This window comes from Eleutherodactylus coqui, unplaced genomic scaffold (genome assembly GCF_035609145.1).
Source record: "Eleutherodactylus coqui strain aEleCoq1 unplaced genomic scaffold, aEleCoq1.hap1 HAP1_SCAFFOLD_120, whole genome shotgun sequence".
NCBI classification, from domain to species: Eukaryota; Metazoa; Chordata; class Amphibia; order Anura; family Eleutherodactylidae; genus Eleutherodactylus; species Eleutherodactylus coqui.
Genome location: NW_027102320.1, coordinates 156,301 through 228,389, shown reverse-complemented (window position 1 = coordinate 228,389; position 72,089 = coordinate 156,301). Strand labels below are relative to the sequence as shown.

Genomic DNA, 72,089 nt, shown 5'->3' with positions numbered 1-72,089 from the left:
GGTTTAAAGGGTCAGGAGGCCAAAACTGAGGTAGCTGAGGGTGGCAAAAGCTGCAGACAGTGGTGTAAAGGGCCCGGAGTCTAAAAAAAAACCTGTGGTTGCCTTGCAGGGCAAGAAATGTCCAGGCAGAGGACGTCAGCAAAAGTCAAGTTGATAGACTCGTTTTATGTTTGTTCATATTGACTGTGAAGTCAAGATGGTGGTGGTCACAGCAGACCACCTAAAAGAACCTTGCTGGGGTTCCGTGCAGGATAGCACACTAAGAGTTGCGCCATGTAAATAGACATCTAATAAAAACTGCATTGCTGAGATGGTGCAGATGAATGCCAAGCCCCAAGCCTGAATGCTCAAATCAGTGAGGAAACCAAATTGCGGTTGGAAGCTGACTGCAGGGCTTTGAGGTCACAACAGGAGGTGTCCCCACCAAGGGACTGTGATAAAAGTCCAGAGAATAATCCATGGAGTAGTGAGGCCACTAAAAAGATTGTGTTCTGCACAGTATGGACTTGAAAGAACTGATGCCAATGTAGTTAAAATGCTGCATAACAGAATGTTCTCCTTGCAGGAGGGTGCAGTGGGTAAGAATAAGTCCAAAAACCATATTATGGATAACGTGTGGCAGAAAAGTTTTATTAACCCTGAAATAAGTGTGGAGTATTGTGGGATGTTTTCTCTGTATGATGTGCCCAGAATTGATAAAAATGTTACCCAGATGAAGTCACAGTGTGAAGAGGTTGCTATAGGGAGTGCAACTAATGCCTATGGGGAGTAAGTACAAATATGCCTGTAGAGAGAAAAGACAGATAGTACTAAATGTGCAAAGAAGAAAAAAAGGCTGCTTCTAGTAAGACAGATGAGGTCATCAGTGCAGATCCTGAGGTCCACCAAAGTGAGATAGACAGGGAATGCTGGCTTAGAGTTCAGGAGGGATTTGTATAGTTGCAAGCTTACATAAAATTTCTTGAGCCAGCATGTCAAGCTGTTAATAGAAAATATGACGCCTAGTTGGAAAAAGAAAGGGCCAGCTTGTGTCTGCTTGAAGAAAAGGCCAAGAGGTAAAGGCTGCTAATAAAGGAGAATGAGCACCTTAGAAGATTAGCTGAAGCTGAAACTGATCAAAGGTTGTTGCTGCAATAGAAAACTGTTCAATGTGAACATGGCTTAGAAGAGTTGAGAAAAATAAATGTGAGGGATATCTTTCCAAAGCCCATGAAGGGATACAACACCTCAGAAATGTAGCCAGAGATGAGGCTAATCGCACATGTTTGGAGGAAAAATATGCACAGTATGAACAGGACTGTAAGAAACTGCAAATGAAAACCCAAGAGTTAAGGCCCTTTTACACGGGACAAGTGTCGGATAAATGATACCCGACACTCATCCGCATGTATACACGCTCCCGTGCTGTTACGCAGGAGCGAGTCTCACTGGATCACTGATAACATGGCCAGCAGAGAAGCGGAGCAGCTGGAGGAGAGTTCTATCCCTGCTCTCCACCCGACCCTCTCCATTCACTGTAAGCAGCGGCCATTCAGTACTGAACGGCTGCTGTTTACACTGAATGATGATCATTCGGGATTTTAAGCATGTTTACAACTGGATGACTCTCATCCAGTCGTTCAGTTTCTCCATGCTTTTACATGGGCCGATTATTATTCAAAACACTGCAAGAGCATGGGGTTTTGAACCACCAGAACGATGATCGTCTGGTGTAAAAGGGCCTTTAGACATGACTTGTTGCAAGTTAGAAAGAGCTTAGACAGATGCACATAATCAAACTGCAGGTTTGCATAATCAAATTTCAGAGTTGGAAATGCGGTTAGAAAAGAGAAATGGTGAACTGGAGTCTCAGATAATGGAGCTAAAAAAAAAAAGCTGGAAATGGAGAAATCTACTTGCAGCCAGGCTAAGAAGCAAACAAAGCTCTTGAAAGACATACTGGACTTCAAGGAAAACCAGAAAGAACTCCATAAGCTACAGAAGAGTTTAGATGAGGAAGCTGAAGAATATGAAGCTCAAATCCAGGATCTTACACAGAATCATGCTCTAGTTATGGGGGAACTGTCCAAGTAGTTAGAGCAAGCTGAAAAGGTAAAAGAAATGTTAAAAAGGTGAGTGCACTGAGCTGACCCAGAAGGTAAAGGTGTTATTTAGAGATGAGCGAGCGTACTCGGATAAGCACTACTCGCTCGAGTAATTGGCTTTATCCGAGTATCGCTGTGCTCGGGTCTAAAGATTCGGGTGCCGCTGCGGCTGACAGGTGAGTCGCAGCGGGGAGCAGGGGAGAGCGGGCGGGAGAGAAGGAGAGAAAGATCTTACCTCCGTTCCTCCCCGCTCTCCCCTGCAGCTCCCCGCTCCGTGCCGGCACCCGAATCTTTAGACCCGAGCACAGCGATACTCGGATAAAGCCAATTACTCGAGCGAGTAGTGCTTATCTGAGTACACTCGCTCATCTCTAGTGTTATTGAAGGACAAGCAGGAGTCTGAAAACAAGAGAAATGCAGTAGAGATGCAGCTTCAAGAGCTACAAGTAAAAATCACTGAAGGTGACAGAGTGCAGGCAGAATTGTCTGAAAAGATTAACAAACTGTAGGTGGAGCTGGAAGCTCAGAGAAATGAGTCTCAGAAGCTGCTGCAAGAAGAGATTCAGCAGAGGCTTGGCCTTAGTGCACACCTGAAGACAATCCACGATGAGAGAAATGGGTTCCTCAAGCAGTTAAAGAGTTAGAAGCTACAAATCAACGACATGAAGAAAAAGCGGCTGCTTATGATAAACCTGAGAAATTTAAAGTGAGTCTTCAGCAAGAATTAGAAGATGTTATTGTGGAGACTGGTCACCAACGTCTGGTTATGTCCAAGCTGGAGAAGAAACAGAAGCTGTGTGAACAGGGGCTTACTAAAGAGAAAGTCAGGTTCTGCAAGATATGCCACCAAACGTGAGCGTGCTGAAGAAAGGGCTCATGAGAAAAAGAGCAAAGCGCTAACCTTGACACACACCCTGAAACTGGTATCAGAGGAAAAGGCTGTGTTTCAAGGGATCGCCAAGAAGTTGCACGTGAAGATCAAATGCTGGAAATCAAATAGTCATGTTGCTGAAAGGAAGGATCAGAGACTAGAGAAGCCTAGGACCCAGTTCAAACAGCAAATAAAAGAAAAAAAGAGTTGTTGAAGCACCATGAAAATGAGATACAAGCAGTGAAGCCTGCCAGGTCGTGCTTGGCGGGTGACCTGGGTGCTACAGGAGAACAGTTTGTGAGAACTGGGAAAATTCTGAGGGAAGAAACTGCCTCTGTGAACGAGAGTAAAGACACTGAGCAACAGATGGAGGGTGAGCATTCCTTCGAAGTACAAAGTGACCAAAGAGAAGGCAGAATGTGAGGTGGCTAAAGCTGAGAAGGCCAATAAAGAAGCAAAGACTAGGAAAGATACCTCAGAAGCTGCAACAAAACTCTTGGACAAACTATGGCAAGATATTGACTGGATGCTAGCTCTAAGAATCAATTCATCAGTGAACTGAAAGCTACCAAGAATAAGTTAGATTCAGAGGTAAAAGAACTGATGCAGAGAATTAGGAGATGGGGTTCAGACTTGACAAGTGCTCAGAAGGAGAGGAAAGTCAAATACAAAGCATATGAGAATATGAGAATAAAGTGGGGAGCCTGAGCCAAGCGATTTTTGGTATTTTTCCATCTCCATTTTTCAAAAGCCATAACTTTTTTATTTTTCCGTCGAAGCGGCCTTATAAGGGCTTGTTTTTTGCGTGGCGAACTGTAGTTTTTATCGGTGCCACTTTTGGGTACATAGACTATATCGTAAAACTTTTATTATTTTTTTTTATGATAACAGGGAGAGAAAATGCATCAATTCTGCCATAGATTTTTTTTTACAGCGTTAATCATGCAGCATAAATGACACACTAAATTTTTTCTGTGGGTCGGTACGGTTACAACAACACCAAAATTCTTATATTTTTTAAGTTTTTACACTTTTTTGCAATAAAACCCCTTTTTTTTGGAAATCTTTTTTTTTTCTCTATAGCTGCATTCAAAGTCCTGTAACTTTTTTATTTTTCTATGTACGGAGCTCTATGAGGGCTTATTTTTTGCAAGAAGAGCTGTAGTTTTTATTGGTACCATTTTGGGGAATGTACGGCTTTTTTGATCACTTCCATTGCATTTTTTGGGGAGGCAAAATGCTAAAAATTAGCATTTTGCCTCTGTTTTTTAGCGTTTTTTTTACGCTTTTTGCCGTACAAAATAAAAAGCATGTTCAACTTTTTGTACACATTGTTACGGACGCCTCAATACCCAATATGTGGGGTTTTATTTTTTTTTTACCTTTTTTTTATGCTAATATTAAAAAAAAGCACAAGTTTTTTTTTACATTTTTCTTTTTTTTACATTTTTTAAATCTTTTTTTTTTTTTACACAATTTGAGTCCCTCTGAGGGACTTGTAGCACTGTACCTATGATCGCTGTGATAAGACATGGCAGAGCTACTGCCCTGCCATGCCTTATCGCTTATACAGCGATCATAGGCATTGGCAACACAGGACGCCAGTGTATGGCGTCCTGTTGCCATGGCGACAGGCAGGGCTCTCGCGATAACATCGCGAGAGCCGGCCAGAGACACAGAGGGAGCGTGCTCCCTCTGTGAACTCTTTCCCTGCCGCGATCCTACTTAGATCACGGCAGGGAAGGGGTTAACAGCCTGGGACCCATCTCCGATGCCCCCCCCCGCTGTTGCAGCGGGACGCCGGCTGTGACTGACAGCCGGCTCCCGCTGTGGGATAGCGCGAGGTCAGTCATGATCTTGCGCTATCCCGATGACGTACCGGTACGTCATATTGCGGGAAGTACCAGGCTCCCATGACGTATCGGTACGTCATATAGCGGGAAGGGGTTAAAGACTTGGTAAAAAGCCATACATTGATTTTCTGGAAAGCTGCAGAGGTATTGTTTCATATTCTGGACTGAAGGAGAGGTAACACACAGGCCTGTCACCTCCTAGCACCAATGTAGAGATTAAAAAACTGTTACATTCCTTGTCAGTTGATCATTAAGTATTTAGTTCTTGTCTGATATTGTTTTAAGAACAAATTAGTCTCCAATTTCTGTGCCTTTTCATGTGTGTACATCTGTATTTATATATGTTCTATCCAAATCTGTTTCATTATGCCTGAGGATGGATCCTGAGAGGTCCGAAGGCTTGCTATAACATAATGTATTTTTGTTAGCCATTAAAAGGTATCATATCTACAAGATTACTTGGTTTCTCTTACTGAGAACAATCACATTAAAAAGAGACCACCAAGTCTAGGTTTTTGATCCCAAATGGGGTAAAATCTGTGATGCGGCCTACAGCCTTTATATTGCACTTTCACATATCAAGATATATGAGAGTGCAATATATGTAGAATATATATGTAGAATATATGTAGAATGGCTTGCAGAGGGTGATAGACAGGCATTCTGGCACTAGAGAGTTGAGAAAACACCTGGGTGGGGCAGGGGATGAAATAAAAAGGATCAGGTCCTGCTACACTCAGAAGAGAGTAACAGCACAGCAGAGCTGAGGTGCTGCAGGTTGGTGGTCCAAGGTGGACCAGCAGAGGTCTCGTGTTGGACAAGGATGATGAACCTCGACTCTCATACCCTGGTGGGGCTAAACCAATGGACATTGATTTGCTGTGTATGCTATGCACATATGATATGCTGAATACCTTTGCCGTGCCGTGTGGTGTACAATAGATCTGGCAGGTGTCAGGTTTAAAGAAATATAAGTTTCCTGGAGTACTTCTACATGTGTGGTGCCCATTCTGGTCCAAGATGTTGTCAATAGGTGAGTGACCCCAACCTGCTAAGAGTTGTATCACTTGTTACATCCTGAAATAGGCATAACACAGTAATCAGTTTTGACTGGCATGTCAATTTTACAATATAAGTAAACAGTGTGAGGGTGGATTCACATCTGCGGCAGGGATTCCGCTTTCCTTCTCTGTTCAGGAAACAGGAAAGAGGAATACCCACCACCAAATGGCTCTGTCTATGGACGGAATTGAATAGTGCCGGGCAGACCCCATTGACTATAATGACTGAAACCAACTTAACCATGTTGAACTCTGGAAACACTGTATTTTGAGTCCTACATTCAAATGTGGGTTATATGCTAGGAAAAGCTCTTGGTATCACCTCTAAACTAGTTTTGTATATATTTTGGCTATACATTTTTGCTTTAATTTATGCCACATTCTGTCAAACAATAGTAGATTTGTTGGTTTCATAAATTTTCACTGAATGTCCATCGAGTAAATGATTAAAGTGACAAATAATGGTGGACAGAAAATATATCGTGCTTATAATGAAATATTATGTATTTATGACGTATCATGACATTCACCATGTGTTTTCCAGAAAGAAGGGAGATCTGTAGAACTTCTAGAACAGCTGACAAATCTCCTGGGGACCTCACATCTCCAATTCCAGCTCCCTTTTTCTACTCCTAGCAGGGTTGCCACCAAACCTGTAAACCGCCGGTACTGATGCCTGAAGACCAGTGGTATTATTTTTCACTGCCAATAATCACTGATGGTAATATTGTTAATAAGACAGGGGTCCCATACACATGAAAAGCAAGTAAATTCTACATGTACAGCTGAGAGGGCTGAATATCGCTAATTATCCCTGACATGATATGTAACTGTCAACAGTGGAAAGGCAATGAATACATTTCCAAAACTAAGGGTAGTTTTACACAGGACAACTACACGTTGCCAACCTGAATTATTTAAAAATCACGGACAGCCACCATTTTTTTACGAACACATTGGAAAGCTGTACTGAAGGATAAGGATAAGTGATACGTGTTAATAGATTAGACACTGATATGAACTCATTACCAGCATTTACTGTGACCTGTAGAATAATTACAGTCATAATAACCTGCTCAAGTACCATAAGCCTTAAAAAAATGACGGACGCATCATTATTTTTCATGGACGTTGGAAAAAGATGCCGTATTTTTACAGACTATCCAGGAATTTCTGGATGAGTGGCAACTTTGGGCCACTGTTGCGTGAATAGTTGCTCATAATTGTTGCTAAAACGACTGTTGTTTGTGCGCTTCTACAAAGAGCGATTGTTCAATTTTGTTATTGCTGAATGAATTGTTCGGAGCATTTACCTGGATTGAAATAAGGTTTGTTGACTAGTTGGGGGCTCTGCGGCTCTTTGGCATGTATCTATTTGAAATTTCAACCACTCCCCAATTCACACTCGGTGGTTGCCAAGTCCACTGAATGCACATAAATACATGTGAGAGGTCTTCAAGTTACAATCGCTGATGTGGGAAACTGCAGCACTGAGTGGTCCAATGAAGGCCAAACGAGTGAGAGATCACAGCAGCAAATGTATCTTAAACAGCCAAAACTAGCCAGATTACTGTACAGCAATTCTCCTTTCAAAGTCAAGCAAAGACTTTTTGTTCAAGGATTACTCATACATATTTGTGTTTTCTGGAAACAATGAGTGTTGAGTAGGAGTGCAAAATGTTCACAAAAAGGTGGAAGCCAATCATCATTTGGTATGAGGTACACAGCAAATGTGGAACACTTTCCCACAAAGTTCTTAGCTTGTCATTGAAAGACAATGAATTCCCGTTTACACCAGATGATGAATAATCAACCAGTGACTACTTTTAGGTGAACATAAACTAAGCCACTAGCACCAAGTGAATGAATTCTCACTCATGACATAGTTGGTCGCCGGATTTTCACAGAACTGTCACATTTGCTCTGCCAAGTGACTATTTGAATGATAGCTACCTCATGAAAAGCCATCTTAAGTGGTAAATCATATTCGGAGTCCACACCCTTAAAACGCACACCTTTAGGCCTCTTTCACAAGGGCTACAAAATCGCATGACTTTGTAGCGATACAACATCGCTAAAAGATGCATTTATGTGAAGCCCATGGTTTCCAATGAGTTCTTCACATGAGTGATGTTTTGTAGCCTGCTACATTGTAAGACTACAAAATTACGGCATGCTATATAAGCCACTTCCACGCAGGCAATTTTCTCGTGCGATTATGTTGCAATGCGACAGTGCGACAAATCACATGTATGCAGAGCCCATGCTTTCCTATGGGTTCTTCCACACGAGCGATGTTTTGTAGCCTGCGACATTACGAGACTGCAAACTCACGCATGCTCTATACGGCCATGATTTACGATATTTTGTAGCCTATGTTTCCCTATGGATCCTTCTTGACGTCAGCTTACATAACGAGCCATTTTTAACCATCTGGCTCATATTGTGGTGTTGATGCTTTTGCTAAGCTATGAAAAGAAAGACAGAATCTCAGCGCCTCACGTATAATTTAAGAAATCAAATGTAGTAAATGGTGAGTGTCCACTCACCTGGTGCGCAGTGGACCCCTCTGTATAAAGAAGCCACCGGCATCTAAATTCCACGATCACTCTCAAAAAGAAGCCTGGTCCACGATCCTAGATCCTAGGAGAGACGTCCCGGGGTGGAAAGCCCTCACATGGGCTTCAGACATTCAAAATAGCAAATAAGAAAAAGATACCCCCGCGCTCCGGAACCAGGACAACAGTCTATATTAATATTCCACTTTATTAATGTGACGCGTTTCAACGGAACATAGCCGTCTTTTTCAAGCATAACATAAACATACAAACATACATCTTTATATATACAAATAAATTAGTGTTTACTCACAGCACTCGATCACGGAGGACGACGCGTCTCCGCGCCATCTTGGAATCACATAGTGATCATGTGGCATGACACGTCATGTCTATCACATGGTGTTGATTACGTCACCAGTTTCATTCATTAAAAAGTATCCTATACTACGATCCTTTGTCCGAGCACTATCACATGATCGGATCAATCTATCTCACAAATATTAAAACATATATTCTCCCATAAGCTTTCAAGATAATATAATATCAATCCTATTCTAAATTCTAAACCATATTCACATTGTTATTGAATACCCCTTGTATAAAAAATATATAAACTAAATTATAAATATATCTCGTAATATAACCATTTCCATAAAGAAAAATGAATCATTAAATTATTGCATAATCCCTCTATTAATGCAAATGCATAGATCATGTATAAATAAACCATATAAATTAATATAATATATCAACCCCTATAATCACATTTATATCTAATCACCCATTAATTATAAAATCCATATCATTATTACATAATTATAACAAAAAATAATACAACATGTTCAATAAAATTAATTATATCATCCCTATACTAAAAGAGATTGTATATTAGTAAAATTTAACATTATTTCATCAAATATACCAAAATTTCTTAAAACTTTCCCCAAATTAGAGGGATATATAAATATGTATATATTTAAAAAGAGAATTAAATTAAATTTTCTCGAGTACCTCGTTTAAACCTCTTGGTGTCAGTGTTTTCAACTTATAAATCCAATACATCTCCTTCCGTCGGAGATAGCTGACAGATTTATTTTGAACTTGTTCTAACGGAGTTACCCTCAGGTCTTTTGTTTCACAATTATGGGTTTCCAAAAAATGACGGGATATACTATGTTTTGTATATCCTCTCCTGATATTAAATTTATGATTACTGACGCGTGTTCTCAAAGCATTCTTAGTTCTCCCTACATATCTCATATTGCAATCACACTCTAATAAATAGATATGTTTGCTTCCACAGTCTAATCTCTTTTTTTTTTTAACTTGTATTTTATTAAGGTTTTACAATTTTACAACAAAGTGGTAGACATTTCGCTGAAAAGTGGTACAATCATGCAGATTTACAATAAGCAGTGTCTACAGTGAAGTGGAGGAGACTGAGGGGATGCACACCAGAGAGCCTTCAGCATGGTGTTTCTTGTAGTATCTCAGCTCAGTCTTAATTTGTAGTATTCATTAAGAGAAACAGTGTATAGAATAATCGGCCTGGCCAGGGCCCAACTTGGTGATGTAGAAGGGGTTGGAGAACATGAGGGGTAGACAAGGTAGGGGAGGTGACGAGGGGGGGGGGGGGGGGTGGTGACAGGGACAGCTTGGGTGTTTTCCGTGGGGCGAAGATTGCCAGAGACAGTCCTGGTCCATGTGTTTTGCTACAGTGTAGCTTTCAATTGGTTGATAAGGTTTTCCCCTTTTTATTATTTTGTTTGTTTATTTCCCTCTCTATTTCGTAACTCTTATAGTGAGGGCAGGAACCTATTGTTTTGTGAGGGAAGTGAATATTCCAACCATGGGGACCATATTTTTAGGAATTTTTCGTGTTTGTCAGATAAGATGGAGGTTAGTTTTTCATTTGTTAGGTACCAGTCTAGTCTACGTTTAACTTCGGTGAAGTCTAACGAGGCTTTTTGCCATGAGTGTGCAATTACCTGCTTCGTGGCTAGGAAGAAAAAGGATATTAGTTTTCTGGAGTCAGAAAGGATGTTATTTATACGTTTGTTTAGGAGGGCCTCCCAGGGGTCCTTGCGGATGTTGTAGTTTGTAACTGAGTATATTAGAGAGTAGACTCTAATCCAAAGCCTTTTCACTCTAAGACAAGTCCACCAGATATGGAGCATGTCTCCTGAGGTTAAGCATCCACGAAAGCAGTTGGGAGACCTTCCGGGGATCGCGTGGGCAACGCGATCTGGGGTTAGATACCAGCGGAATAGGACTTTAAAGGATGTTTCCATCATTAATATGTTTCTAGCGCTACTGTTGGTGGCGTCCCATATCTGAGCCAATTCCTCCTCTGAGAGGGTTTTTCCGAGATCTCTTTCCCATCGGGTTGTATATGGGAGTTGTGTTCGGAAGGAGGAATGTATTAGATCTGAGTAGATCGTTGATATGAGGCCTTTCACATGTGGGTTTTTGTAGCAGTGTTTTTCAAATGGTGTTAAGGTTAGTGGGGAGTCTACATTTTTGAGAAGAGTGGAAATAAAGTGTTTTATTTGCAAATACCGGAAGATTTCCGATGATGGTATTTTGTGCCTTTCTTGTAATGAGGGTAAAGAAATTGGTCCATTTGCCGTATATAGTTGGTATACTTTAGTGAGACCTGACATTGTCCAGTTTGCGAATGATTGTGGCGACTCCTTGCCTGGTAAGAACATAGGGTTGCATATTAGTGGTGCAAGGGGTAAGTGGGGGGATATCAATTTCCCCGAGTATTTTATGGAGTCCCATATGTGGAGGGAGTGGTTGACTATTGGGTTAGTGATTGTTGGTCTGTATTTGGGAGGGGTCCATAGCAGGGCGTCTATTGTGAGGGGGTGTATTTCCGTGGCCTCCAGGGATACCCATAGTGGGGTGTTGTGAGTAGAATGAAAAAGGGCTAGTTGGGCCACCTGGGCCGCCTGGTAGTATTTTAAATAGTTTGGGACTCCCAGACCTCCTCTCCGTCTGTGTCTGTATAAGGTGGATCGTGTTACTCTCGGGATCGTTCCGTTCCACACAAATCGGAGGGATATTAGTTGGAGAGTCTTTAGTAGGTGGCCAGGTACTCGAATCGGGAGTGCTTGAAAGTAGTATAGTAGTTTAGGAAGGAGTGTCATTTTCAATGTGTTAACTCTTCCTATCCAAGAAATGTGATAGCGACTCCAGCTTTCCAGAAGTGTCCTCATCTTACGGAGGAGAGGGATATAGTTTTGGCCATATAGAGATGCGTAATCGTTCGTTAGTTGGATGCCCAGGTAGCCCAAGGAGCCCGTCGCCCATTGGAAGGGGAAGTTCCCCTGGAGTGTGTTTAATGTTTCGGGGGGTAAAGTAAGATTATATGCTTTTGATTTAGTTTGGTTAATGGTTAAACCCGATATTGACCCGAATCTGGATAACTCTTGCATAAGGTTAGGTAGGGAGATGTGGGGGGAGGTTATTAGCATGAGTAGGTCATCAGCAAACATTGAGAGTTTGTGATGAACTGAGGCTATTTCAATTCCTTTTATGTTTGTGTTGTTTCGAATTTTGATGGCTAATGCTTCCATGGCCATGATAAAGAGTAAGGGGGATAGTGGGCAGCCCTGGCGAGTCCCCCGGTAGATCCGGAATGTATCCGAGCAAAAGCCTCGGTAGCGTACGGAGGCTTTAGGGTGAGTATATAGTGACCGGATCCAGGAGAGGAACCCGCCCGGGAGCCCCCAGTGTTCAAGGGTCGAGAACAGAAAGTCCCAACTCAGTGTGTCAAAGGCTTTGTTGATGTCGAGGGATAAGAGCATCGCTGGGATTTTTCTAGTCCTGCAAAGGTGTGTGAGGTGAGTGATTCTTCTGATGCTGTCAGGGGCTTGTCGACCAGGGACGAATCCTACTTGGTCTCCTCCTATTATTGAGGGGAGGGCTGTAGTCAGGCGTTCCGCAAGAATTTTCGTAAGGATTTTTACGTCGACATTTATTAAAGATATGGGACGATAGTTTTGAATGTTTAGTGGGTCTTTATCTGGTTTCGGTATCATAGATATTGTGGCCAGTAGGGCTGTTTGGCCGACATGGTTACCTTCCTTTATTGCATTGAAGTAGTTTACTAGGTGGGGGGTTAGGATTGGGGAAAATTTCTTATAGTATGGGGCGGAAAAGCCGTCTGGGCCTGGTCGTTTGCTGCTCTTAAGTGTTTTGATGACGCTTATCACTTCTTCGTGGGTGATCTCAGAGGCTAAGTGTTCAAGAGTTGTTGTCTTTAGTCTGGGGAAGGATATTTCTTGTAGGTAAGAAGTAATTTCTTCTTGTGGGATGGCGTGTTGTTGGGAGTAAAGTTTCTTTAGAAATTTTTGAAACTCTTGAGTTATAGTAATTGGGTTGGCCGTTATTGTATTTTGGTTTGTGCGTAGTTTGTAGAATGATGTTGTGTCTGGTTGTGTACGTAGTCTACGTGCTAGTGGCATAGTGGGTTTGTTGTTAAAGACGTAAAACCGTTGGCGTGACCATCGTAGTTTCCTTTCTATTATGTCTGTAAGGCAGAGGTCTAGTTTAGTTTTGGCGCGTGAGAGTGCCTGAAGGTTTTTTTTAGTTGGGTGTTTTTTGGCAGTTTCTTCTAATTGAGAGACTTGTTGTTCCAGTTTTTGTTGTAATGCTAGGCGTTCTCGTTTACGGCGTGCTGCCATTTGTATCAAATGGCCTCGTATGACTACTTTATGGGCCTCCCAGAGGGAGACAGGAGAGGAGACGGAAGGGCTATTTTTTTGGAAGTATTCTTCCATTTGTGGCCTTAGTAAGTTTATTATTTCGGGCATTGAGATAAGGGAGTCGTTAAGGGTCCAAGATGTGTTTGTGGGTTTAGACATTAGGGAATTGCAAGAGATGGACATTGGGCTGTGATCTGACCAGGGGACTGAAAGTATTTTTGATTGTGGTATTTGAGGCGTGAATGTGTCAGGAACCAGGATATGGTCTATTCTTCTATAAAGTGAGTGTGGGGCTGAACATACAGGTAATGGCCAACTGTTGACATTAGTTTTAATGGTTGTAGCCTTCGCTGTCTTAATGGCAGCATGCCGAAAGAGTCTCATATTTTCGGGTGGTTTTCAGAGGTGTAGCCACATCGACTCTGAGAACGGGTGGGTTATGAAGTAATAGTTCTTGGGGAGAGATGATTCAAGTGGACGTCTGTGCTTCATTTTCGTGGAGTCCTTGTCGGTCAGCTGCGTTGGTCTCAAGGGATTGTTGAATTCTTCCTCTTGTTCTCGGAGATGGGTCTTGAGGATGATGGTGAGGCTGGTGGTAAGTCTGTGGAGTTCGGTTGTGGTGGTGGTTGTTGGATGTTAAAATCTTTAAAGCATCGTCGGGCTCCTTCTGGTGATAGTATCGTGTGTACTTTATCTTTGTAAGAGAAAGTCAATTTAAATGGAAAGCCCCATCTATATTGTATTTTTTCTTTTTGTAGAATTTGTAGGTAGGGCTTAAATGCTTTCCTTTTCGAGAGAGTTGAGGGGGCCAAATCTGGATATAGTTGGTAGTCGAATCCTTGGAAGGCTAGTTTGTGGGAGGAACGAGCTGCGCGCATTATTTGTTCCTTAGTGCGGTGAAAATGGAGCTTGAGCACTACGTCTCTGGGAGGCCCGTTAGGGTTTGGTGCTCTCAGGGCTCTATGGATTCTGTCAAATTCCAGTCTGTCGATTGGGATGTTGGGGCAGAGCTCTTGGAATAGTGCAGTAATTGTTGACTGAAGATCTTTTATCGATTCAGGGACTCCACGGATCCATATATTATCGCGAAGAGCTCTGTTTTCTACTTCTTCTAGTTTGTCATGTAGATAGTGAATTTCATCATGGAGCTGTTCTATGTCTTTTTCATGGGATTCAAGAACTACGGTGGCGTTGTCCATCCTATCTTCGAGGGCGATTGTTCTTTGGCTGAGTTCTCGAATTTCTCCAGAGAGCTTTGTTGTTATTTCTGAAGAGGTCTTGGATAGTTCTTTTTGTAGCAGTGATTCTATCTGAGTTAAAAGATTTTCTGGGATATTGGACATAGGGCTCGTTGTAGAGCTTCGGTTCGGATTTGGATCTCCGCTGTTTGGTTGTGATAAGTTTTGTGAATCCTCTATTGAAGAGCAGGAGTTTTCATCTGAGGGAGCAGAGATGTCTTGTGATTTTGAAGGTTTTTTTGTGCTCGTTTGTGGGGGTAGGGAATTTTTCCCCTGTCTGGTTTGTGTTTGCGTGGGGCGCATGATTGCGCTATTAATGGCTTTCTTCTCTCTCGCCTTTTTCTCTCTCTCTCTCCCTCCTTTTCTGTTCAGGATGTTGGTGATGATTTTTGGGTCCACTTGGCGATTTAGCCACCGTGTAGAGTCTTGTGTGGCTAAGGGTGCATTAAAAGGAGGTCATCCTTTTTGCTCCTAAGTGTCTTATTTCTTCTTTCCTCCTTTTCTTTTCTCCTACTCCTTCTTCTCCTCCCTCTTTGTCACTCCCTCCTTCTGATGGGATGTGTGCAGCGCTCTGTTTGTGTAGCGCGTGTGGCGTTTGACGTTATTGCTGGAGTTAGGGAGGTCTTTATATATAAGTTGTAGTGATTATGTGTCTTTTCTTCTGGCAGTGCTGTTCACGACCACTTGGTGGCAGCAGAGTCCAAATCTTGTGCTTATCAGTATAGGACTGTTTGAGTAAAGTGGATTTGTCTTGCGTTGTTGGTTGTTATCTCTGAGTTCAGGAGAGGTCGTTAATAGAGGTGGTGGGGGACTCCTACTGCTGTGGACCGTATGCAGAGTTTCTGTTGTAATAGTAAGGTCCTCTAATCAGGGCGGGGGGGGGGGGGGGGTTTGGTTGTCCCAGGAGGGAATATGTCTCTTAGCAGAATGCCTTCTTAGATTTGTTGTTGTGGGCTCTGCTGTGTGGGGTGTAGCAGAGTTGAAAAGGACTCACCCAAGTCGTTCTAGGAGTCCTAAATCAGCTTTCAGCAGAGTTTGTTGCTGTGCCAAGTCGTTCTAGGAGTCCTAAATCAGCTTTCAGCAGAGTTTGTTGCTGTGCCTTTACTGTAAAGTGTTGCTCCTTTGTAAAGTTGGGGTATTCACACGGCTTACAGGAGCGCCTCCGCCCGCGGAGGGGGGTTAATGGCGTCTTCGTCTCTGACAAGGGGCCAGGGGATCAGTGGCTTAGTTGTTATTGCTTATAGGGTGATATTATGTCCCCACTGATTATCTTAACCGTGAGGCTAGAGTATTGTCCCTGGCTCTGTAAGGTCGTTATGGCGGGAGTTAGTGAATGTCGCCCTGCCGGCACTGCTTCTCTTTTTGCAGGTGCGGGATGCTGACTGCTGTTTCCAGAGTGTATGTCGTGCCCGGGGGGTGGTGGGTCGCAAGGGGGGTCTTGATTCTCCTCACCTTGATTCCCTCCTCCTATGGTTCGGAGATACGCTGAGGAGGTTTTTCCGTCTAATCTCTTTTTATTGTCTAATTTAACTTTTTCACAGCAGAGCCAGGAAACAATTATGCGCAAGCCTGCTGTAACGCTTAGCTGGGTATTAATTAGCAACTACTACCCCCAGCAGACATGCAGTAAACTGAAGACAGTCACAGGCAGCCCAAATATAGTATTTTTCCCCAATTTTTTTGAAAAAGCCCACTGCCTATATAGCCAGTATACCTCTTTCCCTGTACCACTGTCCCTGCCTCACCAGTACTGCCCCTATACTGAGTAAAATGACTGCAGACTGAGGACGCAATGCTCTGCACGCCCGATATACAAAAAAAAAAAATGTGTACAACACTGCTAAAAGCAGCCTCAACAGTACTGCACATGGTCAGATGTGGCCCTAAGAAGGACTGTTGGGGTTCTTGAAGACGAATATAACACCTAACACTCTCCCTATAGCAGCTACAGCAAGACAGCACTTTCCCTGATCTCTGTCACCATGCATCTGTGCCGAACCGCGGGCGGGGCAGATTTAAATGGAGTCGAGCACCGCGTGGTACTCGTCTCGAGTAACGAGCATCTCGAACACCCTAATACTCGAACGAGTATCAAGCTCGGACGAGTACGCTCGCTCATCTCTAGTAATCAACACCACGTGATAGACATGACGTGTCATGCCACATAATCACTATGTGATTCCAAGATGGCGCGGAGACGCGGCGTCCTCCGTGATCGAGTGCTGTGAGTAAACACTAATTTATTTGTATATATAAAGATGTATGTTTGTATGTTTATGTTATGCTTGAAAAAGACGGCTATGTTCCGTCGAAACACGTCGCATTAATAAAGTGGAATATTAATATAGACTGTTGTCCTGGTTCCGGAGCGCGGGGGTATCTTTTGCTAAGCTAGTAATGACTTTAAAAAACTAAAGAAACAACAATATAGATACGGTAGACAGCATAATCTATGTAAATCATACATCACCATGGAAGTCCTCAAGTCTCTTGGCAAGAAGTTTTGCCCAAAGTTTAGTATCAAAATTAATTAGGGAAATAGGCCTATAGCTTCCGCAAAGTTCACGGTATTTATTTTCTTTATGGATAAGGGTAATGTGAGCTTCTTGCGCCTGTTAGGGCAAGGAAGCACCTGATAGAAGAGCGTTAAAAAATTCAGTTAGTTTAAGAGCCAAAATTGAATTAAAGGATTTGTAATAAGGTAGAGACAGGCCATCTGGGCCAGGACTTCTGTTATGGGGGCAGGAGGCTAGCAGCTTCTTGACTTCACTCTGTGTGACCAGTGACATTAAGGAGGACGCCTCACTGTCACTCAATTTGGGCAGGATAATCTGATGCAAAAAGGAATCTATCTGATGGTTCATTTTTGCTGTGTCTCCAGGCAATGATTGGCTTTTGAGATTATAGAAATTAGAGTAGAAATGTTGAAATTCCTAGGATATATCTTTGGAAGTGTTGACCTTTACGCCAGAATGGGTTTTTATAGAGTTAATCGTGTACTTAGCCCGTGCTTTTTTGATAAGCAAAGACATGTATTTGCTCCCTTTGTTGCACTGTGCATACACTACATGTTTCAGATGTAAATGCTTCTTGTTAAACCTAGATTCAAGGCAGTGCCGTAAGTCCTTCCTCATTTCTGTCAGCTTATCCATGTTTGATTTAATTTGAGAGAGCTTAACCGCTTGTTCTAGTTTGGATATCTGACAGAGTTTCTCGTCGATCTCTTTTTGTTAGCATTTTTTGACCATAGAGCCGAGAGCAATCAACAACCCTCTAACGAAGGCTTTATGGGCCTCCCACACGACCGAAATGGCAGTGTCTCCTCCAGACTTAAGCTGAAAGTATTCCTCAATGAATTTGGTCAAGGAATCTCTCTCTTCTTTATAGTCTAGAACGGACGCATTAAGTTTCCATCTCCATTCTTTTGGGGTCATTTTGGGGGGATGGAGGGCTACATGAACTGGGGCATGGTCAGAGACGGTCACCGGATCTATCCAGGCTTTTTCTAGCTGAGTGAGGAGGCTAGAGGAGATAAATATGTAATCTAACCTCTGAAAAAAGGAATGGACTTGGGAAAAGAAGGAAAAATCCTTAGATGTAGGATGTAGAGAGCGCTAGGCATCAATGACCCCCAACTCCTGTAGGCAACGATTGAGTTTCCTCAGCCTGATTTGCGAGATCTGGGTGCGACCCACAGAAGAATCGAGCAGAGGATTAAGGGCAACATTTAGATCACCCCCAGAATAATCTGTCCTACAGCGAAATGTTTCAAAACCTCCAATTGTTTAAGTATCCAGGGAACCTGTTCCTTATTTGGGGCGTAAAGATTAGCAATGGTCATTTTCATGTTGTTGAGTGTCCCTTAAAGAAAAAAGTACCCTTCCCTCCTCATCCTTATATTGGGCCTCGCTTTTGAAGTTGACAGATTTATGGAAGAGGATTGAAACCCCCTTGGAGGCCGATGTGTAGTGTGCACTGTGAAAACTCAATGGAAAGCATTTGCCTTGCAACGAGACGAATTTGTCCCTCTTAAAATGAGTTTCCTGCAGGAGAAGAATTTTTGTTTCATACCTTTTCAGAAGCAAAGAGACATTATGCCGTTTTAACGGTGAGTTGAATCCCATACCACTCTATACATATACTAAAGAGAAAAAGCAGTATGTTAAATGAGGAAAGATACTTTTTGATGATACCAAAAACAGTTTCTGAAAACCCACAGCTATGAAAGGGGAGGAGGGGCAAGGAAGATGGGAAGGGTAATAGGTTATAAGGAAATGAGAAGGAAGAACAAAATAAATGAATAAATAAAATGAGCTGGGAAGGACCAGGGAGTTTAAGTAGCCCTCGAAGAAAAGTGTTAGGGTCCGCCTGAACCGAGATCCTATCCAAGAAGGGTGGGCGAGCCACAGCAAGATACTATGTTAGCAGTATCCAGAAAAAAGAATAACAGTAAAGTTTAACACAGCCTGACCTGGCAGACACAATCTAGGACCCTATGTTTAAAGGAACAAGCATGCAAACACTTTGATAAATAACAGAAAAACATTCCTATCCAAAAATTTTAACTGGCAGGAGAGCGAACTGTAAGGAGAACAGTAGGAGCAGAGAGATGGTGGGAAGGAGAGCCCAAAGAATCCAGGGGCAACTACCTGGGGCGAGGAGCGGAACCCCATCCAATGTGCTGAGCCCGTCCCAAAGGGAGAAGGGCCCGGGGCGGCAGACAGGAGCACCCCTCCCTGCCTCCCTCGCCCCATCAAGTACAACAGAATTTATGTCTATTATAAGACATCATGTGAGAGGGTCACTGCCTCAGGGAAATGTCCAGAGTCAAGTAGCAGTTCCCTCAGATTCCTCTCTGGCCGCCTTCTTCTTGCTTTTTGGAGACTTGAGGGAGCTTGTCTGCTGCCAGCCCTCCTGAGTTTCAAGCCTGGCGAATCTTGGTAGATCCGAAAGAGAGAGAGCCAGCAAGGTAATTCGATTGGATCAATGCCGAGGAACTGCTAGCCTTTTTAGAGATCCCCGGGAGAACAAATATTAAGCTTCTGGTCTTTATGGTTGATTCCAAGGCCAAATGGAAACAGCCAAGCATATTTTATGTCCTTGCTTTTTAAGACATCCAAGAGAGGGCGGAGCATGCAACGTTTTGCCAACATAGATGGAGCCAAGTCCTGAAATATTTGTATTGGCGTGTCCGCATAGCAAAGATCTTTATAATTTCTTGCTGCCCTCAGAACAGCAGCTGCATCCGGGAAGAGCAATAATTTGCACACAACATCTCTGGAGGGTTCTGATGCCGCTGGTAGAGGTCTGAGGGCTCTGTGCATGCGTTTGATGACAATGGAGGAAGCCCTGTCAAAACCCAGAAGCACTGCAAAAATTTCGTTGGCGACTTTGGCTAGACAGTCCCCGGCCCATGACTCTGCCAACCCCTTGATGCACACATTGCTGCGCCTGTTCCTATTTTCTAAGTCCTCTTGCATAATAAGGGTTTTATCGATCTGAGCATGTTGCTCTTTAAGAGCCTGTTCAAGTTCAATGAAATAGGCAGTGATATTAGAGGAAGTAGCCTCTAGGTCTTCAACCCTGTGGCCGAGGTGTTTAATCTCCTCCTTGATTTCAGCCAAATCTGACCTTACAGGGCGCAGGGTTTGAGAGATCAAGTCCCTCATAAACCCTATGGAGATATGTCCTCCCTCCTCTTAGTCGGTGGAGTCCTCTTCCTCCCCCTCCTTACTGTTTGAAGCAGCCACCTCATGAGCCGTCGCCATCTTGGAGGGAGTGCGCGGGGACCGGGTGCTCAGATCTTTAAGGTACCGCTGCATATCTGTCTGCCCCCTGCTTGGTCGAGGGGTACCCTGAAGCTCTCCCCCTATCTCCTTGCTTGTCTTCCCACCATCTCGCTCAGTGGTCAGGCCACGCCCCCCCAATTGAGTTTTTTTTTAAACTGTTTTTTTGTACAGCACATATAAGAATAAAGACTTTCACCCCAAAATCGATACCCCTGTTTGTCATGTGTTCAGAAATATACCCATTGTGACCTTAATCTTCTGCCTGGCCGCACAATGGGGCCAAAACTGAAAGGAACATTAAAGTTTAACTGTTTTTAACTTTTACGTGATCACCATTATCCGTTGGATAATGGCGATCACGTGATGGGAGATCACTCACCGCTGCCCTCGGTTACTGCTCCAGGCTCTTGGCTACCTTTAGTAGCCAGGAGCAAGGGGATTTTGAATTTTTCCAGACCCTTGACAGCTTCCGTACTTGCATTTGCCATTTTGCCGACGTGTGCATTCGCCGAAGTTGGGTAAAAATAAAATGGTGTCCTGAGATCGCCAAGTTAATAAATTGACTAAATAATACAGCCTATTATGGCTGTTATACAAGAGAAATGAGTGTTAACTCAACTGGGGAAAGGTGTGATAACCCTAGGTAGGGGAAACCCACCTGCACCACTTGTCCTGATATACGTATCGATTGGTGCTTATCCACTATCCAGGTTACTGGAGACACCGATAGTAAAACCTACCTGATTTAATAAATGTCCATAGAGCAACGCGTTTCGGCAAAGATGCCTTTTTCAAGCTCAGAATAACATGACAGGTGCACAACACACACACACACACACACACACATATATATATATATATATATATATATATATATATATATATGTACACTTACATATTTAGTGCTCATGCTATCGGATGACGCTGTGTGTCCTCTGATGTCACAGGGGGGAGGAAATCCTAGTGTGAAGGCTATCACGTCTGTGCTTGTTCCATGGAACGCACATTGCGTTCCATATTTGGAATAAGCTTTTATTGCACTCTGTGAATTTGACAGTGTGCTTGCAAGGGGCGCTTGCAGGGAACATATATGATCCCCAATAGTGTGAACATTACAATGCAATAAATACAGTTCTAGCAACAGGAACAATGATTATTCTATATATATATAAAATAGGATGTATGTATGTGCCACAATAACTCATGAGCCCCTGGAGCCATTTCAACCAAACTTAGTGCATATATAACTTATCCATGGGGACAAATTTGATGGGGGGTAACGCAGCCCCACTACCCCTGGGGGGGAGGCGTGGTGTAGGTTATATGTATGTGCCACCATAACTCATGAACACCTGGAGCGATTTAAACCAAACTTGGTACATATATAATTCATCCCATGGGGAAAAAATGGAAGGGGGGTGTGGGGGGAACACAGCCCCGCCACCGCTTGGGGGGAGGTGGGGAATGCCGGAGTCCCCGCGGGGATGAAGGAAACTCCTGCCACAGCTGTCACAGCTGTGGCAGAAGTCCCCGGCATTCTCCATGTCTTTTCAATGGGGCTAGCGCTGCTGTCGCTGGCCCCATTGAAAAGACTGGCGATATGTCAGCGTGATGCCGATATCCCCGGCGTCATGCCGATTTTTTTCTCACACTGCGATGCGAGACTTTAACTTTAGAATTGCATCGCAGTGGAGAAAATATCGCCAATGGGTGGGAGCCCTTAGTCAGATATTTTGCTCCACTTTCGGGCATTAAAAGTAAAATCTTAGAAGTTCAATCTCTTCCTGGTGAAACCGCAGATACAATTCGTGATTTCATTGTTGATGTGTTGCAGAAACATAACTTGAATGATAAGACTGTTATGATTATGAAAATCTGTCATTATTTCCATGCCTATATTGTTCGCGTAGAGTAACTTAAGAACTTCTGTAAATTTGCCAGTGTGTAGTATCATTTTGGGATATGGGAAGACTCGATGGCTTTCTCTCTTATGCCTGCAGTTGAAAGAATTTTAAAACTCTTTGCTTGATTGAAATCGTACCTTTCATCAGAAGAAAAATGCCCTACAATAATTTCCAAGTTTTTTGAAGATCCTTGCGCCGACTTGTGGCTATTCTTCGTTCACAACATTGCAGCAATATTTCATTGCACAATTCAGAGGTTAGAGCAACAAACTGTGACAGCAGTTGAGGTATCGTTGGCTGTTGACGATTTGGTCTAAAAATGTAAGAATAGAAGTGAAAACAGGTTCATTGCGAACAAGGTATGCATGTGAATAAATCAGCTTGAACAAAAACGATGTTGTGAACATAATATGCAATTTTTATGACAATTGCAGGGAATATCTTGACCAGAGATCAATTCAGTTAGAACACATAGCTTTGTTTGGATAGGCTGTGTTGAAAGTAAAGCCTTCATGGGTCAGCATTGAGAGAAGCCTCCAGTTACTGGGATCAAAATTTCAAAACATTGTACTCAACAATTGTGAATAGTAGAACTCGAAAGCAAATATAGACTCGTGGTGGGTGGGAACTTTCTACCATTTTAAGGAACATGAAGTGACATTTAACCAAGTTCAAAAACTCATGAAGCTTGCTTTATGCCTTCCGGAAACTAACGCAACTTGTGAAAGAGTATTTTCGGACATCAATGTTAGGGCTGCTGCACACTTGCGTTTTTCTTGCGCATTTTTTTCACACGATATCGATGCTTTTTTTACACGCGATTCTCAATGGGACTTTCCAATGTTAAAATCGCACTGCACAAAGATTGTAAAGCACCAACTTGCAATGCGTCTTTAACATTAGAAAGTCCAATTGACAATCACGTACAAAAACACAGCGATATCGCAGCATTAAAAAAACGCAAGTCAGTGTGAGCCTTTATGTGCACAAGTGAGAAGACGCAACTGAAAATAGAAACATTGAAAGCCATGCTTATGGTAAAATGATATTCTGCAGACAAGTTCTGCAATAGGTTTTACCAAGAAGCTTTGCAGCACCCTACTCTTCTAAGATACATCCATTCATCAATAAAGTATGCGGCCTTGGCAACAGCGACTGAGAGTACAACTGTTACTGCGAGTCCATCATCTGTCGACACATAAAGTACCGCGTCAAAAGGAAGAACACTTTTTTATGGAAGGTAGGACTGATCTTTCTTATGATATACAGTATATTTGCTATTTAAATATATTTCAGTGTACTGTGAGACAACATACAATAATAACCAGAATTAGAGAGTAGGCCTATACAATGCTACAAACATATACCAATAGGCCATCAAGTGTTCCAGCTAGGAAAAAAACACAAATGGCCCTGTCCTTTTTATAATGACGGAGGTAAAATCATGCATTGCAATAAGCCCCTCATCTTGACCCCACCTCTGTGTCCTGCTTTGACATTGGTTACTGCTGACACTAACTAACCTAATGCAGATGCCCAGCAGGCAACTCGCCAATCCCATGCTCACACTGTTCCACATGACCATCTGGTGAAACTTAATACAATTAGCAGCAGCACAGGCTGGCAATCTCTATGGGCAGCCTTGGAATTCTTTTGGATAAAGAGGTCCTCGGGGCTTCAGCGATTGGTGCGTTCGTTACTAGGCGATGTGAGAGTCTGCGTTGAAATAATTTCAAGTGTGCGTTGGGAGTTTGTGTCAGTTGGTCATTGGAGGAGACAAGAAAGAGAGAATTCAGTTCAGTCAAGAGTTTACATTCAGAGTAGAGAGAGGTCAGTTCAGTCAGAAGTTTTAGTCAGGGAGAGAAAACAGTGGTGTATCGCAGCAAGCCAGTAAGAGTTGTCAGAGGGAGGTTTCATCAGTTAGGAGCGGGTCAGTGACAACGGTGGCTGTTAGTCAGATGTCGGAAGTGCTGTGAGTTAAGCTAATTCCTGTCAGAGAGCTGTCCGGAGAGTCGTTGTACCCACGAATCATTAACACTTTTAATATATTCAACAGTTAACGCCACGTAGAGGCCATTGAGTGGGTTCTGTGGCAGACGCTACAGAGTCGCCATAGACCAGCAGACAGGCACTTCTCACCTTACACTCACGGTACACTTCTCTGTTTGGTTCAATAAACTGCATGAATTGCGAGCACTAGCGGCAGTAGTGTACTGGCGCCCTAAACTATGGTGCAACTGCTGTAGTCTACAAGATAACTCAGGGCCGGTTGTACCAAAGTTTTAATCTGAGATCAACAAGAGTTGATCTAAGATCAAATAGAAAAACGTTGCACTTACACTTTTTTGCCTGTGATCTTGGTTAAAATCTAGGTTCAATTTGATCCCTTGATTTTGGCAAATCAAACTAGGTGAACTTTGTTTAGTAGCCAAAATCCAAGCTGGCGGTCTAGGCTGATAGCCTGATAGGCTTTTCCTGGGTGGTGAACTCATATCCACATTTCCTGCTGATAGCGACCATGTTTTTATGATTGCTATGAATGCTGGTAATATCACCCGCTCTACAGTCACCAATAACCATATGTGATACATTTCTTCTAGGTTCTACCCTTGACTGCAGATTAGGTGAACTTGCTTTTGCAAATCTTTCTTAAACCAAGTTCAACAGCAGTTTAACTAAACCTGGATCAACAACATGGTTGGTGCAACTAGTCCTCGTTGGGGGAAATTATCATGGGCAGTATTTTTAGCCCCTTAATGCTACAGGACATGCAGTAACGTCCTGCCGCTTTGGGTTATGTATGAAGGAAGATTGCAGGGCATTTTCGCTCTATACAATGCAGGTACCGATTGTTTCTTACAGCATGCAATCGCCTGGAACAGCTCCGATAAGCCATGCTGCTCATCGAAGCTGTTAACCCTTTAAACGGAACCGTCAATTCTGACAGTGGCATTTAAATTCATCTCCAATCTGTATAGCTAGCAGCACACCAATTTCGAACAAAACACTTGCTGAGGCCCTTGTATCGTTTTGCCAAATGCCACTCAGAAGTCAGAACCCATACTTCCGTGTAGATAATCCCAGTAATCAAGAAAGAAGAGTGGCAGCAGATATGGTGTAAATAATTTAAAAGTCTATTTTATTCCTCCATGTTAAAATCAGCAGCGATGTTTTGACTTTGAATTTAAATGCCCCGACTGATGTTTGGGGGGCCTATTGCGCACAGGGTTTTTTTCACAAACAAATATGGTTATGTGAAGAAGCTCTTAGTGGAGCCTCAGCATTCCTTACTTCATAATAAAAATGCTGCTTTAAAGGGAGGAGTACGAGGCACTTAGCCATGAAGGAGGGCAGGAAATGGGAGGTGAATTAGGAAGAGTAACTGAAAACTGTGCAAACTGTTCGTAGTCATCTCTGGACAGCTTTGTGAAAGGAAGTATAACATGGCAACTGCTGGAAAAGTAAGTAAGAGCTCTAATGTGTCCAGATCTTCCTCACTTGTGGAGTATGACTCAACTTTATATATATATACATGTGTGCAGAGGCATAACCTGAAACTCCGGGGCCCTAGTGCTAAATTGGAACTCGGCCCCAAAACTATAAAGCTTCATTCATAGTATTGGTTTGCAAGAAAGACTTCATAGACCCCCTAGGGCTCCTGGGCCCAGGTGCGACTGCACCCTCTACACCCCCGATACTTATGCCCATATATCAATTATTTTTTTTCCATTCAGCAAAAGATAATGTAAGAATACTACCTGTTGAATTGCTTAATGTTTGTCCTTGTTTAATGCCACTATCACTCTGAGCTTCCAGCTGAATGTGCAACATTAATGGATTTATAAGACGACTCAAGGCTATGGGGCTGGCAGTCAGTGCAGAAGAAAAGAACTTCGTCCACTTCACCTCCTGTGCTAAAAAATGGGCAATGGAACATTGTTTGTATTATGAAATGTTTTGTAGATAACTTTGTGCGGCCATGACCTTACATTCCTGAATTTCTCTCTGGCTCTGGCCGCCTGCACACGGGCGGAAATCCCGCAGCGGGATTTCCCGCGGGATTTCCGCCGCTCAAAGCCTGCATAGGAGTGCATTATAATACGCACTCCTATGCAGACGGCCGCGGTTTGGCCGCGCGAAATGCCGCGCGGCAAACAAACCGCGGCATGTCCTATTTTTGTGCGGGGCTCGCAGAGCCTCGCACAGATACGTTGCTCACTCGGCCGCCGGCTCCGGTCTGCGCATGCGCCGGCTGCCGGGCAGCCGGCACATGAAAGAGCCGGGCCGCCGGGCGCGGGTGAGTACGCGCTCGTCTCTGCAGGCGCTCGGGTCGGGTCACGCAGCCAGAATTCTCGCCGCCAGATCCGACCTGCTTGTCTGCAGGCGGCCTCTGGCATTTAGTTGGTGTAGTTAAAAGCACGTGTGGTTGTGCTGCGATCTGCCGTGGCTTTCAGTGCAATTGTAGTAAAAGTCTGAATGCCCCCTAAGGGTGGGTTCACAAGAGCGTGTCTTTGTGTGTGCATACGCACACACAAAAACACGCTTGTATTTACATCAATGCATTCCCTATGGTGTGTGCACATGTCCGTACTTTGCAGGTGAGTGTCTGCAAAGATAGGACATGCGTGCACGATAGGGAATGCACGTATTGTTTTCAATGGAGCCGCGGCTGCTGCCGGCGGCTCCATTGAAAACAATGGTCTGTCGGCACCCCAGCAGAAAAAAGTAAAAAAAAAAATTACCTGACCGCCACTGCCATGCAGAACATCACAATTAGAGCTACCAGCAGGCGGGGATTTTAAATCCCCGGCTGCTGATAGCTCAGTACTACAGAGCCGGAGACAGCGCCAGAAGTCGCGGCTGAGCCCTGGCAGGTGAGTATAGATTTTTTTTTTTCACACTATTTTGTGACAGCTGCGGTTGAGAATTGAAGAATTCCTCTGCTGCATCTGCCACAAATGTGGCAGATGTAGCAGCAGGGAATTCTTTTAACTAGTGGGGGTGCATGCAGCAGATGTGTTCTTCATGCACGTGGGGGTCACGGCAGCAGCGGAGTGGTAAGGTTTTTTTTTTTTGGCACTAAAATGTTTCTTTTTCAGGGAAGGACTTATATGTAAAGCAGCAGCCGTGGCTCCATTGACAACAAGCACGCAGCTGTGTTCACGCGTGTTTTTGCTCGTACCTAGGTGCGCATGTATGTATGCACCTAAGTACTCACAAAAACACGCTCGTGTGAACGCACCCTAAGGCCTCGTTCATACAAGCATGTATTTGTGCACGCGTATGTGCTCGAAAAAATGCGCTTCTGATTTATGTGGAGAATGCGTGAACTGGTGAAGTTCTTGTTTATTATTGTTTAGGATTTCTGTTTTGGGTCATGATCCGGACCCTGCTGGGCTTCGCAGTTGTTTCCCTCCTCGCCTGTTAATACGGCTTTGAAAGACAACGGGGACTTTGATTTATCCCTAAAGTGCTGCTGCTGATATAATTGTGAATACGAGTAGTGCTGCCTGTGGTTGGTCACAGTACTCAGTCAGCGCTCAGCTATTCATTGAATTGAAAGCAATGGAAGAACATTGCGTTCCTTTGCCAAAGCTGTCACAGCTGTGATAGCTGTGGCAGGGGATTCTTTATTCCCCGCGGGGAGTGCCATCATCATTGAACCCTGTGACAGTGCTGTCACAGGGTTCAGTGATGATAGGAATCCCTGCAGGGAATAATTACACGCAACACAGACCTTCCTGGCGCACGGATGTCCTATCTTTTACAGGTGCGCGAATTTGCACACCTGTAAAAGACAAACATGTGAACACATCATAGTTAACTAATGATTCTAATAGCCGGGCAGTTTTGTGTGCACATATGCCCGCACAAATACACGCTCGTGTGAACGAGGCCTAAGGCTAGTTTCACAGGGGTGATCGTGATATCACCGCAAGAAAATTGCGGCAATATCACAAATTTGCTTATCAGTTTCTGAGCGTCAGTGCTGCTTTTCTCGCTTTCCCCTTCTGATATGTGTTTTATGTTTCATTGTGAATAAAATATGAATATGAGATTTCCAAATCATTGCTTTCTTTTTTTCTTTACATTTCTTGACATTTTACGCAGCATCCCAACGTTTTTGGAATTGGGTTGTATAAGTCACATAGCGGGTTAGTTTATGCTGTGGATTTTTCCAGCAACATGTGAACAAGATTTTTCAAAAGCCAGTTCAAATTGCTTCATCGGTAATACACTGGGGAAAATCTACAAGTCTGCCATGTGTGAACATACCCTAAGGACATGTCTGCAGGGCGGATCCTTCCTGAATTTAATATGGAAATTTCTGTCTCAAAAATGTCTCAAAATACATGTGTTTCTGTCTCCGTTTTGACACCTCAGCACACGGAGTTTGCTCTGTCAATGGGCAAAATCCACATGCGGAATTCCAATGCCAAAAATGGTATTTCAGTGTCAAGAAGTGATAAGTCACTTTTTGATGTGGAAACGCTTGTTTGTGTTTCGGAGTTCCACAGGCAGAATTTGCCCATTTTGCAGGGCTAACTAAGTGTGCGGATCCTTGCCACAGAAAATCAGTGATTTTGCCATGTGACCATACCCTTAGGGTCACACCAAGCTATTGGAATAGTGATATTTACGGTAGGCTTAAATTACCCGACCATACTCACTGTCCATGTTGAGAATGACAACACACAACAGACAACACACAAACACATAGGGGGAGATTTATAAAGTGAAAATAGATATAAAAAGTCTAAATCTTTTGCATAAGGACAGTTTGTGCAAAATATTTGACTTTTTGTCATGTACACCTGTGTACACGACTTTTCAGAAAAAAGGCAATGTCTGTGAGGGGCCTGACATATTTATTAGAGATGAGCGAACGTACTCGGATAAGCACTACTCGTCCGAGTAATATGCCTTATCCGAGTACCGCTGTACTCGTGCTGAAAGATTCGGGACGTGCTGCGGAGCGGAGAGCTGCAGGGGAGAGCGGGGAGGAACGGAGGGGAGATCTTTCTCTCCTTCTCTCCCGCCCACTCTGCCCCGCTCCCCGCTGCGACTCACCTGTCAGCAGCGGAGCGCCCCGAATCTTTCAGCACGAGTACAGCGGTACTCGGATAAGGCACATTACTCGGACGAGTAGTGCTTATCCGAGTACGTTCGCTCATCTCTAATATTTATATATAATCTGTGCCAGAAGCTGACATAAATTATGTTAGAAATCTATTCCAACTCCTAGCTGGCAGAGCTTTTTGCGTAGGTGCAGGGATTGCCCAAGAGGCACCTAAAATATGAAGAGACACGCACCTCTGCATACATTAGGCACATCGTGCGCCCACCAGGATAATATTCTGGCATTAGAAATCCCGGTCTTAATAAATCTCCCTCATAGTTCATAGTCGGTGTGAAATAAATTGCAGCATGCACTATTTTGCTCCAAGACTCGCCAATTCAAGTTAGCGGGGATGCAAAAAAAAATAAAATAGCGTCCATGTGCATGCATATGTCAGGAATCCATTGGTAAGTGGCGCAGAAAATGAAACATTGACTGATCAGGAAGTAGTGTTAGGGCAGCTTCAGGCGAACATAGCTGCACACGTTTTTGCTCAATGGGTTCATTCTTATTTCCCTTTTTTTGCAGATGCATTTCTTGAGCGTGCAAAAAAAATAGGACGTGCTCTATTTTCCTGCATATTTGCGCACCAAGGGCCCCATTCCACCTGCGCAATTCTGTGAAAGAGAACACATCTGGACCACATTGAGCTAAATAGCCTTTTCAATCAGTGCGGGCAAGGGGGTGTCGTGCGTGTATGAGAACATAGCCTACATGCGCAAAAAACTACTATACAATGCGCTGATACGGGTGCAAATCAAACTCATTCACCGTGCAAATATGATGTACTAAGGTGGGCGTATTTGTGCATATGCTCGTCTAAAGCCGCAATTAGCTAAGCATCTAATTTTCATTTGTGAACGTGAAAAACAGATGACATATGGAAGTCAAAAAACAGGGTGCTTTCAGATGGGCGGAATTGGTCCACATTACACACACAGATTCCGCACCAAAATCTGTAATGAGACTTGAGGGTTTTGTTGCGGGATTTGCAGAATAAGCTGCTGACTTGGATGCGGAATAATTCTGCCACCTTGTGATGTGATGCAGAGCTCCACTTGGATGGACAATCTGCATTTTTTACAGGCAGGTTTTTAAATGGTTTGAATTTGGCCTGAACAGTGATGAAGCTTTAATGATCGTCGCTGACACTTTATATGGAAACTCGCAGGAACGACGGACCAGGTGAGCATGAAAAGGGTCTCTCCGGACTCCACATAGTTTATGGTGCTTATATTTGAAGACAGGTTCCCTTTAAACAGCAAATAGAATTTTTGGCATCTTTTGAAGGCAGAACTGGGAATGAATCTAAACCGCCTACAGCTTCTAATTATGTTCACAAGATTAGATATAAAGGCTGCCAGGTACTATCAATTGTAATCTATGTCTTTGAGATCACCGACTGGCTTGGACGTGTGCAAAATGCATGACTTATCCTACAACCCTACAATTTCAGTATTCAAATAGAAGCTATTTCTGTTCCAATTTTAGACATATTATTGTAGTGGCCTAGTGGGTCCTACAGAAGACTCACTGCTGTACTTGTCCTGCCACACCTGTCTGTATGCTGTCCCTGGATACAGAAGGTGCCGTCTGTAGGACAGACCCTGTTTCTCCCCTTCTTTTTTAAGCCTAGAACTTAGCACTGACGTTGACATTGGCTGAAAGTCAGATTCAATTTAACTGGTGCAGAGCCCAAGGGCAGAGATGCAACTTCACAAGTGCCTATGCAGGAGGAGGAGTCCAGAAAGTGTGGGAACTGAGAGAGGTGATTTAGGCGCACTGTTCAGACACAATCTGGATTGTGGGGCTGGATCATCACCTACCCGGTAGGTTTACACAGTGGTTCCACATCCACAGTCATTACAAGCAGGAGTAAGTGAGCAGTTAAGAAAGAGAATAGTCAGAGGAGGTGGAGATAGCATCAGTCAGTCATGTTGGAGAGGAGGAGATACCCGTACAAGAGTAATCCAGCAGTGGAGCACGCTTCACCCGAGGTCGAGCGAAGTTTAAACCTGCTCCCTGGGCACCCCGCAGCAGAGGCAGAGGGGAACCTTTCTGAGGTCAGCCTGTTACAAAGTGTGAGTCATAACTACCCGGTGAAGTCAAAGTCAGGTTTAGCCTTCAGCTACTTGTCCCTCTGCTTCATATACACTTCACTAAACTTAAATCAAGCCTTTACCTAAAGCAGCTAGTGGGGAAATTGTCTAATCAAACCAGTTCAGGAAAAAGGAAAAGGAGAGAGCGTTGAAGTCAGGTCATAAATAAATAAATATCTTTTTATTTTCTCATTGTGTTTAATTGCTTGCTTAATACTGCATCTACTTGTATCTGTTCCAAGCACTTCACCGGAGAATTGTAGATTCATTCTTGTATTTCAAAAATATGAAAGTTAGTAAATCTGTACACTCCCAGATTTCTAAACTACTACTGTTATTTCTTCGGGTCCAGTCGGAGTGTTGGCGTCACCGTGACAAAAGCCTTCTGGCCACACGTGCTACAGTAGATTCCTTTGGGTCAGCACAATTTTTAAACTGGTTCCGAGAATGGGTTGAAAATTGTGAATTGGGAAACAGAGTGGATATTATCTTTTGATGTATGCAGCTGACTATACTGCTTTATTTCACTTTCAGGTCATCAAATGTAAAGCTGCTGTTTGCTGGGGACCCAAACAGCCACTCAGCATTGAAGAGATTGAGGTTGCACCACCAAAGGCTCATGAAGTTCGCATAAAGGTGATATTTAACGCACCCTCACCCTTTCACACCCTAAATTACTCTGCAACCAGATCAACATAAGCACAATGACCACCACAGCTACTAGAGTGACCCCCACAGCTACTTCAGTGACCTCCACCATTACTACATTGACTTCTACCATTACTACAGTGACTTCTAACATTACTACAGTGACCTCTACTGCTACTATAATGGCCTCTACCACTACTACATTGATCTCTACTGCTACTACATTGGCTTCTACCATTTCTACAGTGACTTCTACCGATACTACAGTGATCTCCACTACTACTACAACATTCAATACATGCCATATTAGCGGTGGACTCTGTAGTAGTAGGAAATTAATGTGCATGTTTCGGCCTCTATCTCATACCTTGGCGGGGCTGCTTTTATCCGGGCACATACCCCATCTAGGCACAGAAGAAAATTAGAGCCTATTAGGGTCATATTAGGATTTTGGGGCATTTAAGGAACAGCTTGTTGATAATTGCCTTTTTCAGGTACTAATATATTTTCTTCACATTTATTATCTGCTATTTAAGGGTTGTTATACATAAATAAGGAAATTGTGATTTTGGTACTTGATGTCCTTCATTCTATCTGAAACTCTCTTATTTTTTAGTCTGAGGATTCTGGTGCACCTATTTCTTTACTTCCCTAGGTATAATTTCTAATGATCCTGTAAAATTATTGATATTCCCTAAACCACCATGCTGTTTCTTCCTTTTCTAGCAGAGGAGGAGATCAAGAAACATAAAGAAAATATATAAACTTCATGCACTGTCTGCTAAATACATAAACCTTAGGTAATACTATTTTGGACAAGGTAAACAGACCTTCCTGCTGTAAATGTAACCATGGATTATGCCGTCTGTGATATTTTAGTTAGACTTGGTAGTATCTCAATTTCACTCCCAAGAGTTCAATGTACAGTAAAATGTTATGTATTCCTCCAGATTGTGTCAGCTGGAATTTGTCGTTCAGATGATCATGTTATACATGGTGACTTGAGTAGCATAAAATTCCCTATCATACTGGGCCATGAAGCCGCTGGGATTGTAGAGAGTGTTGGCGAAGGAGTAACAAACCTGCAACCTGGTAAGACTCGTAAATTGAAGGATTGCTTTAATTTAGTATCACTGTATCTGTAACGATGTGTACAGTAAATTGAACACTCTTTTTATCCTGCACGGCCAAAAGTGTAAAAAAAACAAACCGAAAAGACTGATTTTGCCTCCCAATAAAACGCTATAAAAATGATCAAAAAAGCCATATTTACCTAAAAATAGTACCAATAAAAACTACAGCTTGTCTCGCAAAAAATAAGCTCCCATAGAGCTCTGTCCATGGAAAAATAAAAAGTTATAGGACTTTGAATGCAGCGATTTAGTAAAAAAAATACTTTCCAAAAAAATGTTTTTTATTTGGAAAAATGTAAAAAAAATATAAGAAATTTGGTATTGTTGTAATCCTACCGACCCACAGAAAAATTGTATTGCATCATTTATGCAGTACAATTAACGCTGTTAAAAAAACTAGGGCAGAATTGATGTGTTTTCTCCTGCTATCATAAAAAAAATAATAAAAGTTTTACAATATAGTCTATGTATCCAAAAATGGCACCAATAAAAACTACAGCTCGTTATGCAAAAAACAAGCCATAATACAGCCGTGTCGGTGGAAAAATAAAAAGTTATAGCTTTTGAAAAATGGATATGAAAATCTGCCAAAAATCATTGCATCCTTAAGCCCAAAATAGGCCATGTCTTTAAGGGGTTAAAGGCAATGTACAACTTTTGTGAAAATGTTTTTGTTGCTATCTAGTCATCTAAACTGAAGCAACTTTGCAAATAGTTTTAATTGAAAATACTCTTCCATTTAGTGTCTAGAGCTCCTATGGCCGCCTGCAGTTGGCTGGGTTGGATCCCGCTGCGAGAGACCCGACCCGAGCCCCTGCAGGGACCAGCGTGGCACTCACCTCTCCCGCGGCTCTGGCTCTGTGATGTGCCAGCACAGGGACCAATCTGATTGGTACCGCTGAGCCAATGAGAGGCAGCAGTCACTCACCCATTCATAAATTCATGAATGGGTGTGTGAGTGAGATCTGCCTCTGATTGGTCAGGCTGTGACCAATCAGAGGTAGCTCATTCAGCAGGTGGGGATTTTAAATCCCCGGCTGCTGAATACTACTCACAGCTGTTCAGAGCAGTTCAGGAGGACTGCCGCCGGCCGCGCTGAACTTCGTCTGCCGGGACCAGGTGAGTATATATATATTTTTTTATTTTTACACATTTCTGGATGAATTGCAGGGAAGTGCTTATATATTTAAGCCCTTCCCGACAATTCATCCTGCGATCGCCGGCAGCCCATTGCTTTCAATGGAGCCGGCTGTATTGCCGGCTCCATTGAATTCAATGGGCTAACATCGTTCTGCCGGGACAAGGTGAGTATATATATTTTTTATTTTTACACATTTCTGGATGAATTGCAGGGAAGGGCTTATATATTTAAGCCCTTCCCGAAAATTCATCCCGCGCTCGCCGGCAGTCCATTGCTTTCAATGGAGCCGGCTGTATTGCCGGCTCCATTGAATTCAATGGGCTAACATCGTTCTTCTCTGCCACAGCTGTTACAGCTGTGGCAGAGGAGAACAATCTTTATGCTGACAGTGCGGGGGGGGGGGGGGGGTGTCTCACTCTTGCCACTATTGTGGCTTAATAGTGGGACCTGGGAACTTGAGATGCAGCCCAACATGTAGCCCCTCGCCTGCCCTATCCGTTTCTGTGTCGTTCCCATCACTTTCTTGAATTTCCCAGGTTTTCACAAATGAAAACCTTAGCGAGCATAAGCGATATACAAAAATGCTCGAGTCGCCCATTGACTTCAATGGGGTTCGTTACTCGAAACGACCTCACGAACATCACTGAAAGTTCGACTCGAGTAACGAGCAACCGAGCATTTTGGTGCTCGCTCATCTCTAATTAACAATATATTCATTCCCACATTTTATTTCTTACAGGTGATAAAGTCATCCCATTGTGCATTCCTCAATGTGGAAAGTGCAGATGTTGTAAAAATCCTGACAGTAATTTTTGTGACAAATCTGAGTAAGTATTTATGTAATCTCGTACATTTAACACTTTCTTAACCCCAGGGTTACAGGTATAATGAATCCAAAATAACACTTGTACCCAGAGTCTGGTGCTTTAGGGCAGGGATCCCCAACTCCAGTCCTCAGCGACCCCAACAGGTCATGTTTTCAGGATATCCTATGGTAAGAACACCTGTTGCAATGTCTGAAGCACTGACAATAATTACACCCCCTGTGCAATACTGAGGAAATCCTGAAAACATGACCTGTTGGTGGTCCCTGAGGACTGGAGTTGGGGAACACTGCTTTAGGGGACCTACAGACAAACACAAGAATCCAGTGTTACTTGGCATCTGGTGTTCTGAAACCTCAAGTTATAGGGGTTTTTCAGTGAAAAATACTACTGATAACCTATCATCAGGATAGGTCATCAGTAGTTAATTAGCCGGGGTCTGTCATTTGGGATCCCGACCGATCAGCTGGGCGGGTGCAGCGTTCGAGGAGCAGGCCCTCAGCTGAAGAGACAGCGGAGTAAAGAAATAGCAACCTGTCACAGAGGTTCTACTGTCTCCTCCCAATGGCTGGCTAAGTATCAGACCTCATTATCAACAGGGGAGATCACGTTTCGTAACCTGGGTTACCTTAAGTTCCTGTTTTGTCACCATGATACCAACATTTCTACTTCAGTGGCGGATTACCCATCTTGAATAAAAGTAGTCCACACACAGAAAGTACCTTTTCAACAAGAACCGGGAACACGAGGTCTCGTTCTTTTACTCAAACTTCTCCTCTTCCACATAACAAGGAAATAACTTGTACGTAGTAACTTTAACAGTAACAGATTATACGTAGGCTTACATCTATCGCCTCTTTTCTCACTCTCGTGCAGTTCGGGTTTTCACAAGGCATATATATCCACAGTCAACCTCCATCACTGGACCTCCTCTCTCTTCAACCTCCAGCTCTCAACTCTCCACCTGACACACAACTAACTCACATGCACAAAGACCAATACACATAACTAGACAAATTGATACATTTTCCAGACATCACCAGACATTAACCGTTTAATGCCTGGAGGTGTTAATACACATAACACTAACTTACACAGCACTCATAACTATGACACAAGACAAACATAGAACATGCATTCTAAAGTGCTGGACGGGACCCGAAAACTCTGGGCCACTACACGGGCACATGCTGTCAGCGCCGCAATAACAGAAGTTGGAGCGGAAGCCTCTGCGCTGACCTCTGTGTAGTGGCCGGCGCTTGTAACTGCAGGCACGGCTCTCATTGAAACCAATGAAAGTCATGCCTGCAGTTCCAATTGCTGGCCGTTATGGGAGGTCAGCACGGAGGCTTTCGCTCCAAATGCACAGAGGTCAGAGCGGAAGCCTGCGCGCCGACCTCCCATGTAGTGCGCAGGGCTTGGAACTGTAGGCACGGCTCTTATTGATTTTCACTTCTCGCTGTTTTGCAGTAGACAGTTCTGTACATTATACCGTGGCCTGGGTTGGTACTGCAGGCTGTGTTCTATTAAAGTGAATGAGACTTAGCCTGCAATACCAACCCAGACCACTGCGCAAGGTACAGAGCTGTCTGCTTCCTGCAGCAAAAGAGCTAGAGGTGAGACAACCCTTTTAATCTAGCTGAAATTTTGTAGATAATTCTATAAGTGACAAACCTTATATTATAGAAGGTTTCCAGTCAACGTCTTTTTCCATTTCTTTAAAATAGCATGTGGAAATTCACGGGATTGCTATTGGACAACACTACTAGATTTACATGCAAGGGGAAACCTGTTTATAACTTCGTCAATACCAGCACTTTTACGGAGTACACAGTGGTTGATGACATTGCAGTTGCTAAGATACATCCGGATGCACCACTGGATAAGGTTTTCCTCATGGGTTGTGCATTCTCTACAGGATATGGGTCAGCTGTGAAAATTGCTAAGGTAACTTCTATGTTTGATTTAGTTCTGTTCATTACCAGTTTAGGGCTCAGTCACACAGGCATTTGTACGCGCGTTTGTCAGTTGCGTTTGCCGGACGCATCTAAATAGAACCAATGCTTTTTAATGGGAGGAGGCACATGCGAATTTAACATTCGCACAAACGCACGCGGCAAAAATTATTGGACACCAGTTCAAAGTATGCATGTAACTGCGGCAAACCAGTTTAATTTTTTCGCATCCAGGGTTTTCACCTTGCGCTTAACGGGGCTGGTGGCAGCAGCGCCGACCCCATTGAGAACATATAGTGAAGATTGCGACCCTCTACCATAGCTGTGACAGCTGTGGCAGAGGAGAGCGATGTTCTCCCATTGAATTCAATGGAGCCAGCAATACAGCTGCCTCTGGGTGAGTGCTGCCTCTGATTGGCTGAGCGCAGGGACCAATCACAGGCAGCTCTCAGCTGTCATTCAATAGCCGAGAGCTGCCTCTAATTTATTCACAGTGCTAAGCCAATCAGAGGCAGCCCTTTCAGCAGACAGGGATTTTAAATCCCTGTCTGCTGAAAAAACCTCAGAGCAGTGCAGGAGAAGAGAAGGCTGGATGCGGCTAAGCCCTGGCAGTTGCAGAGAGGTGAGTATACTTTTTTATTTTTTATTTTTTACACATTTTGGATTGATTATATTGCCGGCTCCATTGAATTCAATGGGAGAACATCGCTCTCCAATGCCACAGCTGTCACAGCTGTGGCAGAGGATTTCTACATCTCCGCGGGGATTCCAATTTTCACTAGACACTGTGACAATGCTGTCATGGTCTCCAGTGACAATGGAACTCCCTGCGGAGATGAAGAAATCCTCTGCCACAGCTGTCACAGTTGTAGCAGAGGATCGCGATATTCTCTGTATGTCAATGGGGCCACCACAGCTGCCGCCAGCCCCATTGACCACAGGTGAAACACCTGGATGTGACAGCATCCAGGGGTTTCCCATTCAAGGAATCCCCTGCTGCAGCTGTCAAAGCCGCAGTAGGGGATAGTGGGCAGCGTTTTTTTTTGAGCGGATAAACTCTGCTAGCAGCGTTTTTTCTGCCGCGGTGCCCGCTTCGGTCATGCAAATTTTTGAACCCATAACTCATGCATTTAAAAATTCATGCTTCAAAACGCTCGTGTGACTGAGCCCTTAAAGATTGTTTTTATGGCAGCTTATAAAACTGTATAAGCACCGGTATCACTGGCAATCATCTTACATATAAATTGTATACTAGTATATTTTATGTTTACTTTAATAAAAGAAACATACCCGTTGTGGTCCTAATCTTCTGTCTGCATGCACAATGGGGCCCGAACCAAAAGGAGCAGCCGGTGGCTTTCAGAACAGACATTTTGCTTGAAGGTGAATTAGGTCCCATTGCCCACTTGTAGAGCCCTTGAGCGGCCAAAACGAAAGAACCCCCACAAATTACCCCACTTTCAAAACTAGACACTCCTCATTTAGGTGGTAAAAATAGACTGATAGAATTATTGTATATTTAGTAAAAGCACCAAGTTTGGGCAAAGTTTGAAAAAACATTTTCAACTAGAATATGTAAAATATTTCCAAACATACTTTACAATTTTTGATGCCATGAAATCAAGAAATGTTCTGCTATTGTGCAATAATAGAAATCTTTATATGATTGGCAAGGTCTTAATCGGACATATCCACAGAACAAAACAGATGACCTGTAATATAAGTCCAATAGTGAACAATGTAAATTTAAAATGCAGAATTGTCTTTTTTCCCCATTCCATTCCCATGTCAATTGAAAAGAGTTGGGCTGCCTTCACATCTGTGGCAGGAAGTCAATTTTCCTGCTCTGTTTGGGGAGCATGAAAGAGGAATCTCCTGGCTTAACGGGTCCATCTTATGATGGAACAGAACAGTCCGCATTGACTATATTGGGGTCCTTTCAGTTTCCGCTCAGCTGCCTGTCATTTTACCAGAAGAAAAAAACACTACATGTAGTGCTATTTCTTACAATACGTTGTGCGGGATCTGTGATGGAAACTGTATTTGTAGGTTCCAATGCAGATATGAAGGCAGCCTTACAGTACCACTGTGGGTCACTGAACAAGTGATAGAATTGTGAAGCAGCTGCGGCGTGGCGGAAGACTCACTTCAGCTGATCAGTAAGGTGCTTTGTGTTGGAGCTAGGCTGATGTAGTGTAGGTAACTCATACAGAGGATAGATCATCAATATTTACAGGACTGGAAAACCATGTTAATGCTTTAGCTTTTCACATTTTCAGCAGTTGATGCAACTGTTCTACTATTTCACTTATTACAGGTCAAACCCGGCTCTTCCTGTGTAGTATTTGGTCTGGGAGGAGTTGGCTTGTCTGTGATTATTGGATGTAAAGTAGCTGGTGCAGCCAAGATTATTGGAGTTGATATAAACTGCGACAAATTTGCAAAAGCCAAAGAGCTTGGAGCCACTGAATGTATCAACCCCAAAGATTACGACCGACCTATCCATGAAGTGTTGGCAGAGATGACTGATGGCGGAGTAGACTATGCCTTTGAGGTTATTGGAAACATTGGAGTCATGGTATGTGGACGACAAAAAAAAATTTACTATCGTAAATTATGAAACAATAAATGCCAGCCATCTCTCTTAGAAAATCTGGGTCCCAGTTCAATATTGACAGAACAGTAACCATAGAAGTCATAGTGAGTTGTTTTTTATTTTATTATACTTTTTTGTGTTTTTCCATTAGACATCTGCTCTTTCATCCAGTTTCTTTGGCTGTGGAAAAACTGTGATTGTAGGCGTAGCTCCTTCAAATGCTACCATGACATTTGATCCCATGTTAATGCTGACCGGGCGAATTCTGTGTGGATCTGTTTTAGGAGGTAATACATTATATAGAACATTTTGAGAATAGGTATTAGAACTTGTGTAAAGACTGTGCAATTGGTGATGATTTTCGTTTGTATCGTACAACGCAGAGCTAGTCAACCACATTGTATAAAAGTTGACTTGAGTCTGTCATCAGGTGAATGTCTGAGCTGAACACCAACAGTAAATCAAGGTGCATTTGGGTAAAATGAAGCACATTGGAGTTACTAAATTAAAAACCCGTTTGCCTCACAAAACAGTAACATCATGAAGGTCACAGTAGTAACCCCAATGTACCTAGTTTAAACTACAGTACATCTGCCTGGTTTTAACCGCATGTTTCACATTGCTTATGCTTATTTGAGGCAGGTAGAGTTGTATTTTTTTCAATTGCAACATAAGTTCCAACATATCAGTTTGCTTTGTTTCTCTTTTTGTGTTTTTTTTTTGAGGGAAGGGTATGAAAAAAAAATTCCATCATCATAGTTTGCATTTCTTTTGCTGTATAGTATGTAGTTAAAAATGTATAATTATAATCATTATATAGCGACAACAAATTTCACTGGACTTTACAAACCAGCGGGTACATGTACGGACCAAATAAGGCATTACATACAGTATTACTAATAAGCAATCTGAAGAATAGGAGTGAGGGCCCTCCTCGGCAAGAAGTTAGCATCTATGAGGAATAAGGGGTGACACACCTGATGCACTTTTTGCCAACAGCTTCTTGTGGTCTATGAATAACAATTGTGTTTGTTGGGAAAGGTTGGAAGACTAAAGATGATGTGCCAAAACTTGTGGAGGACTATATGAATAAGAAATTTGAGCTTGATGGTCTGATAACTCACAAATTACCACTTGAGAAGATCAATGAAGGATTTGAACTTCTGCGCAAGGGAGAGAGGTATGCTTTACGTCTTAAAATAATCTAATTGTAAACTAATATAAAAATTATATTGTAAAATGACAATAAACTTTATTGGGCTTTGTCATGTAAGCTTAATTTTAATATGGCTACTCTTCTGCCCAGCACAGCCTTAAATGTGATCCAACCTTCAAATCGAATACTTTATTTTTGCTGCCATGCTCCCCTTGTGTCCATTTGTCAACTGTTCATGCTGGTTTACATGAGCAGCAATGGCAGCGCAGCACTTCCACCTCTGGCCAGCAGGGTCAATTCCTATGAGTAATAGCGCTGTAGCACTACTTCTAACCTCAGAGCACTGCTTCTGCCCATTTCACTACTCTACAATATATAGTCTAGTCCCACCTACTTCACTTCAGCACGGCCATATCGAGACTCCAGTTACCTATAGCCATTCACGCTGTAGATTCAAAGAGTGACTATTGAAGCGTAACAAGCTATGAAGTCATCAATGCTGTTTGCCCACTGTGTCCAAAACAGCCAAGGATTCAGCAGTTCTGACCAAGGAGTGAACACTGAGTCACTAGTGACAGAGCATTCAGTGCCCTGGCTGGAAGTAAACAGCTTACAAGGAAAGCTACATCATTGGAAATGTAAGAATCGGGATTCAGCATAGTCACATGACCTATTGGAAATCTCAGAGCATGGCATAGATCTGGAAGAGGGAGTACAGTGCAGGACTCTTACTGGGTTGCAAGAAGTAAGTTTTATCAAGTATTTTGCAAATGACAAAACCCTTTTAAAGGTCTAGCATATACCTAGTGTACAGAAATTACACAAACCTACTACAGATGAAAAATGTGATTGTTCTCAGCAAGAGAAACCAAATAATCTTGTAGATATGATACCTTTTAATGGCTAACAAAAAACATGATGATATAACGAGCTTTCCAACTTACTCCAATTTGGGGACCATAAAACTTTCACATCCCTTATCGTTGGACTAATTAAGTATTTAATGTCTACTCATCCTGTTCTGAAATTTTTTTAAAAGTGCAAATTAATCACACCATGTCTGTGCCTATATATTATATACATATCTTCGTGCTTGACTATGGGCAATGTCCTTTTCCATTTGCTGCTTACATGTACTTTAAAGTATAAATCGTAAGGGATTCACACAATCAGGACAAGTTGAACTATCAACTTCTCTGGCAGACTTTTCTAGCTGTGTTCTGTGACATGCAGAGGTCATTGTGCATGGAGTGGGGGGGTGGCGACCTCTGATCAACTATTGTGAATAATGTATCCTATGTTATCTTTATATGTTATCTTTTATAAGCCTGAGGAAGAGCCCTAAGTAGGTTTGAAAGCTTGCTATAACATTTATTTTTGTTAGCCATTGAAAGGTATCATATCTACAAGATTGCTTAGTTTCTTTTATGGAGAACAATCACATCTTTATATATGTGTCACCACTTATTGTAATCCTGCTGGTGATAAGATGATTGCTGAGTAGAGATGAGCGAGCATACTCGTCCGAGCTTGATGCTCGTTCGAGTATTAGGGTGCTCGAGATGCTCGTTAAACGAGCACTGACCATTGAATTCAATGGAGCCGGCAATACAGCCGGCTCTATTGAAAGCAATGGGCTGCCGGCTAGCGCGGGATGAATTTTCGGGAAGGGTTTAAAAATATAAGCCCTTGCCTGAAAATCATCCTAAAATGTGTAAAAAGTAAAAAAAAAAATATACTCACCTTGTCCCGGCAGAACGATGTTAGCCCATTGAATTCAATGGAGCCGGCAATACAGCCGGCTCCATTGAAAGCAATGGGCTGCCGGCGATCACACAATGAATTTTCGGGAAGGGTTTAAATATATAAGCCCTTCCCTGCAATTCATCCAGAAATGTGTAAAAATAAAAAAATATATATATACTCACCTTGTCCCGGCAGACGGAGTTCAGCTGCGGCCAGCTGGCAGTTCCCCTGAACTACTCTCTGTAGTATTCAGCAGCCGGGGATTTAAAATCCCCGCCTGCTGAATGAGCTGCCTCTAATTGGTCACAGCCTGACCAATCAGAGGCAGATCTCACTCACACCCATTCATGAATTCATGAATGGGTGAGTGAGTGCTGCCTCTGATTGGCTCAGCGCAGCTCTCAGCTGAATGACAGCAGTTCAGCACCACAGTGCAGGGGACAGCAGGAGAAGACGCGGCTGTGCCCCGGCAGCTGAAGGGAGGTGAGTCGAGAAGAGCGAGCGTACTCGGAAAAGCACTACTCGCTCGAGTAATTTGCTTTATCCGAGTATGGCTGTGCTCGTCCCTGAAGATTCGGGTGCCGGCACGGAACGGGGAGCTGCAGGGGAGAGCGGAGAGGAACGGAGGTAAGATCTTTCTCTCCCTCTCTCCCGCCCGCTCTCCCCTTCTCCCCGCTGCGACTCACCTGTCAGCCGCAGCGGCACCCGAATCTTCAGGGACGAGCACAGCGATACTCGGATAAAGCAAATTACTCGAGCGAGTAGTGCTTTTCCGAGTACGCTCGCTCATCTCTAGAGGTGAGTATCTATTTTTTTTTTTTTTAAATCACTTTTAATTCATTTCCAGGGAATGGCTTATATGTAAAGCCCTTCCCTGAAAAAGAATTCAGGTGTGCCAGCGGACCATTGTCTTCAATGGAGTCGCCGGCAGCAGCAGCGGCTCCATTGAAGAGAATGCCTGCATTTTTATTCTTTTTTACACTAAAATCTTTCTTTTTCAGGTAAGGGCTTATATTTTTAAGCCCTTCCCGAAAATTCATCCCGCACTCTCCGGCAGCCCATTGCTTTCAATGGAGCCGGCTGTATTGCCGGCTTCATTGAATTCAATGGGCTAACATCGTTCCTCTCTGCCACAGCTGTTACAGCTGTGGAAGAGGAGAATGATCGTTATTCTGACAGTGGGGGGAGGGGGTCCCACTCTTGCCACTATTGTGGCTTAATAGTGAGGCCTCGGAGCCCGAAATGCAGCCCTGCATGTTGCTCGTCGCCTGCCCTATCCATTTCTATGTTTTTTACATGACTTTGGTGATTTGCTAAGATTTTCACAAATGAAAACCTTAGCGGAGCACCAGTCATATACAAAAATACTCGAGTCGCCCATTGACTTCAATGGGGTTCGTTACTCGAAACGAACTCTCGAGCATCACTGAAAGTTCGACTCGAGTAATGAGCACTCGAGCATTTTGGTGCTCGCTCATCTCTATTGCTGAGACATTTTTCTACAGAATCAGATGTGTGAGAATTTTATTAGGCTTAATGATCATTATGTAAACTGCAGGATTTTAGGAGGTTTTTTTGTAATATACTGTAGATCGTGAAATTGAAAATTTTTGAAAATTCCCAAAAATCCTTAAATCTGTTTAACATAGGAACGTCATTTATCGAATTGATCATTTTTAATGACACATTTCTTTTAAGGAATTCATTGTAAATTCTCTAGAACAATCAAATATAATCTAAACTGAAGCTAAATTTCTTTAGGGATGGATAAATATTAGAGATGAGCGAGCACCAAAATGCTCGGGTGCTCGTTATTCGGGACGAACTTTTCGCGATGCTCGAGGGTTCGTTTCGAGTAACGAACCCCATTGAAGTCAATGGGCGACCCGAGCATTTTTGTATTTCGCCGATGCTCGCTAAGGTTTCCTTGTGTGAAAATCTGGGCAATTCAAGAAAGTGATGGGAACGACACAGCAACGGATAGGGCAGGCGAGGGGCTACATGTTGGGCTGCATCTCAAGTTCACAGGTCCCACTATTAAGCCACAATAGCGGCAAGAGTGGGCCCCCCCCTCCCAAAAACTTTTACTTCTGAAAAGCCCTCATTAGCATGGCATACCTTAGCTAAGCACCACACTACCTCCAACAAAGCACAATCACTGCCTGCATGACACTCCACTGCCACTTCTCCTGGGTTACATGCTGCCCAACCGCCCCCCCCCCTCCCCCCCACAGCGCACACCAAAGTGGCGGGGCGATAGCCCACAATGCTGTACAGAAGCAATGAGAAATAAAATCCTGTGCCACAGCCATCAGGAGCTGCACACGTGGGCATAGCAATGGGGAACCTATGTGTCACACACTATTCATTCTGTCAAGGTGTCTCTGCATGCCCCAGTCAGACCGGGCTTTTTAATTCATAGACACAGGCAGGTACAACTCCCTATGGTGAAGTCCCTGTCGACCGACAGCATGGGTGGCTTCCTGGAACCCACCGGCGGTACATAAAAATATCCCATTGCAGTGCCCAACACAGCTGAGGTAGTAATGTCGTGCTTAATGCAGGTGGGCTAAAAATTTATTTGATTACACTGTAGGCGATGGCCCACAAAAATTGCTGTATCAACAGTACTAATGTACCTGAAAAAAATTGGCCATGGCCAACCAAGAGGGCAGGTGAAACCCATTAATCGCTTTGGTTAATGTGGCTTAAGTGGTAACTAGGCCTGGAGGCAGCCCAGTTTAACGAAAAATTGGTTCAAGTTAAAGTTCCAACGCTTTTCAGAGCATTGAAACATCTAAAAATTGTTTAGAAAAATTATGAGTGAGCCTTGTGGCCCTAAGAAAAATTGCCCGTTCAGCGTGATTACGTGAGGTTTCAGGAGGAGGAGCAGGAGGAGGAGGAGGAGGAATATTAGACACAGATTGATGAAGCAGAAATGTCCCCGTTTTGGATGGTGAGAGAGAACGTAGCTTCCATCCGCGGGTGCAGCCTACGTATTGCTTACGTATCGCTGCTGTCCGCTGGTGGAGAAGAGAAGTCTGGGGAAATCCAGGCTTTGTTCATCTTGATGAGTGTTAGCCTGTCGGCACTGTCGGTTGACAGGCGGGTACGCTTATCTGTGATGATTCGCCCAGCCGCACTAAACACCCTCTCCGACAAGACGCTAGCCGCAGGACAAGCAAGCACCTCCAGGGCATACAGCGCTAGTTCAGGCCACGTGTCCAGCTTCGACACCCAGTAGTTGTAGGGGGCAGAGGCGTCACCGAGGATGGTCGTGCGATCGGCTACGTACTCCCTCACCATCCTTTTACAGTGCTCCCGCCGACTCAGCCTTGACTGGGGAGCGGTGACACAGTCTTGCTGGGGAGCCATAAAGCTGGCCAGGCCCTTAAAGACTGTTGCACTGCCTGGGATGTACATGCTGCTCGATCTACGCACCTCCCCTGCTACATGGCCCTCGGAACTGCGCCTTCTGCCACTAGCGCTGTCGGATGGGAATTTTACCATCAGCTTGTCCGCCAGGGTCCTGTGGTATAGCAACACTCTCGAACCCCTTTCCTCTTCGGGAATGAGACTGGGAAGGTTCTCCTTATAGCGTGGGTCGAGCAGTGTGTACACCCAGTAATCCGTAGTGGCCAGAATGCGTTGAATGCGAGGGTCACGAGAAAGGCATCCTAACATGAAGTCAGCCATGTGTGCCAGGGTACCTGTACGCAACACATGGCTGTCCGCGCTAGGAAGATCACTTTCAGGATCCTCCTCCTCCTCCTCCTCCTCAGGCCATACACGCTGAAATGATGACAGGCAACCAGCATGGGTACCGTCAGCAGTGGGCCAAGCTGTCTCTTCCCCCTCCTCCTCATCCTCCTCATCCTCCTCCTCCTCCTCCTCCTCCTGAACGCGCTGAGATATAGACAGGAGGGTGCTCTGACTATCCAGCGACATACTGTCTTCCCCCGGCTCTGTTTCCGAGCGCAAAGCGGCTGCCTTTATGGTTTGCAGGGAACTTCTCAAGATGCATAGCAGAGGAATGGTGACGCTAATGATTGCAGCATCGCCGCTCACCACCTGGGTAGACTGATCAAAGTTTCGAAGGACCTGGCAGATGTCTGCCAACCAGGCCCACTCTTCTGAAAAGAATTGAGGAGGCTGACTCCCACTGCGCCGCCCATGTTGGAGTTGGTATTCCACTATAGCTCTACGCTGCTCATAGAGCCTAGCCAACATGTGGAGCGTAGAGTTCCACCGTGTGGGCACGTCGCACAGCAGTCGGTGCACTGGCAGATTAAAGCAATGTTGCAGGGTGCGCAGGGTGGCAGCGTCCGTGTGGGACTTGCGGAAATGTGCGCAGAGCCGGCGCACCTTTACGAGCAGGTCTGACAAGCGTGGGTAGCTTTTCAGAAAGCGCTGAATCACCAAATTAAAGACGTGGGCCAGGCATGGCACGTGCGTGAGGCTGCCGAGCTGCAGAGCCGCCACCAGGTTACGCCCGTTGTCACACACGACCATGCCCGGTTGGAGGCTCAGCGGCGCAAGCCAACGGTCGGTCTGCTCTGTCAGACCCTGCAGCAGTTCGTGGGCCGTGTGCCTCCTATCTCCTAAGCTGAGTAGTTTCAGCACGGCCTGCTGACGCTTGCCCACCGCTGTGCTGCCACGCCGCGCGACACCGACTGCTGGCGACGTCCTGCTGCTGCTGACACATCTAGATTGCGAGACAGAGGTTGAGGAGGAGGAGGAGGAGGAGGGTGCTTTAGTGGAAGAAGCATACACCGCCGCAGATACCACCACCGAGCTGGGGCCCGCAATTCTGGGGGTGGGTAGGACGTGAGCGGTCCCAGGCTCTGACTCTGTCCCAGCCTCCACTAAATTCACCCAATGTGCCGTCAGGGAGATGTAGTGGCCCTGCCCACCTGTGCTTGTCCACGTGTCCGTAGTTAAGTGGACCTTGTCACTAACCGCATTGGTGAGGGCGCGTACAATGTTGCGGGAGACGTGGTCGTGCAGGGCTGGGACGGCACATCCGGAAAAGTAGTGGCGACTGGGAACTGAGTAGCGCGGGGCCGCCGTTGCCATCATAGCTTTGAAGGACTCCGTTTCCACAACCCTATACGGCAGCATCTCAAGGCTGATAAATTTGGCTATGTGGACGGTTAACGATTGAGCATGCGGGTGCGTGGTTGCGTACTTGCGCTTGCGCTCCAACACTTGCGCTAGCGACGGCTGGACTGTGCGGTGCGAGACATTGGTGGATGGGGCCGAGGACAGCGGAGGTGAGGCTGTGGGTGCAGGTCATGAGACGGTTGTGCCTGTGTCCTGAGAGGGGGGTTGTATCTCAGTGGCAGGTTGGGGCACAGGGGGAGAGGCAGCGGTGCAAACCGGAGGCGGTGAACGGCCTTCGTCCCACCTTGTGGGGTGCTTGGCCATCATATGTCTGCGCATGCTGGTGGTGGTGAGGCTGTTGGTGGTGGCTCCCCGGCTGATCTTGGCGCGACAAAGGTTGCACACCACTGTTCGTCGGTCGTCAGGCGTCTCTGTGAAAAACTGCCAGACCTTAGAGCACCTCGGCCTCTGCAGGGTGGCATGGCGCGAGGGTGTGCTTTGGGAAACACTTGGTGGATTATTCGGTCTGGCCCTGCCTCTACCCCTGGCCACCGCACTGCCTCTTGCAACCTGCCCTGCTGATGCCCTTGCCTCCCCCTCTGAAGACCTGTCCTGAGTAGGCGTTGCACACCAGGTGGGGTCAGTCACCTCATCGTCCTGCTGCTCTTCCTCCGAATCCTCTGTGCGCTGCTCCCTTGGACTTACTGCACTTACTACTACCTCACTGCAAGACAACTGTGTCTCATCGTCATCGTCCTCCTCACCCACAGAAAGTTCTTGAGACAGTTGGCGGAAGTCCCCAGCCTCTTCCCCCGGACCCCGGGAACTTTCGAATGGTTGGGCATCGGTGACGATAAACTCCTCTGGTGGGAGAGGAACCGCTGCTGCCCAATCTAAGCAGGGGCCCGAGAACAGTTCCTGGGAGTTTGCCCGCTCCTGAGCAGGTGTCATTGTAGTGGAGGGAGGAGGCTGGGAGGAAGGAGGAGCAGCAGACAGAGGATTCGGATTTGCAGCAGTGGATGGCGCAGAACTGTGGGTGGATGATAGCTTGCTCGAAGCACTTTCTGCCATCCAGGATAGGACCTGCTCACACTGCTCATTTTCTAATAAAGGTCTCCCGCGTGGACCCATTAATTGGGCGATGAATGTGGGGGCGCCAGAAACATGCCTCTCTCCTAATCGCGCAGCAGTCGGCTGCGACACACCTGGATCAGGAGCTCGGCCTGTGCCCACACCCTCACTTGGCCCTCCGCGTCCTCGGCCACGTCCACGTCCACGTCCTCTAGGCTTACCCCTACCCCTCAGCATGCTGTATTACCAGTGATTTGATTTCCCAGGCAGGAAATAAATTGGCGCAAGCCTGCAGGCCAAATATAATGTTTTCGCTTTTTTGCAAAGGGAAGACCCCACTGCGTGTATTCAATGAAAAACAAGAAGTTTAATATCTGTGGTGTGGCCCTCAAAAAGTGTCACACAAGTATAGTGTAGCAGAGTTATTAACTCTAGCAGAGCAGGTATTTGCCAGTCAGGAAAGACAATGGCGCTAGGCTGCAGTAAAGCGTAGCTGGTTGCGTCTGATTTTTGTACGTTGTACACGCAGCACACACGTACACGCAGACCTTAGGACTGACACAGGCAGGCCAAATATAATTTCTTTTCCTTTTTAGCTTAGGGAAGCACCCACTGCGTATATTCAATGAACAAGAATTTTAATATCTGTGGTGTGGCCCTCAAAAAGTGTCACACAAGTATAGTGTAGCAGAGTTATTAACTCTAGCAGAGCAGGTATTTGCCAGTCAGGAAAGACAATGGCGCTAGGCTGCAGTAAAGCGTAGCTGGTTGCGTCTGATTTTTGTACGTTGTACACGCAGCACACACGTACACGCAGACCTTAGGACTGACACAGGCAGGCCAAATATAATTTCTTTTCCTTTTTAGCTTAGGGAAGCACCCACTGCGTATATTCAATGAACAAGAAGTTTAATATCTGTGGTGTGGCCCTCAAAAAGTGTCACACAAGTATAGTGTAGCAGAGTTATTAACTCTAGCAGAGCAGGTATTTGCCAGTCAGGAAAGACAATGGCGCTAGGCTGCAGTAAAGCGTAGCTGGTTGCGTCTGATTTTTGTACGTTGTACACGCAGCACACACGTACACGCAGACCTTAGGACTGACACAGGCAGGCCAAATATAATTTCTTTTCCTTTTTAGCTTAGGGAAGCACCCACTGCGTATATTCAATGAACAAGAAGTTTAATATCTGTGGTGTGGCCCTCAAAAAGTGTCACACAAGTATAGTGTAGCAGAGTTATTAACTCTAGCAGAGCAGGTATTTGCCAGTCAGGAAAGACAATGGCGCTAGGCTGCAGTAAAGCGTAGCTGGTTGCGTCTGATTTTTGTACGTTGTACACGCAGCACACACGTACACGCAGACCTTAGGACTGACACAGGCAGGCCAAATATAATTTCTTTTCCTTTTTGGCAAAGGGAAGGACCCACTGCGTATATTCAATGAACAATAACTTTTAGAACTGTAGTGTGGCCCTGAAAAAGTGACACACAACTTTAGTGTAGCAGAGTTATTAACTCTAGCAGAGCAGGTATTTGCCAGTCAGGAAAGACAATGGCGCAAGCCTGCAGTAAAGCATAGCTGGTTGCGTCTGATTTTTGTACGTTGTCCACGCAGCACACACGTACACGGAGACCTTAGGACTGACACAGGCTGGCCAAATATAATTTTTTTCCTTTTTAGCAAAGGGAAGACCCCACTGCGTGTATTCAATGAATAATAAATGTCTTCTGGCCCTGCCTACACAATTCTATCCCTGTAGTATTAATGCCGGGTGCAATGCTCTGCACAGCCGGTTTTGAGAAGAAAAAAAAATATGCAACACTGCTAACAGCAGCCTGGACAGTACTGCACACGGATAGAAGTGGCCCTAGAAAGGACCGTTGGGATTCTTGAAGCCTACACTAACTCCTAACACTCTCCCTGCCTAACCCCCACTTCTGTCCCTATTGCAGGGCGCAATGCTCTGCAGATCCAATTTTGGACAAAAAAAAAATTACTGTGCTAACACAGTACTGCACACTAGTAGATGTGGCCCTGAGAAGGGCCGTTGGGGTTCTTGAAGCCTACACTGACTCCTAACGCTCTCCCTACAGCAGCACCAGCAGCAGCACTTTCCCTCAGCTAAGTCACAAGGCATGTGTGGCGAGCCGCGGGAGGGGCCGATTTTTATACTCGGGTGACATCTGATCGCCCCAGCCACTCACAGCAGGGGGGTGGTATAGGGCTTGAACGTCACAGGGGGAAGTTGTAATGCCTTCCCTGTCTTTCAATTGGCCAGAAAAGCGCGCTAACGTCTCAGAGAGGAAACTGAAAGTAACCGGAACACCGCGTGGTGCTCGTTATGAGTAACGAGCATCTCGAACACCCTAATATTCGCACGAATATCAAGCTCGGACGAGTACGTTCGCTCATCTCTAATAAATATTTCTACACAGTGGTCTTTAAAAGGTGAAAATGCATAAAGCTTGATACTGTATAAACCACAGATGTCTAACAAATGTATTTTCTTCTACTAGCATCCGTACAGTGTTGTGTCTTTAAAGAGCCTAATCCTGGTCCTCATCTATCGAAGAAATCCCTTGTTATCAACATGCAAGATGCAATATTAATCTGAAGTTAAATTTTACAGAATGTCGGCAGCGTATAATAATATCTTCTTTGCTAGAAAAAACAATTGAGCTGTCCTGATGGATTATTACGATGTGAAGCTCCAGTTTTGTGAGGTCTGATTTTAAACATTGGTATTGCTTTCTAGCACTTGCCATAAATAATAAAATATTGCCATTTATAGCTCTGAAAACTGTGTGCAATTGATTTTTTTGCTGTCCTTTCAGTTTATGTAGACAATTTTTTTCCTGCTCCTAAAATCAAATTATGTGAACCCTTTATTATATCTATTTGGCCCATTTAGGCACAACGATTATCACTCAAAAGTCGCTGAAAAGACATCTTTTGAGCGATAATCGTTGTGCGCATTTACACGGCAAGATGATCGCTCAAAATTCACTCAAACAGCAGTTTCAGTGACAGTTTTGGGCGTTCACTTTGCATAAGTGTGTAGATGAAGGCTCACTCTGTATGCAGAAGACAGCATACAGCTATTGTCTTCTCAGAGCGCTCAGCTGGTATACAGCTTGAGTGCTCCGAACAGGGTATGCAGAAGACAAACGGGCCGCTTGTCTTCTGTACACAGCTGTTTTCTTCTCAGAGCGCTCTGCTGGTATACAGCTGAGAATTCCAAGCGGGGTATACAGAAAACAGCTGGACCGCTGTCTTCTGCATACTCCTGCTGTGTTCATGGAGTGGACACTTGGTATACAGCTGAGCGCTCTGAGCGGGGTATGCAGAAGACAGCTGGACCGCTGTCTTCTTCCTACTTTGGCTGTGTTCTCGGAGCTGGATACCAGCTGAAACAATAGTATCAGCAGTATCCCGCTTAGGACTCACCACGTGGCTCTAATAAGGCCCATCATTCTCTTTCAGCTTGCTGAAAGAGAACAATGAACGATTCGTTAACGAAAACTGCACGATGTTCGTGCAGTTAGGCCCAATGTTTCTCGCTCAAAAGACAGCTATGGGTAATTTTTGAGCGAGAATCTTTGCGTCTAAATAGGCCTTAACAAAGAAATCCCTCATGTTATCTATATGCAAGATGCAATATTCATTTAGATTATAAAACTGAAATGTATTCATCTATATATATATGAAATTGAATGTATGCGTGTCTGTGTGCGTGTCTGTTCGTCCTTTATGCGCTACTACACCATTCATCCGATCGCCATGAAACTTTGGGAAGTTGTTGAGTACACTCCTGGGAAGATTATAGGCATAGTACAAATATTCTATGATAAATGGCGCGTGCGCGAGCGTCGTCGACAGTTACGACCCCCCACGTAGATCGTTCGATTTCCATCATTGCCACTAATTGTCTCACTTCCCGATGTTGTAGAAGCATGAAATTTGGCACGAGCACTGATTATGTCATAAATAGGAAAAGGTAATGGGTCCCAACTCGATTATTCAATTCTAAGCGCCAAAGAATTAGCGTCCAAATTTTACGTACGGAATCTAATTTTCTCGCTTCCCAATGTCATGGAAACTTGAAATTTGGCACAAGCATTGATTATGTCATAAATAGGAAAAGTTAATGGCTCCCAACTCGATTATTCAATTGTAAGCCCCAAAGAATTAACGTCCAAATTTTACGTACGGAATGTAATTTTCTCGCTTCCCAATGTCATAGAAACTTGAAATTTGGCACGAGCATTGATTATGTCATAAATAGGAAAAGCTAATGGGTCCCAACTTCATTATTCAATTCTATGCGCAAAACAATTAGCGTCCAAATTTTACGTACGGAATGTAATTTTTTCACTTTCTGGTGTCATAGAAACGGGAAATTTGGCACAGGCATTGATTATGTCATAAATAGGAAAAGCTAATGGGTCCCAACTCGATTATTCAATTCTAAGTGCCAAAGAATTAGCGTCCAAATTTTACGTACGGAATGTAATTTTCTCACATAGAAACTTGAAATTTGGCACGGGCATTGAATATGTCATAAATAGGAAAAGCTAATGGGTCCCAACTCGATTATTCAATTCTATGCGCCAAAGAATTAGTGTCCAAATTTTACGTACGGAATCTAATTTTCTCACATAGAAACTTGAAATTTGGCACGGGCATTGAATATGTCATAAATAGGAAAAGCTAATGGGTCCCAACTCCATTATTCCATTCTATGCGCAAAAGAATTAGCGTCCAAATTTTACGTACGGAATGTCATTTTCTCACATAGAAACTTGAAATTTCGCACGGGCATTGAATATGTCATACATAGGAAAAGCTAATGGGTCCCAACTCGATTATTCAATTCTATGCGCCAAAGAATTAGCGTCCAAATTTTACGTACGGAATGTAATTTTCTCACATAGAAACTTGAAATTTGGCACGGGCATTGAATATGTCATAAACAGGAAACGCTAATGGGTCCCAACTCGATTATTCAATTCTATGCGCCAAAGAATTAGTGTCCAAATTTTACGTACGGAATCTAATTTTCTCACATAGAAACTTGAAATTTGGCACGGGCATTGAATATGTCATAAATAGGAAAAGCTAATGGGTCCCAACTCCATTATTCCATTCTATGCACAAAAGAATTAGCGTCCAAATTTTGCGTACGGAATGTCATTTTCTCACATAGAAACTTGAAATTTCGCACGGGCATTGAATATGTCATACATAGGAAAAGCTAATGGGTCCCAACTCGATTATTCAATTCTATGCGCCAAAGAATTAGTGTCCAAATTTTACATACAGAATGTAATTTTCTCACATAGAAACTTGAAATTTGGCACGGGGTATTGATTATGCCATAAATAGGAAAAGTTAATGGGTCCCAAGTCGATTATTCAATTCTAAGCGCAAAACAATTAGCGTCCAAATTTTACATACGGAATCTAATTCTCTCACTTCCTGATATATATAAATGAATGTCTGTCTGTCTGTCTGTCCTTTATGCATTACTACACCATTCATCCAATTGCCATGAGACTTTGGGAAGTTGCTGAGTACACTCCTGGGAAGATTATAGACATAGTACAACTATCCTACGATAGGTGCCGCGCGTACGAGCATCGTCGACAGTTATGCCCCCCAGACAAAGATCGTTTGATTTCCATCTCAAGCACGAAAGCAAAAGGCATTACGACCAACTGGATGAGTGTTCAACTACAAAATGATGCATCCACCGAACGTTTCGCAAGACAATTGCTGGATATTGAGAATGCTGAGGTAAAATGAAAGCTGTGCTGTGATTGGTTGCTATTTCTTATACTGCTGAGGTTGCATGAAAGCTTTGCTGCGATTCGTTGTTATATATTATACCACTGAGGTAACATGAAAGCTGCGCTGTGATTGGTTGCTATATATAATACCGCAGAGGTAACATGAAAGCTGCGCTGTGATTGCTATTTTTTATATTGCTGAGGCAGAAAAAAAGTTGCACTGTAATTGGTTGTTATTTCTCTTACTGCTGAGGTAACATGAAAGCTGCACTGTGATTGGTTGTTATATATTATACCACTGAGGTAACATGAAAGCTGCGCTGTGATTGGTTGTTATCTAGATATATAAAAACGAATGAATGTATGTCTGTCTGTCTTCGCAGCAACGTGCGACGGGTAAGCTAGTCTATATATATAAAATTGAATGTATGCGTGTCTGTCTGTCTGTCTGCATGTCTGTCTGTCTGTTTGTCCTTTATGCGCTACTACACCATTCATCCGATCGCCATGAAACTTTGGGAAGTTGTTAAGTACACTCCTGGGAAGATTATAGGCATAGTACAACTATCCTATGATAAATGGCGCGCTTGCGAGCGTCGTCGACAGTTACACCCCCCCCCCCACTAAGGATCGTTCAATTTCCATCATTGCCACTAGTTTTCTCACTTCCCGATGTCGTAGAAACATGAAATTTGGCATGAGCATTGATTATGTCAGAAATAGGAAAAGCTAATGGGTCCCAACTCAATAATTCAATTCTAATCGCAAATGAATTAGCGTCCAAATTTTACGTACGGAATCTAATTTTCTCACTTCAAAATGTCATAGAAACTGGAAATTTGGCACGAGCATTGATTATGTCAGAAATAGGAAAAGTTAATAGGTCCCAACTAGAGATGAGCGAACACCAAAATGTTCGGGTGTTCGTTATTCGAAACGAACTTCCCGCGATGTTTGAGGGTTCGTTTCGAATAACGAACCCCATTGAAGTCAATGGGCGACCAGAGCATTTTTGTATTTCGCCGATGCTCGCTAAGGTTTTCATGTGTGAAAATCTGGGCAATTCAAGAAAGTGATGGGAATGACACAGAAACGGATAGGGCAGGCGAGGGGCTACATGTTGGGCTGCATCTCAAGTTCACAGGTCCCACTATTAAGCCACAATACCGGCAAGAGTGGGCCCCCCCCCTCCCAACAACTTTTACTTCTGAAAAGCCCTCATTAGCATGGCATACCTTTGCTAAGCACCACACTAGCTACAACAAAGCACAATCACTGCCTGGATGACACTCCGCTGCCACTTCTCCTGGGTTACATGCTGACCAACTGCCACCCCTCCCCCCCACAGCGCACACCAAAGTGTCCCTGCGCAGCCTTCAGCTGCCCTCATGCCACACCACCCTCATGTCTATTTAGAAGTGCGTCTGCCATGAGGAGGAACCGCAGGCACACACTGCAGAGGGTTGGCACGGCTAGGCAGCGACCCTCTTTAAAAGGGGCGGGGCGATAGCCCACAATGCTGTACAGAAGCAATGAGAAATATAATCCTGTGCCACCGCCATCAGGAGCTGCACACGTGGGCATAGCAATGGGGAACCTATGTGCCACACACTATTCATTCTGTCAAGGTGTCTGCATGCCCCAGTCAGACTGGTAATATGTACCTTAACAGTAACCGCGTTGGTGGTAACGTGGTGGTGACTGCGGACCTAGTAGCACGGTTGTATTTTGTTGGTTTTCGGAATGCGGCCAGGATTAAGTGGGCTGTGGCGGGGGGATGGTGTGGGGGCTCTCTTGTTGTGTCGGTAAAGGTGAAATTCTTGGACTGCCACCAGACGAACCAATGCAAAGGCATTTGCCAAGAATGTTTTCCCTGTTGGAGGAGGAGGGGGATGTTTTTGAGGCACTACGTGTCCTCTCCACGTGTCCATGGTTATATGCACCTTAACAGTAACCGCGTTGGTGGGAAATGGCCTCGCCGCCATCATGTCTTTGGGAAGCCTCTGTTTCCACACCCCAGAGACATACCATTAGCAGCGGTATAGGCAGAGCCCAGAATTCGTAACATTTCAGCCGTAGCATTAGGACAGGCCCCACTAACATATCAGTAGCAGCATTATAGGAGGAGCGCAGTCTTCGTTCCATGTCAGCAATAGCAGCACTCAAGACAGGCCCCAGTAACAATTCCGAAGCAGCAGTATAGCGGGAGCGCAGTCTTCGTTCCATGTCAGCAATAGTAGCACTCAAGACAGGCCCCAGTAACAATTCCGAAGCAGCAGTATAGCGGGAGCGCAGTCTTCGTTCCATGTGAGCAATAGTAGCACTAAAGACAGGCCCCAGTAACAATTCTGAAGCAGCAGTATAGTGGGAGCGCAGTCTTAGTTCCATTTCAGTAGCCTTAGTATAGCCAAGGCCCAAGTTACATTTATGTAGCTAAAGTGTAGGCCAACCCCACACACCTTTCTGTACCATGAGTGCAGGCGAAGAACATACAAATTGCTATGATTACACTGTAGGTGAGGGCCCCAAAAAATTGGTGTACCAACAGTACTAATGTACCTCAGTAAAAATTGGCCATGCCCAACCAAGATGGCAGGTGAATCGCTTTGGTTAATGTGGCTTAAGTGGTAACTAGGCCTGGAGGCAGCCCAGTGTAACGAAAAATTGGTTCAAGTTAAAGTTCCAACGCTTTTAAGAGCATTGAAACTTATAAAAATTGTTCAGAAAAATTATTTGAGTGAGCCTTGTGGCAATAAGAAAAATTGCCCGTTCAGCGTGATTACGTGAGGTTTCAGGAGGAGGAGCAGGAGGAGGAGGAGGAATATTAGACACAGATTGATGAAGCAGAAATGTCCCCGTTTTGGATGGTGAGAGAGAACGTAGCTTCCATCCGCGGGTGCAGCCTACGTATTGCTTACGTATCGCTGCTGTCCGCTGGTGGAAAACAGAAGTCTGGGGAAATCCAGGCTTTGTTCATCTTGATGAGTGTTAGCCTGTCGGCACTGTCGGTTGACAAGCGGCTACGCTTATCTGTGATGATTCCCCCAGCCGCACTAAACACCCTCTCCGACAAGACGCTAGCCGCAGGACAAGCAAGCACCTCCAGGGCATACAGCGCTAGTTCAGGCCACGTGTCCAGCTTCGACACCCAGTAGTTGTAGGGGGCAGAGGCGTCACCGAGGATGGTCGTGCGATCGGCTACGTACTCCCTCACCATCCTTTTACAGTGCTCCCGCCGACTCAGCCTTGACTGGGGAGCGGTGACACAGTCTTGCTGGGGAGCCATAAAGCTGGCCAGGCCGTTAAAGACTGTTGCACTGCCTGGGATGTACATGCTGCTCGATCTCCGCACCTCCCCTGCTACCTTGCCCTCGGTACTGCGCCTTCTGCCACTAGCACTGTCGGCTGGGAATTTTACCATCAGCTTGTCCGCAAGGGTCCTGTGGTATAGCAACACTCTCGAACCCCTTTCCTCTTCGGGAATGAGAGTGGGCAGGTTCTCCTTATAGCGTGGGTCGAGCAGTGTGTACACCCAGTAATCCGTCGTGGCCAGAATGCGTGCAACGCGAGGGTCACGAGAAAGGCATCCTACCATGAAGTCAGCCATGTGTGCCAGGGTACCTGTACGCAACACATGGCTGTCTTCACTAGGAAGATCACTGCCAGGATCCTCCTCCTCCTCCTCCTCCTCAGGCCATACACGCTGAAAGGATGACAGGCAATCAGCCGGTGTACCGTCAGCAGCGGGCCAAGCTGTCTCTTCCCCCTCCTCCTCATCCTCCTCATGCTCCTCCTCCTCCTCCTGTACGCGCTGAGAAATAGACAGGAGGGTGCCCTGACTATCCAGCGGCATACTGTCTTCCACCGCCCCCGTTTCCGAGCGCAAAGCAGCTGCCTTTATGGTTTGCAGGGAATTTCTCAAGATGCATAGCAGAGGAATGGTGACGCTAATGATTGTAGCATCGCCGCTCACCACCTGGGTAGACTCCTCAACATTACCAAGGACATGGCAGATGTCTGCCAACCAGGCCCACTCTTCTGAAAGGAATTGAGGAGGCTGACTCCCACTGCGCCGCCCATGTTGGAGTTGGTATTCGACTATAGCTCTACGCTGTTCATAGAGCCTGGCCAACATGTGGAGCGTAGAGTTCCACCGTGTGGGCACGTCGCACTGCAGTCGGTGCACTGGCAGCTTAAAGTGATGTTGCACGGTGCGCAGGGTGGCAGGGTCCGTGTGGGACTTGCGGAAATGTGCGCAGAGCCGGCGCGCCTTTCCGAGCAGGTCTGACAAGCGTGGGTAGCTTTTCAGAAAGCGCTGAACCACCAAATTAAAGACGTGGGCCAGGCATGGCACGTGCGTGAGGCTGCCGAGCTGCAGAGCAGCCACCAGGTTACGGCCGTTGTCAGACACGACCATGCCCGGTTGGAGGCTCAGCGGCGCAAGCCAGCGGTCGGTCTGCTGTGTCAGACCCTGCAGCAGTTCGTGGGCCGTGTGCCTCTTATCGCCTAAGCTGAGTAGTTTCAGCACGGCCTGCTGACGCTTGCCCACCGCTGTGCTGCCACACCGCGCGACACCGACTGCTGGCGACATGCTGCTGCTAACACATCTTGATTGCGAGACAGAGGAGGAGGAGGAGGAGGGTGCTTTAGTGGAGGAAGCATACACCTCCGCAGATACCACCACCGAGCTGGGGCCCGCAATTCTGGGGGTGGGTAGGACGTGAGCGGTCCCAGGCTCTGACTCTGTCCCAGCCTCCACTAAATTCACCCAATGTGCCGTCAGGGAGATGTAGTGGCCCTGCCCGCCTGTGCTTGTCCACGTGTCCGTTGTTAAGTGGACCGTGGCAGTAACCGCGTTGGTGAGGGCGCGTACAATGTTGCGGGAGACGTGGTCGTGCAGGGCTGGGACGGCACATCGGGAAAAGTAGTGGCGACTGGGAACTGAGTAGCGCGGGGCCGCCGCCTCCATGATACTTTTGAAGGACTCCGTTTCCACAACCCTATACGGCAGCATCTCAAGGCTGATGAATTTTGCTATGTGGACGGTTAACGTTTGAGCGTGCGGGTGCGTGGCGGCGTACTTGCGCTTGCGCTCCAACAGTTGCGCAAGCGACGGCTGAACGGTGCGCTGAACTACACTGCTGGATGGGGCCGAGGACAGCGGAGATGAGGGTGTGGGTGCAGGCCATGAGGCGGTAGTGCCTGTGTCCTGAGAGGGGGGTTGCATCTCAGTGGCAGGTTGGGGCACAGGGGGAGAGGCAGGGGTGCAAACCGGAGGCGCTGAACGGCCTTCGTCCCACCTTGTGGGGTGCTTGGCCATCATATGTCTGCGCATGGTGGTGGTGGTGAGGCTGTTGGTGTTGGCTCCCCGGCTGAGCTTTGCGTGACAAAGGTTGCACACCACTGTTCGTCGGTCGTCAGGCGTCTCTGTGAAAAACTGCCAGACCTTAGAGCACCTCGGCCTCTGCAGGGTGGCATGGCGCGAGGGGGCGCTTTGGGAAACAGTTGGTGGATTATTCGGTCTGGCCCTGCCTCTACCCCTGGCCACCGCACTGCCTCTTGCAACCTGCCCTGCTGATGCCCTTGACTCCCCCTCTGAAGACCTGTCCTCCTGAGTAAGCGTTGCAAACCAGGTGGGGTCAGTCACCTCATCGTCCTGCTGCTCTTCCTCCGAATCCTCTGTGCGCTGCTCCCTTGGACTTACTGCCCTTACTACTACCTCACTGCAAGACAACTGTGTCTGATCGTCATCGTCCTCCTCACCCACAGAAAGTTGTTGAGACAGTTGGCGGAAGTCCCCAGCCTCTTCCCCCGGACCCCGGGAACTTTCGAATGGTTGGGCATCAGTGACGATAAACTCCTCTGGTGGGAGAGGAACAGCTGCTGCCCAATCTAAGCAGGGGCCCGAGAACAGTTCCTGGGAGTGTTCCCGCTCCTGAGCAGGTGTCATTGTAGTGGAGTGAGGAGGCTGGGAGGAAGGAGGAGCAGCAGACAGAGGATTCGGATTTGCAGCAGTGGACGGCGCAGAACTGCGGGTTGACGATAGGTTGCTCGAAGCACTTTCTGCCATCCAGGACAGGACCTGCTCACACTGCTCATTTTCTAATAACCGTCTCCCGTGTGGACCCATTAATTGGGCGATGAATGTGGGGACGCCAGAAACGTGCCTCTCTCCTAATCGCGCAGCAGTCGGCTGCGACACACCTGGATCAGGAACTCGGCCTGTGCCCACACCCTGACTTGGCCCTCCGCGTCCTCGGCCGCGTCCACGTCCTCTAGGCCTACCCCTACCCCTCAGCATGCTGTATTACCAGTGATTTGATTTCCCAGGCAGGAAATAAATTGGCGCAAGACTGCAGGCCAAATATAATTTTTTCCCTTTTTTGAAAACAAAAGGCCCCACTGCCTCTAGTGAAAGAATAATCTAAGTTTAATAACTGTGCTGTGGCCCTGCTAATGTGTCACAGAACGTGAGGGTAGCAGAGTTATTATAACTCTGGCAGAGCTGGTATTTTTTTCCCAATTAAGGAAAGCAAATGGCGAAGCCAGCAGTAAAACGTAGCTGGGTGCGTCTGATTTTTAAACGTTGCACACGCAGCCGACACGTACACACAGCCCTTAGGACGGACAGAGGCAGGACAAATAGATTTTTTTTCAGTTTTTTTCCACCAAAAGGCAGCACTGCGTATATTCAATGAACATGAGAAGTTTAATAACTGTGCTGTGGCCCTGCTAATGTGTCACAGAACGTGAGGGTAGCAGAGTTATTATAACTCTGGCAGAGCTGGTATTTTTTTCCCAATTAAGGAAAGCAAATGGCGAAGCCAGCAGTAAAACGTAGCTGGGTGCGTCTGATTTTTAAATGTTGCACACGCAGCCGACACGTACACACAGCCCTTAGGACGGACAGAGCCAGGACAAATAGATTTTTTTCACTTGTTTTACAAGCAAAAGGCCGCACTGCGTATATTCAATGAATAATAACTGTGTTGTGGCCCTGCCTACACAATTCTTTCCCTGCAGTATCAATGGAGGGTGCAATGCTCTGCAGAGGCGATTTTGAGAAGAAAAAAAATATGCAGCACAGCTAACAGCAGCCAGCACAGTACTGCACACGGTTAAATATGGCCCTAGAAAGGACCGTTGAGGTTCTTGAAGGCTACACTCACTCCTAACACTCTCCCTGCCTATGCAACACTTCTGTCCCTAATGCTGGGTGCAACGCTCTGCAGAGCCGATTTTGAGAAAAAAAAATTGCCACTGCTAACAGCAGCCAACACACAGCTATCAGTGGCCCTAATAAGGACCTTTGGGGGTCTTGAAGCCTACACTAACTACCAATTCTTTCCCTACAGCAGCTCCGGTACAAACAGCACTGTCCCTCATTTAACTCACAAGGCATCTGAGGCGAGCCGCGGGAGGAGCCGACTTTTATATTAGGCGGACACCTGATCTCCCCAGCCACTCACTGCAGGGGGGTGGTATAGGGCTTGAACGACGCAGGGGGAAGTTGTAATGCCTTCCCTGTCTTTCAATTGGCCAGAAAAGCGCGCTAACGTCTCAGGGAAGGAAGTGAAAGTAACCCGAACACCGCATGGTGTTTGTTACGAATAACGAACATCCCGAACACCCTAATATCCGCACGGATATCAAGTTCGGACGAACACGTTCGCTCATCTCTAGTCCCAACCCAATTATTTAATTCTAAGCGCAAAAGAATTAGCGTCCAAATTTTATGTACGGAATGTATTTTTCTCACTTTCCGGTGTCATAGAAACTTGAAATTTGGCACGAGCATTGATTATGTCATAAATAGAAAAAGTTAATAGGTCCCAACTTGATTATTCAATTCTAAGCGCAAAAGAATTAGCGTCCAAATTTTTACGTACGGAATCTAATTCTCTCACTTTCCGATGTAATTTGGCACGAGCATTGATTATGTCATAAATAGGCAAAGTTAATAGGTCCCAACTCGATTATTCAATTCTAAATGCAAAAGAATTAGAGTCCAAATTTTACGTACAGAATCTAAGTTTCTCACTTCTTGATGTCATAGAAACTTTAAATTTGGCACGAGCATTGATTATGTCAAAAATAGGAAAAGTTAATGGGTTCTAACTCGATTATTCAATTCTAGCGCAAAAGAACTACAGTCCAAATTTTGAGTACAGAATTTAATTTTCTCACTTCAAAATGTCATAGAAACTTGAAATTTGGCACGAGCATTGATTATGTCATAAATAGGAAAGGTTAATAGGTCCCAACTCAATTATTCAATCCTAAGCACAAAAAATTTGGCGTCCAAATTTTTACGTGCGGAATCTAATTCCATCACTTCCCAATGTAATAGAAACTTGAAATTTGGCACGAGCATTGATTATGTCAGAAATAGGAAAAGGTAATTGGTTCCAACTCAATTATTTAATTCTAAGCGCCAAAGAATTAGCGTCCAAATTTTACGTACGGAATCTAATTTTCTCACTTCCCAATGTCATAGAAACTTGAAATTTGGCACGAGCATTGATTATGTCAAAAATAGGAAAAGCCAATGGGTCCCAACTCGATTATTCAATACTAAGCGCCAAAGAATTAGCGTCCAAATTGTACGTACGGAATCTAATTTTCTCACTTCCCAATGTCATAGAAACTTGAAATTTGGCACGAGCATTGATTATGTCTAGAGATGAGCGAGCGTACTCGGAAAAGCACTACTCACTCGAGTAATTTGCTTTAGCCGAGTATCGCTGTGCTCGTCCCTGAAGATTCAGGTGCCGCTGCGTCTGACAGGGGAGTCGCAGCGGGGAGCAGGGGAGAGCGGGCGGGAGAGAGGGAGAGAAAGATCTCCCCTCCGTTCCTCCCCGCTCTCCCCTGCAGCTCCCCGCTGCGTGCCGGCACCCGAATCTTCAGGGACGAGCACAGCGATACTCGGATAAAGCAAATTATTCAAGCGAGTAGTGCTTTTCCGAGTACGCTCGCTCATCTCTAATTATGTCATAAATAGGAAAAGCTAATGGGTCCCAACTCCATTTTTTAATTCTAAGCGCAAAATAATTAGCGTTCAAATTTTACGTACGGAATCTAATTCTCTCCCTTCCCGATGTAATTTGGCACGAGCATTGATAATATCATAAATAGGAAAAGCTAATGGGTCACAACTCGATTATTAAATTCTAAGTGCAAAAGAATTAGCGTCCAAATTTTATGTAAGGAATCTAATTCTCTCACTTCCTGATGTCATCTATATATAAAAATGAATGCATGTATGTCTATCTTTGCAGCAACGCGCGACGGGTAAGCTAGTTTAGATTATAAAACTGAAAGCTGATCTTTACAGAATAGCATCAGTGTATACTAATATCTTCATAGCTAGACATTACATTTGAGCTATCCGGATGGATTATTACAATGTAAAGCTCCAGTTTTATGAGGTCTCATTTTAACCCCTTAACGACCGCCCCATCGGGAAACTACGTCCTCAGCAAACGGGCTTTAATCCTAGAGGACATAGTTTTATGCGTCCTCTTAGGATTAATGCCCACTTGCCTGAGGACGTGACAGCTCCATGCTGTCGGTGCCCGCAGGTAGCCGACAGCATGGAGCTGTCATCCCAGGATGCAGGCAGTCCCCCCCCCTGCATTGCGATCTGCGCTATCCAATGGATAGCGCCGATCGCAATAAAGTAAATAAAACTGTGAAAAAAGTCAGATATTCAGTAGCCCTGATGGATCGCATCCATCAGGGCAGCTGAAAATACTCACCCGGCTTGTCCGCGGTGTCCCCTGGAGATCTGGTCCTCCTGGACCCGCCGCCAGCCTTCTGCGCATGCGCGCCAGACGTCATGTGCATGCGCAGAAGTCCGGGAGCCCCCAGCAAATTTAAAATCCCCTGGCTCCCGGCTCCTGAAGGTAGCGGGGAACCAGGAGGTGTTACCATTGGATAGCGGCGATCGCGAAAAAGTTCCAAAAGTTAAAAAAAAGTAACGTTTCACCTCCCCTCATGGATCGGATCCATGAGAGGAGGTGAAAATACTCACCTCTGTCCTCCCCGATGTCCTGGGACCTGAAGTCCCCGTCTGCGCATGCGCGCCGGATGATTGACAGAGGAGCTCGAGCCCCGGGAAATTTAAAATCCCTCTGCTCCAGGCTGCCATGTGTAGCCAGGAGCAGAGGGATGTCACTGGGGTCATGATCACTGTCATCCAATGGATGACAGTGATCATGTAAAGTTAAAAAAGTGTAAAAAGTAAAAAAAAAAAAAGGTAAAAAGTAAAAAAAAAAGTTTAAAAAAGTTAAAAAAAGTTAAAAAAGCTTGTGTTTCATCTCCCCCCGCGGATTATATCTGTGAGGGAGGATGAAATGACGTACCTAAGGCCCGCGGATTTATCCACGGACCTTACCCCAGCTTCTGTGCACGCGCCTGTCGCCAAAATGGCAGGCGCATGCACAAAAGCTATGGTAATTTAGAATCTCCCTGCTCCTGGCTACAAAACTTAGCCGAGAGCCTGGAGATTTCATGGGGGCTGCGGTGAGCGGTTCCTGATCACGTGTTCGCCATTATCCAATGGATAATGGCGATCACGTAATAGTAAAAAAAAGGTGAAGGTTTATCTCCCCTCACCAATGCGATCAGTGAGATGAGATGAAACTTTTTACCGAGGCCTCCATATTTGCACCCCGACGCGATTCTCCTCCGTGAACTTTCCCGGATTCTGCACATGTGACTGCCGGCAAAACACCAGACACATGCGCAGGAGTCGGGGAGCCCAGGAAACTTAAAATCTCCTTACTCCCAGCGACCAATGGTCGCCGAAAGCCTGCAGCAGTGACGGGTGGCCTCGTTGAGCGGTCCCCGGTCACATGATAAAAAGGTAGCGATCTACCTTTGGCCGGTCTCACATGACCGGATAGGAATTACGGATTCTGCAGGCGTCTGATCCGCTGTAATACGCAGATCAATCGCATTGGATTACACAATTCCGCTCACATTAGCGGGTCGGAATTGCGTAATCCACTTGCAGAAAAGAGAACGCAGCATGTTCTATTTTACCACGGATATCCACAACATAGAGCCCATTGTGCTCCATGGTCGAGGATATACCTGCAGCTCATATGCAACTATGTGTCATCACTAAGCGACGGGAAATACAAACAACAACAAAAAAAATACTGCGCATGACCGCCTGTGTGAGTAGGCAGTTATGCACAGTACATTACGTGGCCGTACGCAGGGTCACAGCCAGGCTCACAGCTGGGATCCACTGCAGGCCTCCGCAAGCGATTTCCACCGACGGCTGCGTGCGACCGGCATTATTCAGACCGCTACCTGTAATACGTCATTTACAAGAAGCCCCGGGAACGTTCGCCTTCATGCAGTTCCAGGAGCACCTTGTTGAGCGTCTTCTGTGCGAGACCGCCGCACCTCAGCAAGCTTACGGAGACTCACAGAGCGCCCCTTTTTACACCCCATACCCGCTACTGAGGTCACGAAATACCCCCAAAAAGCATGAGAGGAGGGGAGATACCCGGTTTTATTGCCCCATGTACCCATCCCAACCAGCCTCCGTAATTTCCCCTGTCTTATTACTTTTATCTAAGATTAGGGGAACACCGAAAAGGGCGCGGAATGTGTGTGTGTGGGGGGGGAGGGGAAAATTTTTTTTAAGATGTCAATTTTTATTCCGCACAAGTGGGCAATGGGGCCTGGAATTTATTCAGTTGTACCCTGCAATCCAACCGGTGTTCCCTCCATTATAAGCCTTGCCACGTTTCCTGTAAGTAGATTAGCGCCACAATGGATATGTTTTTGAACATGGGACAATTTGGGGTGAACGTCTTCATTCCTATGTACACTGTACAAAAAAAAACAGTTTTTAAATTGACAAAATTGCCAAAAAAATGAAAAGCGTAATTTTTTCCTTCTGCTTTGCTTAGATTTATTCAAATACTGTGGGTTCAAAATATGCAGTACACCCCTAGTTGAATTCATTAAGGGGTCTAGTTTTTAAAATGGGGTCATTTGTGGGGGTTCTTTATCGTTTTGGACGCTCGATGGCTCTATAAGTGGGCGATGGGGCCTGGAATTTATTCCGTTGTACCCTGAAATCCAACGGGTGCTCCTTCCATTATAGGCCTAGCCATGTGTCCTTTAAGTAGATTAGGGCTACTAGGGGTATGTTTCTGAATACGGGACAAACAGGGGTATCCATGTTTGGGTGAAAGTCTTCATCCCTATGTGTGCTGTATAAAAAAAAGCTGTTTTTAAAATGACAGAATTGCCCAAAAAAATGAAAATCACATTTTTTTTTCCTTTTGCTTTGCTTGAATTCATTCAAAAACTGTGGGGTCAAAATGGGCATTACACCCCTAGATAAATTCTTTAAGGGGTCTAGTTTTCAAAATGGGGTCACTTGTGGGGGTTCTCTTTGGTTTTGGCCGCTCAAGATCTCTACAAAAGTGTTATGGGGCCTAAAACGCCTTCAAGGAAAATTTCTGTTCGAAAACCACCGACTACTCCTTTCGTTTTGGGCCCCGTTGTGCATCCAGACATAAGATTAGGGCCACAATGGGTATGTCTTTGAACACGGGAGAAACAGGGGTATCCATTTTGGGGTGCAATGATTCATTCATGTGTGTGCTGTACAAAAAAAGCTGTTTTTAAAATGACAGAATTGACAAAAAAACGAAAATCAAAATTTTTTCCTTTTGCTTTGCTTGAATTCATTTACAAACTGTGGAGTCAAAATGGGCAGTACACCCCTAGATAAATTTGTTAAGGGGTCTCGTTTTGAAAATGGGGTCATTTGTGGGGGTTCTCTTTGGTTTTGGCCGCTCAAGAGCTCTACAAAAGTGCTATGGGGCCTAAAACGCCTTTAACCAAAATTTATGTTTTGAAAGACACCGACTACTCCTTTCATTTTGGGTCCCGTTGTGCTTTCAGACATAAGATTAGTGCCACAATGGGTTTATTTCTGAACACGGGAGAAAAGGGGGTATCCATTTTGGGGTGTAAATCCTCATTTTCATGGGCACTATAGGAAAAAAATATGTCTTTAAAATGACATATTTGCAAAAATATGAAATTTTATTTTTTCTCCTCTAAATTGAATTAATTCCTGAAAAAAACTGGTGGGGTCAAAATACTCATGACCCCAGTGAATACATTGAGGGTGTAGTTTTTAAAATGGGGTCATTTGGAGGGGGGGGGGTATCTATTATTCTGACACTCATGAGCCTTTGCAAACTTGGCTTGGTGCAGGAAAAGAAGGTAGTCCTCAAAATGCTGAAAAGTTATGTTAAATTTATACGTCCTCTAAATGCTTAAAAAAAACACAAAAGTTTTTCAAGTGTGCATTCAGAATAAAGTAAACAGATGGAAATATATATCTTATCAAACATGTGTACAGTATGTTTGAACATATTTGAGATATTACGGTTGAAAATGTGAAAAAATGACAATTTTTTCAAAATGTTTCCAATATTGGTACTTTTAATAAATATACACAAATTATATTGGTCTCTTTTTACCACCTAAATGAAGTACAACATGTGGCGAAAAAACAATGTCAGAATCATTTGGATATGTAAAGCCTTTACGGAGTTATGCTACGTTGAACGACGCATGTCCGATTTCCAAAATTTGGCTCCGTCACTAAGGCGCAAGCAGACTTCGTCACTAAGGGGTTAGACATTGGTATTGCTTTCTAGCAATAGTCATAAATAATAAAATATTGCCTTTTATAACTGAAAACTGTGTGCAAATTATTTTTTTCCCTGTCATTTCAGTTTATGTAGACAATTTTTTTTCTGCTCCTACTACCAATATATGTGCACCCTTTATTGTATTTAGTGAAAATTGCAAATCCTGCATGTCTTGTGTGATTGAATTAAAGGAACACTCTAGATATAAACTGATACACTGTGTTCTGCCAACTGCAGGGCCTCGGGGTTGGTGCACAATATGTGGATTCAATGAACACTAAGCAGAGTTTCCATGTGGCTAGTGTGAGAGTGCAATATATAGAATGTCCTGCATCAGGCAATAGCCAGGCTTTCTGGCACTAGAGACATGGGAAAACATCGGGGTGGAGCAGGAAGTGAAACAAAAAGGATCAGGTCCTACTACACTCTGGTAACACAACAGAAATGCTCACCCGTTCACCCGTACTGCTTCCATTCTGTCTTCCGACTCTGGTTACCACTTGAATAGCTTCGCCGCTAAGTCCTCAGCGGCCACAGGCAAAGGGTGAATTAGAAATATTGCTATTGTCAAGGTGGATAATATCCAGAAACCTTTATTTCAACGAAGTGCAGCATAAAAAACAAGCAGATGCTAAGCAGGACTCGTTTCAACTCGGTATGGAGTCTTGATCACCTAGTCTGAATGGTTATGTCACTTCCTTAAGTATCTGAGTGAATTAAAAACAATTAAAACAAACAAATAGCAGCTGATGGATTTAACTCTACAGCATACATAAATTATATATATCACCTTTGAACACTACCAAGCTAATACAGATATAATGCAAACTGCAGTTAATATATGGGGTAAAGGGAGATTTTTCACTCATTTGACTACGATGCATATATCAAATACAACATGATTATAATATTAGTTAACTTAATAAATTACCATAATTAATGAAAAAATAAAGTGAAGTCTAATCAATTTTCTGATAATGTACGGTATTTCAACAGTGTTTTGCAACACCAGAACAGTTGTTTCTATTTTTAATGTATCCAAGATGTTCCTGTACCCGAGTTTTTAAATTCCTAACAGTGCACCCGACATATTTCATATTACACCTGACACATTCTATTATGTATATCACATTCTTACTATTGCAATTTATGTATTGATCTATTGGAAATTTTTCAATTCCCTGACTGTCTGCCACTCTCGTTTCAACTATATTACACATACCACAAATCGGTTTACCATAGTGGAAAAAGCCATTTTGTTCTAACCAGTTTGACTCAAACATGCTCCCTGATTTAAATACACTGGGGGATAGTATCTGACCCAAACTTTTGCCCCTACGCGCAACACAATGTAGACCTTTATCTAAAATTTCGTCTATTGTACTATCCTATTTTAATATTGGATTTATATTAAGATTTAATATTAAGATTTTTCTGGATTCCGTGTTTTATAGAATAAAAATTCCTACTATATTCTGTTAAAAAAAAAATCAATTTTTTTCGTGTTTCACTAGAAGTTGTTTCCAACGGGGAAATTCTGCTTTTATTGTTCACCTTTCATGTTGCTCTATTGAGGATATCTCTACTTTATCCTCACTTTCGCAGTCTATTATGAATTTCCTTATTGTGGAATCTAAAGTCTTGTTCATTAGAACATATCCCTTTCGCTCTAGTAATTTCTCTTATTGGAATGGCTGCTATTGTATGCTTCAGGTGAGCACTAAAAGCATGTAAAATAAGATTACCTGCGATAGGTTTCCTATTAGAGATGAGCGAGCACCGAAATGCTTGGGTGCTCGTTGCTCAAGTCGAACTTTTCGTAATGCTCAAGAGCTCGTTTCGAGTAACAAACCCCATTGAAGTCAATGGGGGACTCGAGCATTTTTGTATGGGACCAATGCTCCGCATAGGTGATCACTTGTGAAACACCAGAAAGCATCAGAAAGTCATGGAAACACCACAGAAACAGATAGGGAAGGGCAGGGGCAGCATGCATGGCTGCATCTGAGGCTTCCTGGTTCCACTATTAAGCCAAAATTAGGGCAAGAGCCTGGAGGTCACCCCCCTAACAATTTACTTGGGACAAACCCTCATTAGCAAGGCACATGCGCTGGCACATCTTAGCTAAGTATCACACTACCTGCAACCAAGGACAATCACTACCTGCGGGTGACACCGCTGCCTCTTTTCCTGGGTTACATACTGGCATTGCTGTCCAACCCTCCGCACGACCCTGTGTCCACAGCGCACACAAAATTTTCCCTGCGCAGCGTTCAGCTGGCCTCATGCCACACGCTCGCTTGATAGCCACACCACCCTCATGTCTACTTATAAGTGCGCACTGGATGAGGAGGAACTGGAGGCACACACTGCAGAGGGTTGGCAGGGCTAGGCAGCAACCCTTTTTGAAAGTGTGGGCGATAGACCACAATGCTGTTGAGAATTGATGAGAAATTTACGTACGATCATCATTCCAATCCCCTGCCACCTCTGTCACAAAATTGTCAGGAGCCGCAAACGTGGGCATAAAGGGGACTCAGGTGCCAGCACTTCTGCACATCTCCACAATGCAGCAATACTCTGTGTGGGAAGCACATGAGCGGGCCCACGGTCAGGCTCGCTCCCAGCCTCCACCTTGTGTGACCCAAGGTGCCCTGAGTTACATAGCAATGGGAAATCCATGTGTCCCCACACAATTCATTCTGTATAGGTGTCAGATAGCTCAACACCGCAATGGGAGGTCTTTGAGTTCTTTGGGCTCGCCTATGCTGTCGGTGCACAAAGATGGTATTACACAGGAAGAAATCAGAGTGCCCAAACATGGCAGAGTTTCACTCCGCCAAGGACCTCAGCCCTGGCCCACATTTCTGCCCTAGTCATTTAGTGTATTTGTGCCACATAGGTAAAACACTGCAATGGGAAAGCCATCTGCACCCTAGCCAAATCAGTTAGTGCATTTCTGCCAGACAGGTAAAACAACACAATGGGAAGTCTTTGTGCACCCACAGCATAGGCAAGCCCATTAAATTCAAAGACAGTATTACACCTAAAGAAATCAGAGTGCCCAAACTTGGCAGTTTCACCCCACCCAGGACCTCGGCCCACACTTCTGCCCTAGTCATTCAGTGTATTTGTGCCAGATAGGTAAAACACCACAATGGGAAAGCCATCTGCACCCTAGCCAAGTCAGTCAGTGTATTTCTGCCAGACAGGTAAAACAACGCAATGGCAAGTCTTTGTACACCCACAGCATAGGCGAGCCCATGAAACTCAAAGATGGTATTACACATGTAGAAATCAGAGCGCCCAAACAAGCCAGTTTCACCCCGGCAAGGACCTTGGCCTCGGCTCACACCCTCAGTAATCGTAGGCATAAAGCGGACTCGGATGCTAGTACAGCTGTGAACGTCCCTTTAAATCAGTTACGGTTGCTTTAATCGCTCCAAAGACTGGATGAACCACAAAGAAGTTCCAAAGGCCAAACATGCCACAGTTGATTCTTCCCCCCCAGGACCTTGGCCTCTGCCCATACCCTCAGTAATCGTGGGCCTCAAGCGGACTCGAGTGCTAGTGCAGCTGTGAACGTCTCATTAATGCAGTAACGCTCCTTTTGTTTGGCCCAAACCATTGTCTCAGATAACAGTGGTAACACAAGAGAAAATACATGTTGCCCAGTGCTGATCCCCAGACCGCAAGCATGAGGAGGAGGTGGCATAATATGGCCGAGAAATCATGACCGAGGTAGGACTCGCAATACTCTGTGTAGGAGGCCCTGGGTCAGGCTCGGTCCCAGCCTCCACCTTCTGTGACCCAAGGTGTTGTGAGTTAAATAGCTATGGGAAATCCATGTATCCCCACACACTTCATTTAGCTGAACACCGCAATGGGAAACCTTTGTGCACTCAGAGTATAGGCGGACTCCAGTAACATTTCTGTAGC

General features: G+C 44.7%; 1 protein-coding gene across 1 annotated transcript; it reads left to right on the top strand.

Annotated features, from left to right (window-relative positions):
* The first annotated feature begins 25,423 nt into the window (after window positions 1-25,423).
* Window positions 25,424-51,458, top strand: LOC136601739 (alcohol dehydrogenase 1-like). Its single transcript, XM_066588844.1, has 9 exons — window positions 25,424-25,534; window positions 31,827-31,928; window positions 32,891-33,032; window positions 34,954-35,041; window positions 36,766-36,985; window positions 39,311-39,571; window positions 39,741-39,876; window positions 40,631-40,769; window positions 51,181-51,458. The coding sequence occupies exons 1-9, from the start codon at window positions 25,517-25,519 to the stop codon at window positions 51,203-51,205; spliced, it is 1,131 nt and encodes a 376-aa protein (XP_066444941.1). The 5' UTR covers window positions 25,424-25,516; the 3' UTR covers window positions 51,206-51,458.
* The last annotated feature ends 20,631 nt before the right edge of the window (window positions 51,459-72,089 follow it).

What these genes read in the sequence shown, in the direction of transcription:
- LOC136601739 (XM_066588844.1), top strand. An exon ending in AATTTTTGTGACAAATCTGA is followed by an intron (nt 35,042 to 36,765) that starts GTAAGTATTTAT and finishes TCTTTAAAATAG; the next exon opens with CATGTGGAAATTCACGGGAT. An exon ending in CAGCTGTGAAAATTGCTAAG is followed by an intron (nt 36,986 to 39,310) that starts GTAACTTCTATG and finishes CACTTATTACAG; the next exon opens with GTCAAACCCGGCTCTTCCTG.